Source organism: Thunnus maccoyii, chromosome 16 (genome assembly GCF_910596095.1).
Source record: "Thunnus maccoyii chromosome 16, fThuMac1.1, whole genome shotgun sequence".
Lineage (NCBI taxonomy): Eukaryota > Metazoa > Chordata > Actinopteri > Scombriformes > Scombridae > Thunnus > Thunnus maccoyii.
Genome location: NC_056548.1, coordinates 26,685,845 through 26,757,933, shown reverse-complemented (window position 1 = coordinate 26,757,933; position 72,089 = coordinate 26,685,845). Strand labels below are relative to the sequence as shown.

The 72,089-nt window shown below is 40.2% G+C and overlaps 2 long non-coding RNA genes and 3 other non-coding genes across 6 annotated transcripts; all 5 read left to right on the top strand.

Moving 5' to 3' along the window:
- The first annotated feature begins 11,838 nt into the window (after positions 1-11,838).
- Positions 11,839-13,693, top strand: LOC121880991. Its single transcript, XR_006091675.1, has 2 exons — positions 11,839-12,053; positions 12,168-13,693. It is a non-coding gene; the product is annotated as an uncharacterized LOC121880991 (long non-coding RNA).
- Positions 13,694-35,309: 21,616 nt separating this feature from the next.
- LOC121881597 lies at positions 35,310-46,169 on the top strand. Of its 2 annotated transcripts, XR_006091831.1 has the most exons (4): positions 35,310-35,884; positions 40,056-40,152; positions 43,044-43,227; positions 45,640-46,169. It is a non-coding gene; the product is annotated as an uncharacterized LOC121881597 (long non-coding RNA). The 2 variants fall into 2 exon arrangements; XR_006091830.1 differs by lacking the exon at positions 45,640-46,169 and having other exon boundaries at positions 43,044-44,040.
- Positions 46,170-54,704: 8,535 nt separating this feature from the next.
- Positions 54,705-54,777, top strand: trnak-cuu. Its single transcript has one exon. It is a non-coding gene; the product is annotated as a tRNA-Lys (tRNA).
- A 1,120-nt stretch (positions 54,778-55,897) lies between these two features.
- Positions 55,898-55,970, top strand: trnak-cuu. Its single transcript has one exon. It is a non-coding gene; the product is annotated as a tRNA-Lys (tRNA).
- A 375-nt stretch (positions 55,971-56,345) lies between these two features.
- On the top strand, positions 56,346-56,418 carry trnak-cuu. The gene has a single exon. It is a non-coding gene; the product is annotated as a tRNA-Lys (tRNA).
- Positions 56,419-72,089: the final 15,671 nt, after the last annotated feature.

Below are 72,089 nucleotides of genomic sequence, written 5' to 3'. Positions count from 1 at the left end.
TGTAAATAGTAAACTGTTAATGCTTACATTTTATCAACTTCATAAAGTCACATGTCAGTGTTTTGTTGACAGCTTGTGCTGACCTCAAGAGGCCAAAAAATCAAGACTGAACAAATCTCATCAGACTGGGAGGTGTGAAATGTTCTGATGCTAGCACCTATGCAAAACCGGAATTTTGTTGCTGATAGAAAAACGATACTTTTGTTTTTTGATGATTTTTGTACTGAAAAAAAAAACTTTAACAAAAGAAGCCAAACTTCTAAAATGTTAAATGCTGTCTAAACACAAGCAGTGATACACAAAATGTTGCCTAAGTACAAGTCGAAAACTGCCAAAATTGTGATTTAAAAAAGGAACTGTCTGATCACAGAACCCACAGTTAGTTTAAAGTGTTATTTCCAAGCCTTGTCATACAGTACCTGTCAAACGTTTGGAAACACTTTCTCATTCATGGGAAAGCATGTCCAAACTTTTGACTACTGTATCTCTAGAGATAATTTTCCCTCAATCAGTTAGGCAAATACAAAACCACCATGCACACGGATATGGTAAGCACATTAATAACATAGTGATCTGAACATGCCAAGGGCGATGAAGTGGAAGAAAGGAGGAGATGGTTTACAAGAGGTAGAGAGGGATGAGGTGGAGGAGGAAAGGAGTAGATGGGAGGATGGCAAATGGAAGAATTGGTTTACAGACTGAGTTTTATTCCCATTTCTCCAATTACCCGGGAAAAAATAGAGAAAGAGAGAGGAGAGAGAGAGGCATTCCAGAGGTATTATCTTCAGGCAGCTTGGCCTGTGAGTCAGCAGAGGAAACAAAGGGCCAAGAAAACACCGTCACCTGCGCACACACACACACCGACGCAGGCGCTACTGCACATCACACACCGTAAAGCATACACTGATCTGTAAACACTTCGCTGTAAATATTGCACACACACACACACACACACACACACTCGTACACACACTGCAGCAGTTGTCCATACAGTCCCAGGTTAATTTGGTGGCAGCGCCTCATCATCATCATCACACAGATGGCCACAGAGAACTTAATTCTTCCTCTATTGACTCAGTTTGCGTCGCCAGTCCCTGCTGTAATGACTGATCCATCACCAAACCTACTGGAGGCTCAGGATGAGAGAGGTTCCCGTTCTAAAAGAGAGAGAGAGACAGAGAGAGAGAGGAGGAAATAAAGCTGAAACAAGGGGAGGGCTACAGGTGTTGATGCATTTAAATGTGCATGCATGTACATTCCCATTCTGTATGTAGTGTATTCATTCCTCACATATTCAGCATGAATTCATATTTTTGCATAAATTCTATTTTCACCTTTCACCTTTCTCAAAAAAATCAACCTTCTTCTCAACAGGTTCTGCTATTACTGATACATCTTCTGCTTTTTGTTCTGTCTGTGCAGAAATCCATTCAACTTTGAAACATTTCTATTTAAAACTAAACCAAGACGCTGTGCTCAAAAGAGTTGCATATGTTCATTTAACCCTCTTATCTAATCTAATCTAGTTTGGCATTAAGGTTCACTCTCAACTTTATAAATTATACTTATCGGTCTACTTACTAGCTTTTTCGGGGGCTTTCAACCACATCTCATGGTATGAGTATTACTGAGTTTTCCATCCACTGATAAAGGCCGTGAGATGCACTTGAAAGCTCCTGTGATAATAAAGTCCTGTGCAACAAGCCCATTTATGATTTAAGATAAGTGTTCTTTCCCAACCATACCACCCCAAAATGGGGATTTTTAGAGTATTACAGCGATGTGTCTGTGCATGTAAACATCATATCCTAGTTTTAGTAACCTGGATGAGCCCTTATTGCGGTTTTGAGAAATCCCAATATGGTAGCTGGAACTGCCTGCTGACAGGAGTTGGATCGAACAATCAGCTTGCTTGACATTCAGGTCTGCACAATGCATTGAGATTTGTGAGGCATATGCATCGGCTTTTCTGCAAGTCATTGTAACCTACTGTTACTTGTATTACCCTTCTCTATATAACCCTGCAGTGACTTTTACAGTTTACTTGTTTCTTTGGAGAACCATAATTCCAGCCTGATAAAAACTGTGTATCTAAACACCTTGATCCAGATTTGTTATCATTGTTGGCAATGTGTCCTGATGCATCCTTGGCTTGATTTATGTAGTAGCAATTATGTAATGATGATCCACATGCCAGAGTTAAAGTAAAAATCAGATATCAGTAATGTAGAGGGTAAACCGTTTTGTTGATCTTGTCTTCAGTTACTGGTAATCAGATAGAGAAGCCAAATACAGAAGGACCGTGACAGCAAGAAACCAAAGTTCCTTAACTGCTGAGGTAGCTCAGTCAGGGCAGAAATGACAGGGGGTGGTTGAAAGTAAAGACACAAAAAACTCTGAAACCCAGATAATGTCAGAATCATGTATAGAGGTTTAGGAATATCTGTATACACAATCATGAATATGATGAGAACCAGGATAAGACTCAAACCTGGATACCAGTGCACATGTTAACATACTCACTGTCGTGAGTTTCATTTCTTGCACTCAGACATAGACAAGTATCAGACCGAGAACCCATTTAATAAGATTTAGTCCCATTTGGGAAGATTTCATTGTTGCTGACTAATCGTGTTTAATTGTAGAATTGTCTGCATTGAATTCTCTAATGAGGATTATTTCTAAAGAATTTAAATACAGAAAAAATTAAAGTACTGCTAATTTCACCTGGGACCCCCTGTAGCCACCCTTAGGGACCTCTGGAACTCTTTTAAGGACTCTTTGAAGTCCATGCACCCAACTCTGAACCACTGCAGGGGAGAGTGAAGGGTTAACCAGCTGCCAGGGAGCCCTGTCTTCCTTCTTAACTCTCTTAACTCCAACAAGTCCGGACTTCTCAAGCCAATTCCTCCAACATGATGGACGTTCTCTAACAGTTGGCCATTTCCACTTTTCCTTGCAGACTTCCCCCTTCCCTCCCCTCCCACCCTCCCTCCCTCCCTCCCTCCACCACTTCTTTTCTTCCCCTTTTTCTTAAAGATGCCTGCGAGATGAAAGGCTGTGGCCCTCGCCCTCGCCTTATCACTGTCTTTAGAGCTTGCGAAAACTTGGCGGCACCTCAGCTTTTTAAAGAGAGAGAGGAGAAAAAGAGAGAGAGAGGGAGAGAAAAAGAGAAGAGAAATAGCGTTGGGGATTATAGTTCTGAGGACAAACCTGACTATTCACACTTGGCATTAGCAAGACAGCCCGGGTACAAGAAGGATATTTTTTATTCCCTTCAATTTAACTTTAATTACTCAAATCTCGGCGAGGGCACACAAGAAAAGCCCAGGCATTTGTGTCTGGGAGATTAGCAGACTGCCATGCCAAGTCCTCGCCGGCGCTGCATCGTTAGATAGAATTCAAATTCAAATCCAGGCTAAAGACAGTGCAGCTGTCGCCCCCCTGGCCTGAAAACCCCCTGGATCAGGAACGAGCTGTCCTCCCTCCTCCCTGCTTTCCCCAGGAGAAACCTAATCCTGCCTCCCTCTCTTCCTCTCTTTCCATCGCTCTGTCTCCCTCTCTCTCTGATGACTGTGACAGCTAAAATAAAGCCATTAAAGCCTCCCTGAAATAATTAGTAATTAAAAATAAAAAAGTGGGTTGTTTTGTATTTCTTTGGCATCTTTCCTCAGGCTGGGAGTGGAGGCTGGCAGTTGTGGGTGTCAGGGGTGATGTGTCTCTCACAACTCCTCGGATCTTTATTGAAGTGTGGTTAAAGGAGGGATTTCTTCTTGGACATATCAGGTTAAACAAATGCTTCCACATCCACACCTCCTCCCAGCTCTCAGGGAAAAACTTGCTGGGCTTTCCTCTCCTTGGGAAGTTTGACGACATGCCGAAAATTCTGCTTCTCTGTGACGTGTGATACCGCGAGTCTTCATTGGGGGCTTGTTTAATCTTGTCAGCATAGGACTCTTCCTCCTCCCCCACCTCCCTCGCTCCCTTCCTGTATCTGAAGCCTCTTTGGGAAGACGGCTCAACGGGAGAGCGTCTCACACGACGCCGAAATCCCCACTAGTTGTTCGCCTTTCACCCGCAATTGACTTTGCGAACACCTGCAATGTCTTCGATAAGTAGCTCGTCTTATCTCCTTTGGGAGAGCAGACCCCCATTATCGCGGGTTCGGGGGCAGATACCCCCGTCGTGCCGCAGGCCGCAAATGATAATCCATGCTGCCACACCGCTGAAATCCTGGTAAAGTGATCCTAAATTGACAAAACCCTTGGATCCTCTGGACTAGGTTAAGCCTCATCTATTAGTGCTACAGTAGCTCAGGATAAGGGTTCGTCAGCCTTGTGCCACTCCTGAGAACGTCATCAGCAATGCCGTCCTTTTGGTTATCTTCCTCCTTTAATCCCCGCAGACACAGCAATGCAAGAGGGGCAAAGAGTTCACCATCCCTCTCTCTCTAAAGTCTTTAGGTAATTTCTTCATAAAGTCAGTGGTTGGGTCTGTGAAAACACTGCATCGAGCCATAATATCAGAGCAGACGGCATTAAGCTTGTGCGCAGAGTACTGCAACTGGTTATTTCACTGGCCCAGAGTCCGTGAGCGCAGTAATTGATTGGCGTGATGGAATTAAGGGGAGACTTGCCGTGCTGAAGGGAGAGCTGGCACGGGCCTGATACATTAAATATCTGGCACGGCTCAGCCAGCCAGGCATCTGATTATGATTTCAAAGGACTCGGACCTGGACTTGATTAAAAACCACGTCGCCCAGATGAAGGGCCTGCAAGGCCCCCATAGGCATCCACAGAGATGCCAGTAAGGGGAGCCACAGTGAGTAACAGCAGCCCTGTATGAAGTCATGGCACGCCAGCCTAATTACAGGTCCATTTAAGGGGGCTTGTTTCAGGCAGCCAATCAAACTTTGTCTGGGAAGGATGTAGGTGGGCTACGGCTGTATACCTTTCTCACAGAGATAAACCCTCCTCTGCAAGAAAGAGTGAGAACTGTTATGAAATTATGGCAAATGAAACTGCGGAAAACAGAGGGAGGAAGATGCAAGAAAAGTCTAGACCTCCTGGAGGAGTTTACTTACTGCCTTCCTTGCTGAGTTCTAACAAGCCGCAAGAGCCAAGTTAATAACCCCTATTCCCCCCTCCCTCACTCCTTCCATCCTTCCATCCCTCTTTCCCATCATCCTGCCTCACACCCCTCCCTCATCACCCCCTCATCCTCTCTCCCAGTCTGCTCTGGCCTAAGGGAGGGGATAGCGATTAATATCTGCCTAACTTGTTACCTAATTCATTATGGAATAGCAGTTAATTTGATTTGATATTATTTTAATAAAATTCTGTAATATATTAGATTGTTTCAGGCTATCAAAATCATTTTCCAATTATTATGGTTACTCAAGCAAGTCCAGCTTTTTCCCCCCTTTGTTGCGAACGGCAGTTGGTCTGACTGTGAATACATTAGCTGCTACAACTCCATCCTGCCGATTGAAGGGAGACTAAAATATACGTGTATGCATGATTACACCCCAAATGTTATTAGTGCTATAGATCCACACAGCCGCAATAGATTGGAGTGTAACTGGCCCAGCAAGGTGCCTTAAATGTGTTTGATTGAGCCCTCGTAAGGAGGAATGAATAACAAAAATCCAAAGAGATCTGATTTCTTTCTGTGCTAACGGCCGCACACTAGTGTTTTGGCTCTCTGTTAATTAGTAACACGCTTCAGCAACCCTGCCCTTTCTGAGGCATCAAGGCACAGTGGGCTTCGCCTCAGAAGGATGTGATTTAAGCAACCCCAACACCACCACCCCCACCCATACACACACGCACACCTCGCTGCCCCCCCCCCCGCCAGCCTTTGAAAGCTATCGTAGAACAGAGAGATGGGGACTCACCATCACATCTCGAATACCCTGCCCACAGCTTCAAGGAGAGGGGTTTAAAAGGGAACAACACCTTATAATCGCAGCGTGATGGTGTGCTGTTTGTAAGCTTTTCATTTCCAGCACCTGTGACCTCACTCGTTCCTCCCACAGGCTAGAACTGTGTCCTTACTTCAACTTGTAGTAAGCAGGGCAGAGGTAAATATTTTAACCCTAAACTGGATCACCAAGTTAGGGTTATATGTATAAATGTGATAAAATTATGGCCAGTTTCTAATCTGATGGAACCAAGTTTTGCTCAGATTGTACCAGTCAGTTTTGAGTGAATATTTCACTCATGGAGACATGATTCAGACTGTCACACATGGTTTTCTGATACAACAGGTCTTTCAGCATCTTCTTCCATATTCCGCATACCAACACATATGGACTTTCACTCCCTCAGGCTAAAAAGGTACTATATTTGCTACCTCATTATTGGTTCACTCTTAAGTAAGGACAGAAAGAAAAGAATTTCAGTTTATTGAGTAGTTGCCAACAGTTTCTAACCACCTGTTTAACGCACTGACTTGATCTAAGGAAGAGGGCTTTTATTATATGCTCTGTTCAGTCTGTCAAAGATTATGCAGAGCTGCTGCTACAAAGTGCAATTTATGTCCACTTGCACATCATTTCCTTGTACAGTCAATGGTGCAGAATTTCCAAAGCTGTCCACCTCTTGAAGAAATGCCTCTACATCTATAATTACGGGCCACGCAGTCAATTACACCCAGCTGGAACAGCGGAGCCAGGTTGACATTGATGTCTTTTATTTGACCACAGACAGGTTTTTTTGTCTCAACGCCTTGTCCAGTGACTCTGATGTCTGTGCCAAGGGGTGCCCCGGGGCACTCGCTTAGGGCCCAGCCCGGTTTCATGAGTTCCACCTCTCTAAAGCTCATAACTCAACTTTGACGAGCTGTTGGCAACCTCCCAAACACATACCAATCTCTTGCCAATGTATGCAAACCACTCTCACCTCGAGAGTTCTCCTTTTCTTCCATACCATGACAATGGAGTTCACTTTTTAAACGCCCTACTTTTTATCTCTTATTGCATTCGAATAACCGCCCCCCCTTCTTTTTTCTCCCTGCAGTCACAGCGTTATCATGATTTATAGAAGAGTCCATTTTGTTTTCAGTTCCAAGACGCTCAAATCAAAGTACCATTGCAGTGCTTTATCTTGGTTTATTGGAAGCCACTGTATACTCCCCTCCTGGTCAGTTAAATGTATTTAAGTGTATATTTAGATAAAAATAGTCTCCGAACTGCAGATTTCATTGTTTTCCATGTCAGTGATGAATTTCTCTTTTTTGATAGTTACTCGCAGGGAGAAGAAAAACGCAGGCTTGGCTGCACTGTTATTTCCTCTGAAGAAAAAAAAAAAAAAAGAGAAGGCACTCACGGTAAGAAAAAGGGACCGACTCAAAGAATCTGATTACTCTACCTTGCTTTGAAAGTATACCATCTGCAGTGCATTCACCATTGTGGTTTGACATTTAATTAACATGTCAAAAAATATTTTGGTCATTATTTCAAGTTTTTCCCCCGGGGTATTTGCCCACAAGCCTGGAATGTTCCCATCAATTATCGCCACTCCCTTCTCTCCTCCACTGGCTGTGAGGACACGAGGAGAGGTCACTGGAAAACTTGTCTTGCAGACTTGGAGCGCATTATAAAACACAGCGTTCAAGGGGTTTATATGCAAAGCAAGGTGATGACAAGGCATGCTTATGTTGACTGAGACGCCAGCATTTCAGAATAACACACAAGCTTGGCTTTTCCCCTCAGTCTCTTGAGCACCCAACTCAGCAATCTCAATGAGCTTCCATGTTCTCTAGCAGTCAGAGGAAGAGAAAAAAAAACACACACAATACACAGAAAACATGAAAACCCACCTTTGTTTAAATCAGGTAACAATACCTTGCTGTCTGTCAGGCCAACACAAAAGCCTTTAAGATGCACCCTGCTGTTTCTAAGATTCTCAGAGAATGCATCTGCACAGGCGGATGACGTCTTATGATTTATGCCATGAGGACACAGTATAATAGAACAATGGCCAGAGTCCTTCCATAGAACAAAGAGGGCTGCAGGAGAGCCGGTGAATGGCGAGATGCTGTCACTTATTACAGGAAATATGAATGGATAGAGGCCACATTTGATTTTTAAGGTACAATACTTTTGTGAGATGTTTGTCAGTCATCACTCACCAATCAATCCTTGATTAAAGGCTGCAAACACCTCAAAGAAATAGGAAGGGATGGTGGGAAGTGTATTTAACAGGGATACATGATGGAAAACTGATTCCTGTTCATTTCCAAGACATTATTGTAAGTGATATAGAAACATTATTGAGGTAATTGAAAGCAACTATGATGTTTACTGCTGTCTTATTTATGTTTACAGTGGATAACACATGATTTCAGATGAGTAAGACAAGCCTAAGCTGAAAGGACACATATTAACACACACACAGACATGCTCACACAGAACACATCAACACAGAGGAGCAGTGGTGTTGTTTTCAAATTCAGCCTGCTTCTTTGGTCACCACAACTTTTGAGTTTAACCTCCATCTGACTTCGACGCACATCTTTTTAACTGCTCTCTACCGAGGCGACCAGGGGCACTATGTGTGCTTCCTTGCACCCCGCGCATTAAAACCTTCCCTCTTATGTTCTGGGAGATTGAAAGTGTCCAGCATATTATTCAAATGACACGCTGCCTCACCGGGCGCCTCTTTTCTCTCTCCTCTATCTCCTTTCCTCCGTCCCCCCCCCTCCTTCACATTATTTTTGAAGACAACTGCAGGCTAGAGGATAAGAATCCCGGTTGCGGTGCTTGCCGGCACTTCCTCCTCGGCCCTGATTTGAATAAAGAGCTTTGAAATTAAGTGGACAGGCCCCGTCAGAAAAGCAGCGGTGTGCCTTTAAGAAAGCCACCGTGCCCGGGTAAATTATTTTGATTGACGGTACCAGGAAATTTTTTGCGAGCTGGGTGATTTAATTGCGAGTGCCAGGGGGCATCTTCAGGGGCCAGGTACCGACGCTCCTCGCCACTGCCCGTTTGATCTCCTCTAGCCGTCTCCCGATGGTACCAGCCGCCCGGGCACCGAGGGCCAGAGGGCAGATGAACAAAGGCAAGTCTGAGTCTGTGAGCCTCCCTCTACTTCGCCTCTTCTGAAATAGAAAAAAAAAAAAAAAAAACAAAGCTGTGGAATGGGCAGCCAAAAGTGTGAAAATGGATTTCCAAGCTCATTTGATGTTAAGTCTTTAGTGTCAAGAGTAGTATATTCATTGATAAAGAGAAAAGAAAGAAAGAGAGGGAGAGGGTAAGGTGGAGATGGAGGGGTGGAGGAGGAAGAAGGGAGGGAGAGCAAGAGAGTTAAGGCAAAGAGAGTGAGAGCATCTTCTGACAAACAGTGTTTTTTTTTTCTATTTTCTGGATGGAGGAGAGGTGTGGACTGGGTTTCAAACGGGAGGGAGGATTAGGGAGAGGGGGCTTAATGAGAAAAGGATCCCTAGTCAACGGACAGGGCCTGTCAAAAAGAAGAAGCCAATACTCACTCCCAAAAGCCAAGCCGAGCCCCAGCCAGCAAAAACATGCACACAAATGCACACACACACACCTCCAGACCCAACAGTTTTCTTTAAATCCCATCAACCAAAACCCAACACTACCATATATAACCCATACTACTATCTCCACCAACTGTCCATCTCACATTCACTCTCACAGCAGAGTGAACCAGCAAGAGAAGTTGTCTTTATCAGTCCCAGTACTCGATATGAACTGAACAAAGTAGCTTGGCTGTAGCGCTCAAATCAAACCTCGGATCCAGATGCCTCTGGTCTCAAACTCAATCCTGTTGTGTCTCAGACTCTGCCACTACCGCTCGTTGGCTGATTTATTGCCTTAGATCTACTCATTTACATACATATAACATTAGCTAAGCCATATTCTCTCCATCTGTTGTATAGCAAAACAATGTTGAAATGCAATTACATAGTATTTAGTATAAACTGCTAGCTAAATGGCACTGAGGTGTTTCTGACCTCAGACCGGTTAGTTTTAAAGGGTATGGGCTTCACAGTGCTATATTCTAATGTTTTGTTGTATTTAATTATATGTATTTATTTTATTATTATTAACAATAATGGTAACATTGATAATGAAAATATAATTCTTTGGGTTTTTTATTCATTATTATTATTATTTATTTATTTATTTTGCCTGCAATATATACTGTTATTGTGTAGTTCTGGTTTTCTTATTTGTAACATTGATAAGGAAAATAAAAGAAGAATTGCACTCCTAAATATTTGTGTGATTTTTTTTTTTTTCTTTTTTTTTTTTTTTTGAGGCGGGGTGGGGGGTCACCACCAATTACACTTAGGGCACCCAAATGGCCAGCAGCAGCACCAAGTAACAGGGAGCTGAATAACCAGGCTTATATGCTGAATTTGATAGAATGAGATTCAAAACCTATATGGTAGTGTAGATGTGAACTATATGCATTTAGATTCCAAACGTCTCTAAAGACAGGATACATTAGGAGATATAAAATGCATCGAATACTATATGTACATTCAAGTCAAAACATGTAATCAGCATTATGCGTGACATTTACTGACATATAACTGTAAGGCTGGAGGCTGTAAATCCAGTCTGTGTTCAGAGGAACAGCGGCCTGTTGTGACCAGCCTATACTGCACAGGATCCACACACTATTGAGAGAAATGTTCCCTCAGTTACTCCCAGTGCTTTTATGGCATCTCTCCATGAGCTACGTTATAGAAGCTGTATGCAAGTGTGGGTTTAGACGCTCAATATATTCTAATCTACATGTTGATAAAGAGGACTGAGATTTCCTATTGACACTTGGAAGACGCTAGCTTGTATGGAGAGGCTCCAAAACTCAGAGCAATAGCTATACCTATGATTACAATGCTTATACATAGCAAACAATAAGATGGAGCTGCGTGCAGTTGATAGAGAGAAAACAGTGTCTTTATGAAAATCTCACATTCCAACGGAAGGGAATAATTTCATTTGCAAAGAAAAGACCCTAAATTGTCCCCAAATGAAAGCCCCTGGGGGCTTTTACCTCAGTACAATAGACCTTTAATCCAATGAGACTCCCATACACATTCACATTCACACACGCATTATGCTCACCACCACTCGGTTGTTCTTTAACTTCCTATATACTCTGTGTTCTTTGTCTATATTGCACCCTGTGATTTTTTTTTACTCTTAAAATTACATATTTTGTGTGTGTGTGTGTGTGTGTGTGTGTGTGTGTGTGTGTGTGGCTTTTTTTTAAAAACACCAGCATCATTTGCAATATTAAAATCTCCCAAAAAGTGTAAAAAAAAATGTTTTTTGCAGTTTGTACTTTTTTACTGGGGACACTTTAGTATGAAAAATTTCTATTCATCCTGTGGAATTAAGTGTTCTCTTTTCAGTCAAACATTTGGACAGAGAACAAATGTGTCTCACTGAAACAAAAGAGTGAAATGTCCTTCCCTGAAAAGACGATGGTAAAGTCAAAGGAGTCACACAAGATCAAACAGCTTGATTTTGTGTTATCACAGCTAAGGCTGCTGGGTGATTAAGAAAAAAAAACAAATCACAATATTTGTTTTCAGTCAATATTAATACATATCATTAATATATATTAATACATATTAATACAGGTTGGCATTGTGTTTTGTTTGTCAGAAGCTCTGTCATAAAATTACATTTTTATCCAGTTTTAAGTCACATTTTACACTACACTTTTAAATTCTTGTTGTTTTACCTATTTGTTTTAACAAGATAAAAGATTTTAGTTATCAGATGCTCAGATTTTAAGTAATAAGTTTCCTGGTCAGGGCAACCTGACACAAACTTTGCAGCTAGCATAACCCGGCTTGTTTTTAGCAAGGGAGCTAGCTAGCCAACAGGGGACTGTAGATACTGGGTTTCGAGACGGTACCAACACCAACTACCAACTGAAGCCTAATTTTAACAGCGGGTCCACTTGCTGGGCTTGTGTCAGTAAGATTCACTGCTTGATGTCCTTTCTGTGGGTAACCTCTGCTTAAACCATATCAACACTGCGGGCTCCGGGTTGGAGCCTCTGAGTGTAAGTGCCTTAGACCTCCCTGCTAGCAGCTGCTACCCTCCATAGCTGGTTGCTAACCTATGATTATGCATTTTTAGCCCTTGTACTGGCCTCCTTTCTATTTCTGTTCCCCAGCCACCCCATCTATAACCCATGGCTCCACTCACCTCCTCATCTGGCTGAATCAGCTGCGGCCATCTTGCTGATAAGATTGCAAAGTTGGAAGGAAGAATCTCCAAACGCTACCAGACCCAGGAAGCTGAGAAATTCATGGACACCATCATTTTCAGCCCAGCACAAACAGACATAACCTGTGGCCTGATGCCACTGCTCCCTGTCACACAGAGGGAGAAGCTCCTCTCGTACACCTCCTAACTATGACATCCAGCTGGAAAATAAATTTGACATCCTCAACCTGCGTGACTTTCCTCCTTTGGCTGGGGAATCCCAGCCTCCTCCTCCATCTCCCCTTCCCTCGTGTGGGTCCCATAGCTCACTGTCACCTCTGATCCCTGCACCAGCCATACTTGGACACTCCTCCTGCCCCAGGGCTCGCCACTCCATACCACACTTTAGACCAGTGCCATGTGGGGCTCTGCCCCCCTCTCTGTCCACCCTTCTCTATCCATTCTGTGACCAACTGCAACTTCCTCCACCGACCACTCCCCGTCCAACCACGCTCATTATTGGAGTTTCAATCATGAGGACATTAAGAAAAAATCTGTGGTGACTGATATCCTAGAAAAGATTCCCAGCATCCTGGCTGAGCACCCCCTCGCCCAGGATATTGTCAACTATGTCGGCTGCAATGACATTCTCAGTCAGACCTCAGAAATACTAAAACGTGACTTCAGCAAACTCCTTGACTCCCTCACAGTCAATTGTAAATGGATCTTTATCTCCAGTCCCATCTCCTCAGTCAACCCCAGTGTGGGCCAATTTTGCTGCACTCTTAGCCTCCCTACCTGGCTGCAGTTAACCTGTACAGTTCACAAAAAGCTTTTGTTGACAATTTTAACCTCTTCTGGAAATGCCCAGCCTTCTTCCATCATGATGGAATCCCGCCCAATGGCCTAGGCTCACTCACTTTAACTGACAATTTATTTTACACAATCTATAGCTCTCCCTCACCTTTTACCACATGACCTCATCCACTCCTGGTCACTTCAGGTCTCCACCAGCAAAACCACTCCCTCCCCTACAAACCATATTAGTTCCCCCTTGCAGGTAGGACTACCCTCTACCTGGGAGAAAACAACCTCCCCAATACAATAGCAACAGTGTCAAGACAAAGATTAGATAAGCAGGTCACAGTAAAAATCTTCCAATCCTACAAATTTGATTCACATTCCCTGTAAGCCAAGTATCTCAGGCCCTGCTCCAACAAATTTAATATTAGGGCCCTGATTAACCAGTCACTTTTAATCGATGATTTTACCTTTTACAAGCTTGATTTTATGTTATTAACAGACATTTGGTTGGACACCAAGAATGGCAATGCTGTCCTTATTGAATCCACCCCACCAAATATCATGTTTGAGTCTGAAGTACAAGAGAACAATAAAGGACCGGGTGTTTCTGACTTTTTTACGGATATGTTCCTTTGTAAGAAGTTATCATTGGAGAGTTCTCATCTTTTGAATAAAAAAATGGAAATTAAATTCTCTCCATGTATTCTACATATAGTCATATACAGGCCACCAAAATACTCTCCACATTTCCTTGATTATTTCACTGAGATGCTTTCAATTATCTGCACTGAATTTGACTGTGTAGTCATTAGGGGTGATTTTAATGTACACATAGACAATGTCAGTGAAAAAAATGCCATAGAACTTTCTGCCATACTTGACACGTTTGATCTGACTCAACATGTGAAAGAGCCGACCCATAATAGAGGACACATTCTAGATCTAGTTATTATTAAGGGTGTTAACATTTCAAATGTCACTGTGTTTGATGTTGCTCTATCAGATCATTTCTGTGTATTCTTTGATCTGTCTATTACACCAAAAATCAACATTAGATCTGAAACTGTTAAAAAAGGTACATTAATGAGAATACCAGGGCACTTTTTATGGAAGCCATCAGATCTGAAACTGCCCCAGCTTCAAATCATGTTGATGATCTACTGAACATCCTCAATCTAAAATTTGGAATGTAATTGATGCCATTGCTCCTGCTAAGGTTAAATTCATCGTTAGTAAGCAAAAGACACCATGGAGAAACTCTCATTCTGTAAGGGCCCAGAAAAGGGAGGGCTGGAGAGCCGTGTGAAAATGGCATGAATCAAACTTCCAGATTCACTTTGACATCTATAAAGAAAAAATACATATTTACAGTCTGAACTTGAAAAGTGCTAGGCAATAATTTTATTTCGGAAATCATCAACAAGAGCAGTAATTACTCATGCATCTTATTTGCTACCATTGACAGGTTAACTAACCCTCTGGTTCCAATATCCCAGGAACTAGTCTCTACCAGCAAATTCAGCAAGTTTGCATCCTTTTTTAATGAAAAGATTCAAGGCATCAGAAATATTATTATCTCCTCAATGCCAAACAAAAAAACCATCATCACCACAGTCTCCCAGAAGTAACTTGGTAGGCATGACACAATTTAATCCCACTGACAACAAACCACTCAAAGAAATTGTATCCAATCTCAATTCATCCACCTGTTGCCTTGATATTTTACCTACTAAAACTGTTTAAGGAAGCTTAAACAGTTTTGAGCAACCTGATGAAAGAACTAATATTTATAGTTAACAATTCTCTCCTGTCTGGAATTTTTCTAAAGCCCTTGAAAACTTCAGTCATTAAGCCTCTCCTAAAGAAGAGCATTCTTGATGCTACTATACTGAATAACTAACAGTCTATATCAATATCGTTTTTAGGTAAAGTTATTGAAAAAGTTGTTCACCAACAACTTAATAACTTTTTAACATTGAACAATTGCTTTAATAACTTTCAATCAGGATTTCAGCTCCATCACAACACTGAAACTGCACTCATACAGGTGCTAAATGACATTCGCCTGAACAATGCTTTTGACACTGTGGAAAATACAATTCTATTAGAAATATTAAAGAATTGTGTGGGACTCTCTGGAGATGTCCTTAAGTGATTCAAGTCATGTCTTCATGACAGAAAGTACTTTGTCTCCATTGGAAACTGTGTGTCCGAGCAGATGGTCATGACCTGCGGGGTTCCACAGGGCTCCATTTTGGAACCTCTCTTGTTTAATCTCTATATGCTTCCTTTAGGTCAAATTATACAAAATAATAAGATAGCCTACCATAATTATGCAGATGACATGCAAATCTACATATCACTTACACCAGGCAACTGGACCTGAATTTCTGTCACTGCATCAAACAAATCAATTACTGGATGCACCAAAATTTTCTTCAACTAAATAGAGATAAGACTGAAATAATTGTCTCTCGAGCGCAGAGAGAAAGACAGAATGTCAGCTTGCACCTTGACTCCCTGTCTCTCAAAACTAAAAGTCAAGTCAGATATCTTAGCATTATCCTGCACTCAGATTTAAATTTCAATAGTAACATGAAATCAGTAACTTAATCAGCTTAATACCATCTAAAAATATAGCAATAGTCAGAGGAATAATGTACAAGCAAGACCTATAAAGGCTTACCCATGCCTTTATTTTCATTCGATTGGATTACTGCAATGGTCTGTTCACAGGGCTTTCAAAAAAAAAGCTCTTTTTTTAATAATAATTTAATTTAATTGTGCATCTAACAGTGGGAGTATTTGCTGTGTTCTTTTATCTTTTATCTTTCTTGATTTGAACTGCACTTGTTTATTTTTAAATATTTTATCTTTTGTATATCTTGCCTTTACTTTTGCACTTTTTAATTGTAAATCTTTTACCTTTGCTGTATTTTTATTACTCTGTAAAGCACTTTGAATTGCCCCAGTGTATGAAATGTGCTACAAATAAAGTTGCCTTGCCTTGCCTTGCCATATCAAGATATAAATGAAGTCACTATTTCTGTTGAATTTAAAGATTCCCTTAAAGGTATAATTTGTAAGAATCTTCCAGGCCAATGGATGTAATGCCATCTTCTCTATTTTTAAAAGTTTTGCCAATTATTGGAACCACTGTATCAGCTATTGTCAATTCTTCAGTGTCTGCAGGATGTGTCCCTTCCTATTTTAAGTATGTTACTATCCAACTTAGATCCTGCTTTGCCCAAGAACTATAGGCCCATATCTAAACTCCCATTTTTGTCAAAAATTTTAGAGAAGGTTGTGGCAACTCGTTGCTGCATTGGAGAGGCATAGTATTTATGATCAATTTCAGTCTGGGTTTCAGAAACAGCACTCTACAGAAACTGTTCTTCTGAGGGTCTCTTATGACATTTTAATGTCCTCTGATGTGATTTTTCTGTGCTAGTACTACTTGACCTCAGTTCTGTGTTCGACACAGTAGACCATCATATCCTGATAAAGACGTTACGACTGACGGCTGATTTATATCTTATCTTTCTGACAGACGTTTTATCATCTCTACTGGTGACTTTATGTCAGATTCCTCTCCACTGCCTTGTGGTTCGGGTTCGGTTCTGGGGGCCCTGTTATTCTCTCTATATTTGCTGCCCTTGGGACGTATCATAAACAGATTTGATGTTGCTTATCATTTATTTGCAGATGATATCCAACTCCACTTTTCATTCAAACCTTATAAGGCTTTTAGCTTAACTAGGCTCCTAGACTTTCTTAACACTATTAAATACTGGATGGCAGAAAATTTTCTACAGCTCAGTGCTGATAAGATGAAGGTTCTAGTTTTTGCCCCAGTGTGAAATATCTTAGGTGAGCACCATGTTTTTTGCCATTAAAAAAGAATTAATGTGGGGAAAAGCAGATTGTATTGTTGTTGTTTGTTGCCGGGGTGTTCCTCTGCAGATGGGACTAATTGCTGGTGTTTGAGACTGTGTACTTGTACTCTGTGTGCTTTATTGGATGGTAATGCTTATGGTAATAAACATAGTTTGTAGTATTTCCCATCTTTGTTGGTACAGGTTTTCAGGAGTATTAATATACTGTACATCACTCATATCAGTATTTATGTAGACTAGCCCTGTTTGGGACTATGATTTACTGCATGGCAAAACAAGGAGAGGCCATACCACAGTTTATTCACCAGTGCTCTTGATGTTTGAAGGATGGGTCCTGGATTTTTCAAGTCTGTCTTAAAATGACAGTCAGGTGCCCAAATGAACATTGAAACAGGTTTTTCTTGCTATAATTATTCCTGCTGTTCATACTGACTATTAGCAGATCCCTTCATAATGCACTTACAATGTAAGTAATGATTACTAATGAAGTAATCCTTATTATACTTCCACCACAGCTCAACAGGGAAACACTGTCCAATGAAACACAAAGATGGAATTTGATGCTAAAAAGACTGTAAATGTGGCAGATATCCACTTGATATGACTAGCTCAGACTGCTGAATCCTCATATAAGCATCAGCTCAATTTTTAAATGCATTTTTGAACAAAATGACTGTGTGGACACACTGTGGATTTTGCCCTTCATCACTTACACTGAAAGCACATTTGAAGGGGATCTTTAACTCTAATAGCCAGTATGAACAGGAGGAATGATTACAGCAAGGAAAACCTCTTTCAATGCTCATATGGGCACCTGACTGTTGTTTTAAGACACACTTGAAAAATTATGAACCTATCCTTTAAGGTTGTTGTTACTGTTGAGCTGTTGCCTTTTGTGCCAGCACAAATTTTCTCAGAATGAGCGCTTGTCTCTGCCATCTTAAGCCACCTTTTGATATCAAATCAAAAGCATGTGGTGTGTTTAGCTAATTCAACCAACCTGGCTGTGCATTCCTAAAAGACTGCCATGTGATTGGTTTGTTTATGTGATGTCACTGGTTGTTAGTATGTTTCAAGCAATGTAACTTGAAAGTATATCAAATTTTTTTCTGTCATGGAAATGCTTCTATAGGAATCAGTGTTCCCATATCACAGAGCCCTAATCTTAGTCTGACATTACATTTGCATATACCTTCGGCTCCAAAGTAATTAGCTGTATGGTGTTCATGGTTAAGTGTCCATCACCATCCATGTGATTCAGAATGACAGCGGTTTCATCCACATGCCTGGCCTCACTGGGAGAAAAACACCTCCACCTGTGCATTTTAGATTCACATGCATGTATAGAGACAGTGGCTTCTGTAAAATGATACTATTTATCATGTAAAATGCACTATTTTCTCAGGATGGGAACCCCTGGATGGGCTTCTGGAAGTATGACATTTTGAGGGAGAGATTTCAGATTTAGATGTAGATTTATGCATTGTCTTTAAAATGAATTCTTTGCAATGGTGCGCTTGTTAAAGGGCTTGTTTGTATTTGAAATCTCTCCCTACTCTCCTCTCAGACACCTTTTTCTCTCCCTTTATGGATCCAAGTGGCATTCTACTCCCACTTAATTGACTTTGCATAAAGAGGCATCTCTAAACTGGGATAATAATGTCAAGTTAAACCTCTAAACTTTGCACAGGGAAATCAAGTGCATGTTGTAGATTGGATTCAGGTACATGATACACAATGCAAACTATATCCTCTGCGGGCCAAACTGTGTATGCATTTTGTGGATATTGTATATAAATGGCTGAAGAGGGACAACTCAAATAGAACAGATATTATTTCAATTAGAAGGAACAGTTTTGACTGGGCAATAAAAAGCAATCTGCTAGATACGATGCAATCAGTATTAAAGGGATATTTCAGTGATTTAGTATTGCACTACAAAAAAATCTTACAAGAAAGAAAATAAAGAAGAGAGATAGAGAAAATAGAGAATAGCATTGTTTCATTAGACAGTCCCTGCCTGATCAACATCCATACCTTTCAAACTCCGCACATCCAGTTTGTCTCGCTGTCTTTCTGATGGCCCAGATGTTCCATGCTAACACTTAGCATACATGTCCCATGTTGAGACTTTAGTAACAAGTATGTTGAGAGACAGTATAGGATTGCGCTTCTTCTCATTAATGTGTAGACCTATAGCAGGTAGGTAGTAGCAGGTGGTAGACAAATAGTGTGTCATTGCTACTAGCATCATTCAACAATAATTACATTTTAACCATTGAAAGCTGCACATATTAAGAAGTTTTATGTTCCTAAATTTAAAAAATATATAGCCATGGTGCCAAAAATGCCTTGTTATCAACATCAAGGTGATGTTGGTGTTCTAATTGCTAAATGGTTAAACTGACAGTGTGAACAGTCTCTCAAAGGGTTCCCTCAAAGATTAGTTTAAAGCTATATGGATTTTTTTCTATAATGTGGGGACACTCACACTTAGCCAAGCCATGAGCATTCTTTCAAGATGCGCTGGTACAATGTGAAAGATTTTCCATAGCATTTAACAGCTAGGTCAAAAGTAATGATGTGTTGGAGGTATGTTGGTGTACTCACATTGAACAATTGTACAGCTAGTGTTGCTAATCTGAATATTGCATTTTGGGTAGCAGCTTCACAATAAAAACCTTGCTACTAATGTGAAGCTGAAAATGTTGGGTTTGCATAAAGGGTTTTCTTTTTGTTGGTCCAGTCATTGGTTATATCAATTTTGATGACACATCAAAGTTATTCCTGAGATCCTGGAATGCAGTAACATCGCTAAAAATAGGTCTAACAGGCAACAAGCACAAGCAATCAGACAGTCTGACAGGTTCTAAACAAGCTAATAGGTTGGCCAAACTTATTTGGAAGAGAAAACAATGGTGAATGGTAAAGTTATTACCCAAACCGTCTGTTGTAAACATCCACTATAGTTTGCAGAACAACTTATTAGTTCATTTTTGGCCTGCCGTACCTGCCATCGTTGTGATCTTTAAAGATCCTCACCAGACATGTATTAAGATGCATAAACATACTGTGTTTGGAAGTATAATGTGTGTCTGATATGATTTTTCAGCAAAAAAAGTATAATTACCGCTTTAAAATCCTTAAAATGACATCTACTCCTTCTCCCTCATTAAAAATTCCAGAAGCTATGAATATGCAAATATATTCATGGCAGTGTGCAGCAGTGCAGGGGCTCCTCTGCACTGCTTCTCTGTAAAGAGTGTTAGGGACTCTTCTCTTAACATGAGTAAATGTGTAGATAACAAGAAGGTACAGCCCAACCGAACTCCTGAACATTATTAATAACTTGCATGCCTCATTTCCATCAAAGCTTAGAGTGGCACTCAGCAGACTTCAGCTCATAGGACACAATGCCCTGCAGCAGTGGACTGGTGTAGCAGAACAGACTACAACGGCTCAGAGGCAAGAGGAAGTGGTGTGCACGGAAGCAAGAGAGGGGTAAGCAGGCCAGTTTGTTAGCCAAGCTAACAGCTCATGTGACCAGGCCAGCCATTCTTTTTGGTCAATTTTCGCTCACTGGATAGAAAATGGATCTGATCCGACTGAGACTGAATGTTCATTGGGAGATGAGGAACCATTGTGTTTTTCTCCCGACGGAAACTTGGTTAAACCACAATATGCCGGACTTGGCTTATTTTCAAATCAAGGGGTTGCTACTTTTCCATGCAGATTCCATGCAGATCTTTAATTATAAATGATTGCTTCCTTAGATTTGTGACGTAGGATACCCTGCCTGATTGAATCCGTGTTTTTGAGACTGTCCTTGGTACAATGCAGTTTAAAAGCAGAAATGCTAAACCATGGAGTTGACTGCTTATTTTGCTCCTGATATTTCTTGTAGCATATGAAAAACACCACATGGTCATTTTAACATAACTAAAAACTTGATATTCATTGGAGGGGGTCTTTAACAGTTTTCCTGTGATTTATTATTAACAACGGGTGTGTGCACATTTGGTCTTACCTACAAACAAAGAAGTAACTATCAGTTTACACCCAGTTTGGCTGCTCGTGTTGGACCTATTTTTAGTGATCTCAGATCTCAGCAACGACTTGGGTGAGTAAAGTGTTAATATAACTGATAGAAGCAATGGCCAGAGCTGCGGAAATGACAGATATGAGAAAGTATGAAGTAATAGGTAAAAGTAAAACTAAACTAAGAACCAATGAGATTTTAAAAGTAGTTATCTTTAAACAGAAGAACAATCTTACACATGTTGTTAATCAGTTTAGCACAAGCCCTGCTACCAAGCAGGACCACAACAGTGCAGGTCAATGCAGTTACTGTGTCCCCTGATGTGAGGCTTAACTTAATTTATCTTAACTTGGCAGGCCTGTACAGTACCAACTGGCTACATAACCAGTTCACTGCTACAACATCAACAGAGAAGCAAAGCTCCATCCATCAGTGAAATTTTTGCAGGTTCGTCCCCATAGCCCTGCAGTGTGTTGATCATCCTCCCTGTTTGGATCTCATCAACCGTCTGCTGCCTAACCCTCACCGCTCGTCTAATTCCCAACAAGCTGATTTCCGCCCAAGATTATTTAACCGAGAACCTGCATTGTTTATTTTGTTATATAAGTCAATAATCTTTTTCCCTCCTCTATTCCCCAGATTTAGCTAATCTGCCTAATTACAAATTAGCATTCTCCACATAGAAGACCCAGATTTCCAAATTAAGACCCAGGCTTCCAGGGGACGCTGAATCAGCTGGTATTGGCTGATGATGTGTCTCCAAAGCACCCAGTAAGACACACAGGAGCTTCCTCCTCTGTACCTACCATGTTTCCACAGCCCAGGATAATGTGGCACCTGAAGAGAGAGGAGACTGAGCTTTGTTTAATTTGACCCTCTGATGTCAATAGAGAATATGTGTTTAAATTGTTGAGTGTCTCTCTATGATCCCAGTATGCTAAAGTGGCTTTGATTGCCACAAATCTCCCAACAAGTGGGTTAATTCAGCCATGTTAAACTGATGTCTTCAAACTGCTTGTTTTCTCTGGCCAACAGTCCAAAACCCAAGGAAATCAACAAAGTGACAAATTGGTTGCACTGAAATCAATTAAATGTAGGAGTAATTAAATGATCTTCTCAGTCAAATAAAGTACAAATATTCATGGCCTTCTATTTTGTAGAGATGGCCAAAGGCATTTAGTACAACCAACTGTTAAAGTGCAGCAGATATTGTTATTAGTACATTATGTCACCTGGAGATCCTGTATGGTTATTTTTAGATTACCTTAATGGATAAATAAGTCTTAAACAGAATGTGATGAACATGATCAAAGAGGCTATCCTGAGTTAGCATGTGTTTCAGCATAAACGGGTTCTACCCTCCTTCTGCCCTCCAATGCGGAGTCGAGGGCAGTGGGGCAAGAAATAAACAGATTTGAAAAAGCAATCAACAGACCCCCCCACACCATCCCCCAACTCCCCCCGAGCTGATTTGCATCTGATCCCCAGATCATGTTTTATTTATCAGTAATCACAACCAATCAGGGAAGAAATTAATCAATGAAGGCGCAAGGCAGGAGCGATATCCGCCATCTGGGGGTCGCACTGATCCCTCCACCCCCTGGCAGGCACACACAAACACACATGCATACATACGGGCATGTACACATACACATCCAAGGTCCAACACACATAGATACACACACACATGTATGCACATGCACACATGGGCAGGGAGCAGCAAATACAGACATGCGGTGAGAAAAACACACATTCACAAATGCGTGGACACACACAGGGCTCAACAACGATAAGAACCAACATCATGCACCCACACAAAGACACACACACACACACATACACACCAACACACACACACACACTGAAGTCCCCTTTCCGCTGGCTTGTCATAGGCCCATATTTAGGTGACTGATATTTTTCTCTCCCACTACCAATGAGCTCCAAGCAAGTCCATATGGCCCGGATCAAAGGTGTTGCTGGGTGCATGCTTCTGCTTTATTGCCAGCCGCTGCTGTTAATTAGGAAACAAGATCACAGGCAGTATTAAAATCCAATTAAATTGATATGAACAGATTGCCAAGTGATGTTCGCTAATGTATAATTGAGCACCATGCAAATTTCTCTGGCTGCCTTTTGTTTTGCCATGTCTCTGCCTCTATCTCCCCAGCCCACAATGAGCAACTGAGCTTGAAACTTTTCCTCTTTCTGTCATCACCGGCTGAGAGATAAACAAGTTAATGCCCTGAAATGGGGGTATTGCTTTCATCAGTTAAAGTGATATCCTTCCCATCATGCACAAGGAGGACCGTGTGGAGAGGGAGGGATGGCAGCAGGGGGCATGTATCCCAGGACGCTTTGCCTCTCGGAGGGCATCAATCTGGCCTGCCTGGACATCAACATTTGAAAACTTTGTATGTTTTTCGTGAAAGCTATCTTGAAATCGAGTTTATTAGGCAACTAATTATATTGGGAAAAGGTGAAACATAGTTAGGCAACAGAAAATGAATTTCTTTTAGTCAAAAAATGGCTCCAAACTACAAAAACCATCCTCCATATTCAAATATACTTTGGTACAATTGTTCAAAACCTGGGGGTTGATACTGCCACAAGGGATAGCAAGATTCATCTGAGAGGTTGGAAAAAGTCTAATTTCTACACAAAATTATATTTATTTTTTATGCTTTCCACCCATTTCTTTTTTTCTCCCTTTGATTTACTGGATAATTCTTTATTCTGTACATAACCTTTATTTAATCAGGCATACTAATTGAGATCAAGAGAGACCTCAGTAAAAAAAAAAAGGAAGCCAGAGAAAACACATAAATTACCTTCAGACCAAATTTTTGTTGAACTGAATGGTCATATGCAACCAGTGATGAGCGATCATGATTAGACATTGTAAAGGCTAATTAGCTAAACATGTTGGAAATCACTGCTTGTAATACACCTCCCAAAAGATATTGCAAAACACTTTAATTTCTATTTTTACTTTTATTTTCAAAATACTATTATATGTAATTAGTTGTATATTGTAACTATTGTATATTATGTTTAAGTTCAGGCCACATACCAAGCAGTTGTTATGAATACTAATAAGAATAAATCAAATCTTAAGTAAGTGTAATAAGGTTCCCAGTAGAGCTCCAACAGAAGCTGAGGACTGACATGTAACACACAAAGGAAGCTCCAGAGCCACAGAAAAGAAAGTGAATTTCTCAAAGAATGTCTAACTTTAACACTGATCTCGTCAACCTCTTCTAACATGGCAGGTCAGCCAGGTTATGGGATTGGACACATTAGGGATTAAGGATTAAAAAGTGGATTATAAAGGCTCCCCCCTGTCCCAGGATTTACAATGTGACATATTCATACATGGAGATGTGACTGGTCAGACTGGTTAAGAAGTGAGGGATTTCTCTCGGCGCTTTAAGCCGGTCCAGCAGTGGACTGGCAGGTTTTAACAACGGGGCTTAGTCCTGCTGGAATGATGAATGACATGAATGATGATCAGGTTGTCAGACTATGTCAGCGTGTAAAGCTGTCACTAGCCTATGCTTCCTGAGTGACTTTTCTTTTGTATCTTTTGACATAATAATTTTCAAATTGGCTTCCCTGTTCCATGGATCCTTAATGCAATCCCAGGTTTTGAGGAGGTTCTGGGGACCAGTTTCATGGGGATTTCTGAGACATTTTAGTATTGGTGAATGTGTTCCAGTGCTCACTGAGAGACTACCAAGGGTTTGAGGTCATTCCACAGGGCCCCAGAGGGTTTTTGTAGATGTTTCAGGGACCTTCATGGATGTTCAGTGAGTATTCAAGGAGTGGGTTCTAGGCTCCACTGAAACATTTGAGGGAGGTTTCATGGGCCTTTGTTGGTCTTTTAAGGGGTCCTTGAGTGTTCCAGTTCTTTAAAGTGGTCCACTGAAAGGCTTACTGACTTCAGGGTTTTTTTAAAGGTTTCCCAGTGGTTTCACTGTAACTTAAAGGATGGATTCACAACTTTTCAAGCCTGTCTTAACACAACAGCCAGGTAACAAAATGAACATTGAAACAGGTTTTTCTTGCCATAATCATTCCTCCTGTTCATACTGGCCATTAGAAGATCCCTTCATAAGGCATTTAGAATGTAAGTGATGGGAGGCAAAATCCACAGTCCTCCTTCTGTGCAAAAATGTATTTAAAAGTTCATCTGAAGCTTATATGAATCTTCAGCTGTCAAAATTAGTCAACTCAAATAGATATCTTTCAACGTTACTTTTCTTTTTAGTGCCAAAGTTCCTCTTTTTGTTACTATACTTCCACCACAGCTCAACAGTGAAACACTGTCCAATGAAACACAAAGAGGGAATTTGATGCTAAAGAGACTGTAGTGTGGCAGATATCCACTTGATATGACTAACTCAGACAGCTGAAGCCTCACATTTTTGCACAAAATGACTGTGTGGACACACTGGATTTTGGCCCCAATCACTTACATTGAAAGGGCATTTGAAAGGGATCAGTTAATAGCCAGTATGAACAGGAGGAATGATTACAGTGAGGAAAAAATCTCTTTCACTGTTCATATGGACACCTGACTATTGTTTTAAGACACACTTAAAAAATTGTGAACCTATTTTTTAATTTACTAAGGCTCCTGAAGACGTTTGGGTCCTTGAATCGATTCCACTGGTTTTTGAGGTTGGATGGTGAGTTGATTTCAAGGGTCCTTTTAGTCTTTCATTGTAACTAAATTCACTAAGGCCTCCAGTGGTCTTTAAGGAGGTCCCAAACAATCCCAGGAGCAGGGTCCCTATGAGTTTTACAAGGGTTACAGGACTCACTGAGGTACTTGTGGGTGTTGAGATCATTCCACAAGACTTCCCAGAGTTCTTGGGGATGTTTTAGAGACCTATGGTGGTTCTCGAAAGGGTACCAGTAATGAATCAAGAGTTTTCCAGGTGGACCTTATTTCACCCAAAGGGTCTTTGAAGGGGTTACAAAGGATACCAAGAGTAGTGTCTTGTGAGATCTTTAAAAGGTTCCAGGACTTATTAATGGACCTGCAAGAGACCTGAGGACATTAGGTAGGGTTATAGAAATAGTTTTAGGGATCTCTGCATGCATTGAACAGGGTTCCAGTAGTCCTGAGGGTTGTTCCAGGGCCCACCAGGGTCCTGCAGGGGTTTCACTATAATTTTATTCATTATGGCCTGGCTTAGACATCCAGAAATGGGGCTGTGTGGCCTGATATGTGTCTGTTTGAAGCCTCTTGACACATAAACCTGTTCTAGCAAACAAACCCAGTGATTACCGAGTCAGGGAGGTCGGTATCACCCATTCCAAGCCCATCCAATTATAACCCCATATTATCAGCGATTAAATACCACTCACTCTAACAGCTGAATGAGCCTAATCACATATATTGTCGACATATCATCTCACATACAAAAAGAGAAAGTAGAAGGCTTGGATGTAAATGAAAAACAACAATCTCTCCGTCAGATGCCGCCATCGCCAGCGTCTCGGCTGCCGGCCAAGTCAAAACCTACCGGGAATGTCAGGATGTCGCCAAGTCAGGCCAAGCGTGGAATGAAGAGAAAAAGCGAGATGAGGAGAGAGGGAAGGATAAAGAGATGGATGAGGAGAAGTGGGTGCAGCTGGTGCCCTTTGTCTCTCCAGTGCTTGGTCCTCGGAGCTTCAGATCCACTGGGAGGGCAGAGAAAGCCCCAGTAATGACATGCTAATGTGACTGTCAGGAAAGAAAAGTAGAGAGATCGGAAATTGCGCCAATTCTCTGCCATAAATGGGCAACATTGCAAAAAGGAGGGGAAATACTCCCCGTCCTTTTTATATGAAAAGTGATAAAAGCCTCGATAAATCCCAATAAAAAGGGATTTGGAGATATGAGGCAAGCAGATAAGAGCGAAATGGTGGAGTAGGGATGCAGGTGGGGGAGGACGGATAAAGGTATAATTTTGGTTGGAAAGAGTGGAAGTGTACAAGGCCTGCTGGGAAATCTGCGTGTGGAGTTGGATGGTTTTGTCTTTGCATCCCAGTTTGAGGACTACCTTTTTTAAAGTCCCTTATAAAGTAGACCAAAATGAAAGGTGAACAGAGTGACAATAGCCTTCATTGTGGAGGTTTGGAATCATAAACCTGAATGTCTGACAGACAAGCATAAAAGAATAATTCAGATAAATAGATTCAAGATACAAAAATATACTGAACACACGTGTATTTTTTGAAGTAATGTTTAAAGATGCTACATGTTGCCTCAAAAATTCATTGTCATGTTATTTCATTTTTGAGACTATGAGTAAAATAACTTTTAATAAATCAGACCATCTCTTGAAAGACTGTTAGCCTCGAATGGCCTCTACAGTACATTTTGTATTAAATTTGCAAGGTGCCGCTAGATTGGAAAGCAAAATGAGATACAGCTTGTAAAGTTTCTGTTGATGGTCGATGATGGAAAGAATGAAAAGTTTTTTAACAAATTTATCTTCCTCAGACACAAACACCATCCTCCTCTGAAGAGCAGACAGAAACCACCTCCATCACCATCAGATGACATAAGTCACACTTTCTGTTCTGTCCAGACTTCCTTTGCAGAGACAACAGACTTTCTGTATTACCTGAGCACTCTGCAGCTCAGTGTCTCTCAATGAAAGAACAGGGAAGTACAGTGAGGGATTTCCAGAAAGATTTCTATTCAAGTGTTACACTAATTTTAGGATGTTGTTGGTCAACTCACAAACTATCATGTCCCCATAATTGAATGACAAAAATGATCTGCCACCTTAATGGGGATTCACAACAATAAGTTTTTAGTTTGATGTGTGTGTGTGTGTGTGTGTGGGGGGGGGGGGGGGGGGGGGGGGAGTTACCTGGAGAGTTACATGTTATTATGACAACATCTTGTTTCCTTCCCTCAAGTGATCAAAAAACAATTATTGCAGGTTCAAGTTTAGTAAAAAATTGTCATCATGATGAAAGTAATTTATAATTGACTGTTGGTAGGGAACAGTCAAGGTGCAGTCTCTGTATACTTAACCACCCACCTTGACCTCCTCCCTAAGATGTTTTGCTATGGCGTAACAATGTTATGCTACATCCACCTTTGCTACTTATTGAGGACTCATTATCATGAATACATTAACATGGATGTTATTTCTGGTGACAGTCCCTCTAAAACACTGCCTTGTCTTTCGGACTTTACACTGTGGTCTGTTTGCTTTATTCTTGTAGCCAAACTAGGTCAATGTTGGTGACATTCTAGTAAGTACGTCAGCCACCTAAAATATGAACTTAAACACATCTAACACATCTATACTGCATTAGCATGAGCAAAGTGTCCAGAAAAAGCTGCTTCCCTTATAGTAAGGCAACAACACAATGCCTGCCATACATCTATATCTGCACAATACAGCTAATTTCTCTTTTATCATTTTGTGTGTGTATTGAAAACTGTTTAAAAGAGCATGAGCATGCACAGGCATCCAAACAAAGAAACACTGTATGAGTAAAATGGCTGCAGTGTATTTGTACATTGCATCTAATTTCTGCTACTGTTTATTCATTAACACACACGGATTGGCATTTAATTCACAATGTATCTCTTTCTGGAGAAAACAATGGTGCTAATTAAGAAACAAATGGCCCACTCCATAAATTAGCACTGCTTGTACTCGCTTATAAAAATGATGTGTTTAATTAAAAGATTCCTGACTTTTCCCCAGACAGTTACTGTCTCACTCCCTGCTGCTTTTGCTCACAAATATGATTGTATCGAAGAGTGTATCGACATGAAGAACACCTCAGATCTATATGTATGTGTTTTTTATGTTTAGGTGGAATATGGCTTTCTCCATTATCTATACTTATGTTGATAAAATGGTACCATAACATGACAGCAGCTAAAGGGGCATAATTATTACAAATGATAGAAAAACATAAAGGATAGCCATAAAATGTAATATTTCACCAAACAGGCTCAAATGGACTTTTCACATTAATATTATCAGATCATCAGACATTTAAGTGTGTTTTTGTATGTAAATGCAGGTGTGATGCACTGAAAAAGATGATGCATGGGGAGAGATTTTATTAAAGATTCTTTTAGTTATTTTCCTTGAGATGAATGCACTCTTTTGAATTCATTTCACTTAATTTATGTTACTGTCACTTTCAATAAATTATGCAAAAAGAATTTGATCTCCAAACAAAAACATGCCTCATTTAATGCCAACAGCTCTTATTGACATTTTACAGTTTTGTGAGATCATTTGACTAAATTAAAGTTTTATTATGCCTGAATACAAAATAAACGCCTTAAACTTGCCCTTGTTTGCAGTGTATGTACATGTACACATTTTATTATAGCTTCTGTGTTATCCTACAGATCATTTGTTTTTCAGATCTGATCAGAAACCAGTGTACACACAACAAAGTATAGGCCTATTTGGTTATAATCGTGTGTGTGTGTGTGTGTGTGTGTGTTTGTGTTCTTAAAGATCTATATTAACCATGAGACCATAAAAGGTTCCATGTGGAATAAAAGAACAGACAGGAATGTTAGGCAGAAAAATCAGAGGGGTGTTAGGGTGTGTGTGTGTGTGTGTGTGTGTGTGTGTGTGTGTGTGTGTCCTAAATATGGCAGATGAGTGTAAGGTGTGGGTGTGTATGAGCACCTAATTGGCCCAGATATCACAGAATGAAATATTCATGTTGAGGCTCGGTGTCTTTTAAAAAGGGAATCTGGTGTGTAATGATGAAGTCGGACTATTTTATCTGCTGTGCACCCCACTGACACACTTAAAGCTCGCCATGCTACACCTCCCACCGCCCACACACACATACATACACAGGCCTGTGTACACAAACATACTCAGACATCCTTATGAAGTTATGCATACACATAAGCCTGTGATCATAGCTGCATACAAGTCATGAGTACACTTCATATTGTAAATAAACACATCCTCCTCCCCTATCCATCCTTGACTGTGCTGTCAATTGAGTTTTCCATTGCTGAGGTGCTTAAAGTGTTTTTTAAAACCAAAATCTAATTATAAAATATATATCAGATGTAGTCTCAACATTTCATGAGAGGTTAGTATGGTCTAGAAGAAATGAGGCCTTCTACAGTTTGAGCTGTTCTCACAGCAAGGTGGGGCACAAAGCACAGTGCAGAGGCAAAGTATGCATAGGTTTATGTTATGTGCACCAGGTAGTTGGAAATTAGAAATTAGGAAATTTGAACAAACAAAACAACAAGCAAAGCAAAGACCATTTGTGATTTATGTATTCTGGTTTAACATAAAAAGCTGGGTAAAAATCTGATGATCAAGAAGCTTTTGGGTGCATGAATATTTTCACATTTTGCTTTCAGGTTGTTGTCATGAAGTGCTGCCATCTCATTGTTTCAGCATTAAAAGGTCATCGATAAGTAATGTCAAAGTTGCATCTGGCAAAACTTCGAGCATAGTAGCAAGGTGCAAAATTTTGGCAACATGCATCTCCCAAGGTAGTGTCCATCTTCCCTTCTCTTCAGGAAAACAGTGGCTCATGACTGATTCTGTCACTGATCATGCAGAGTCTTGGGGCCTGGTTAGTAGTGTGTATGACCTGTTGTGTTACCTAGTCAGAAATTAGATGTGTTTATAGTTGTTCTGAATGGCTGTAAAGGTGGAAAAGTTGTGTGAAGAATAAATAAAGAGAGCTTGACATAGAAGTTAAGACCTTGGCTCCTTTTTCATGTCAGCACAGCAGGCCAATCATAGCTGTGAATGACGAATTGGTGGTTTCAGGAAGTTGTAGAAATTGTCGCACACAGCCAACCTGTTCCCACATGGTTTCCAAAGCTATTCACTCATCCGACAAGCAGTTCTGATGTAGTATACTGGTGCTGTTAGGGTGCAGGACAGACATTAGCACTGCACTGACAGTAGCATTTCACTGAGACAACAAAATCCATGTAATGTCAATACATGGCTTTGGCAAAAATCGCAGGGTTGTCTTGCAAAAATGTTGAACCTGGCTCAACTTTTTTCACAACACAATGCAACATCAACCAGTAATGCACTGCAATGTCCAGTCACATACAGTACTGCGCAAATGTTTCAGGCACTAAAAGTAAAGTGAAGATGCCCCAAAAATAATGGCATGAATAGTTTTTATTTATCAATTAACTTCATACAAAGTTCAGTAAACAGAAGAAAACTAAATGAGAACAATATTTGGTGTGAGCAGTTTTGTTAGTTTTTCAAGGTACTTTGTAGGTATTGTAGGTTGTTCCAAGCATCTTGGAGAACGTGCCACAGTTCTTCTGTTCACTTAGGCTGTCTCAGCATCCAGCTCACGGATCTGTTACTCAAACTGAACTTCCTGTTTTATCTTCTCACCGCCCGCACCAGCCACTTTGTGGGTCTCGCTCAGCCAAAAATTTAACTATTAGGGAAAAAAGTTTGGTTCAGAATATTTTAGGCCTACTTTGCACAAAAAAGGTCTTTTGAATGACATTCAAATATAAATGCAGGTTCCCTTCTTAGCCATTGATTTTGGTCACTCAACACTCTTCTTCAGCACGTTCTTGTTGGTCCAAGAACTTCTTTGTTTTGGTTGCTGTTTGGATAAAATTCCCCACAGAGTAACTGAATGACAATCTTGTGATTGATATTGAGATTGAATCTTGCCAATTTTGAGGACTACAACTCTCCCAGAGTCTTCTTGTCTCACACACAGCAGCTAACTAGCCAAGCAGCCCCCTCTCCCTCCCATCCTTCTATCCATCCTTCCCCACTGGAGCAACTACTGAGGAGTCCCATGAGGAGGAGGTAAATGAAGGCCCCACACCCTCCTCCTCCTCCTCCTCCTGGATGCACTGCAGAGCTGCAACACACCAAGACCTCCCTCCACCCTTGAAACCTCTGGAACAAGCTCACACACACACACATGCACAGACTGATTTTCCCATCACACACCCAGCCACTAAAGCCTTGGCAGTGAGCAGCACAGGCCTTGGCAAAGTTCACCTTAATGAGTGGCAGCTTCAAGCCCCCTGCCACTGCTGGGTGGCCGAGAGAGATAGAGAGAGCGAGAGAGAGAGAGAGACAGAGAGAGAGAGAGAAACCTTATTGAGCAGAGTGGATTGTGGGATTGGCATATGCTGTGTGTTTCTGCGAGGCCTTGGCCAGCCGGCCGGCTACTGAGCACTCAAAGCCTCCCTGAAGTGATGCTGAACAGAGAGAAGAAGAAAAATGAAAAAAACATAACCACAATGGGGGTTTTGCCCTTTGTATGGACAATTAATTAAAATCCATTTATTTCCTCTTTTTATTCATTCTGTTTCTCTGTCTCTGTTCTGCTAACCAAAGCTCGTAAAAGCTGGCCACAGAGAGAGGCGAGTGTGGCCAAACTGGAGCCGTCCCATCCAAACCACAACCAGCTGACAGCCTTCAAGGAGCTGCTGAATGGAAGAGGAGGAAAAACAACGGCTGCTCTGCATTAGAGAGCACAAAGACAACTGATGGTCTCTATAGGCCCACTGCAGCACCATTACACTGAGGCTGGCTCCTGTTAAAAATCTTTTCAGGCAGTAATTGGCCTTACAAGATGAAGCATACACAACAAATATGTCACATGTTGTCCTGTCATCTTTATATTATTTTTTGTACACAGCAATTCTATCAAATTGGAGCGGGTTGATTTAAAAAGCTTTTTTTGTTGGTTTCTAAAGGAACCAAATATTTTTTGTCTAAGTCAACATATTTAGATTTAGGATTGCACTCCTGTCATTTTGTGGGACTAAGAAAGGATCAAAATCAATGCAGCAGAACCAAAGATATCTTTTCTCTTCTTTTCTTCTTCTTCCTCATCCAAAATGTTGTGCCTACATTACCCGCAATGCAATTCTACCGCCAACAGTTGTGGGGTATGCTAGTAGTGGCTAATGCAGCCTGGAGCTGCTACTCAAGCAGAGATGAGGAGCGCGCTACAGAGGTCTGATAACTTAGTAGATTTTTTTAATTTTCAAACTTGCAGTCTTCAGCCCCAACCGATGCCGACTCACGTGACATCACTTGAGACAATGCATCAGATTTCACACAGCTCCCTCTGGAGACACAAAATATTTTATACAACTTTTTTTACACGTGCAGTACGTGAAAACACACGTGTATGTGTAAAATTGGTGGAGTTCCAACACAATAAATTGTCAGTGCGTTCCAAAGCAACTAATACAACAACTATGAACCTGAGCGTTTTCTGATCTGCCACCTATATAGTTAAGTTCAAGCAACTAAAACTATTGAGTTACGGATAGGGAACTGTTTTTGTTATGGTAAAACAAAACCTGACACGTCAGGATATGAACCACAATTAAAGTCAAAGATGTCTAAGTCAGATAACTAAACCATATAGGTGGTATGCCCAACCATCCACCACAAACTCCTTTTTAAAGGCCAAGTCACACCAGCATTAAAGTAAAACGTTGGAGTGAAACCAGTTTTAATGGAATTTGCTTTCCAAGTAGATCTGTATCTTTTATGTGACCTTGGCGTGCTAATTTGTACTGTTGACCAATAGCACAGACTCTAGACAGTGCTGTTCTTTGGGGGAATTTGGAGAGCTGGAAAGTCCAAAACAGAGGAAACGATTATAGCTTTTAGCTGAGTTGCACCATCCACTTTTATATTACCCTGCTCTGCTGGAGAATAAACTGCTCCACAGGTGGAGCTCCCTGAGGTGGAGAGTAAGGCTGTGAAGCTCAGGGTGGCGGATGGGCATGTAGCACATAGTTTAGCTCAACTTTTATGTCCCATCAGTGAACATAATCCAGCAAACCAGATGGGGTCCTTTGACATGGAGGAAATATTGGGAACTTTTGTCCTGAAGCACCCAACTTTGGTGCCTTTGCTGTGAGGCACTCAGATCATATTGGATGGTTTAATTTTGGTTGTAAAACCAGCAACCCTTACAAAAAAATATAATAAAAAAAAAATACTGCCTTGGTCTGTATTCTCCTTTCTCACAGTCCTTGCCAAGAATCCCCTTTAAGGTTTAGACTACCTAAATTATGGAGTATTCTTCCCTGCTTCCTTGATTCATCTCTCCCTTCATTCTCCCATCATCCCTCTCTTCTCCCTCTCTATCCTGGACATCCGGTCTTTCCTCTCTGGTACCTGACATATGATTTCTCAATCTGACAGTAATTCAGTCCCTCCGCCTTTATGAATTATGGAGTGAATATGACAGTAGTCAGTTTAACATAACAACTGCCATCAGCCATGACGTTAATTGCCCTCTGATTCTGCCAGTTATGGTGATAGCAGAGATGACTGGTGCATAGAGAGGCCAAGAGGGGAAAAGAGCCCCGAGTGAGAGCTATAGGGGAGGATGCTTGGACGAGCGAGAGTCCAGGAAGAGAAGGACGAGACCCACAGGAGTAGCTGGAGGAGTAGGTGGTCAGTAGGAACAAGAGTAGGACACTTGGAGGAAACTAGGAGTATTGGGGCCAACAAAAGTGGGAGGCCAGGAGGCAGCTGGGAGGATGAGGCCTGGAAGAGCAGGCAGGAGGAAGGAGACGAGACCCAGAGGAGTAGCTGTGGGAATAAGGCCAAGACCATTCAAGCGGAGTATGATTACAAGGATGATGAAGCCTGAAAACTGTATCTGAGACCAGGGAGAGACAGACTACCTAGAGTTTTCTACGTAACCTGCTTGTCTTTGGACTGTGTAACGAAACTATTGCAGGGAAAACATGCAGACTCCTCACAGAAAGGCTGAGCAGTAGATTCAAAACCAGTTGTCTAACCTCAGTGGTTCTAGATTTGAACCCAGGACACTAAGGTTGGCACTGAGGTGACAATGGTTACACTGCAAGAATTTAATTCTAGTATCACTATACTGTACATATACAGTATTCTTCGATGTTCATATCAGTTTTTTCGTGGCAAAAAACAGACTAAAAGTGAATAAAAAGTAACCTTGAAAACAAGAACTACAAAATGTTTTACATCTTTTATCAATGAATTCAAAAATAAACAATAGTTTGAAAGGTGGACGAATAGGTATGTAGCCAGGTTAAAAATACCATATATTGTAATAAAGTTTATGTTAAGAGAAAGTTAATTAAGGTTAAAAGATACATCATAAATATGGTTAAAAACAGCTATTTCCTAAAAGATTAAAAAGTTCAGTGTAATAAATAAGTTTAAAAATATGCAGAGGTATCGTTATAAGTATTTCATTTTATTTTGAAGAGTTCATGGTCGTAAAAGGAAGTAGTATTCCAGAGTAAGTTTAATACTGGTCATTCATTGGTTGAAGTGGGTGGGATCACACAGGTGTATGTAAAGAAAGAGAGAGAGGAAGTAGAGTGTGAGTAAAAGTCATGTAACTTGACGGACTGCGTAACGATGTATACGCAGTGTTTACAAACAAATGTGTAGCCGGTGTCTGACATTATCTACCCAACAGTCTTGGCCAAGATACTCATGCTGTATATTTTCTGCGAGCAGCTGAAGATACTTCTACTCGAAGTTTGTTGTACAGTTGTTCACGTTTGTTTGTTTATTAGCTCATTAGCCGAACGTGTGTTGTTAGCATTCATTAGCACAATGAATGGACTCATAGCCACTATAACTAACACACGAGTGATTTATTAGCATTCATTAGCACAGTGAATGGACTCATAGCCACTGTGTGGCTAATCCAGTTTATGCTAAAGGCTTTAGTTCATCGTTTCGACGTGAAAACCCTGAGGATTTATTGGACAGTGCAACGAGCTACTAAGTCATTGCTCAGAGAAACTTTTCACTACACGGGCCGGACCCGCCATCTTGGGACTTCAGCGTGTATCCTGTTCCTTCCCGGAGACCGAGGCTGGTATAAACTGCATCCTGCTCCTTCCCGGAGACCGAGGCTGGTATAAACTGCTGAATGGAGTCAGACTTCATGACCAAGGTACCTCATTTTATTTTGTTACTCTTTGAGTGAAGCAGCCAAATAGTTTTGGGCCTCTCCATTCACAAGCGTCGAATCAGGCCTGCAACAGGGATTTTATTTTATTTTATTTAAATAGCTGCCGGGTTATGTATAGTGTGTGTGCTTGGTGAATGTGGGCCCACAAATTTTGATATACATTTAAATCAGAGGAAATCTAAATTTCACTTTGAGTGTATTGTTTTACATTGGAAGAGAGTTATCACCATAAGTCAGTTATTGAAAGAGACTAAATATTATTTCATTGTTTATATAATTCCAGTGTGATGTTTGGTTATTTCTTTCACTTGAGGTATTTAACAGTGGATATCAGTGACAGCTTTGTTTAAAGGAGTGATACACCTATTTCATTGCAGTAGTCTTAATTCATCAGGTAGATTACAGTGCATAGATTTAATACAAGGGTTAAGTACAACAGAGCCTAATAAGTGTGTTACAGTTCATTAACAGTGAATAAAGTGACCCAAGACAAATACAAAAGTGTATATAAACAAAAGAAAAACATTTAAGTATTTAAGTTGATGAAAAGAACTCAGGGTCCTTCCCTGATTAGACTAGGGATAGGTGGGCTACAGGTAGATGAACAAATTGCAGTTTGTAGTCTCATTGAGAGACACTCATGCATCTGTAGCTCCTGACTAGTAAAACCATATCCTCCACCAGCCAATAATATATCTTGTTTAGAAGTTGATAAACCACTTGACCTGTTGCACTCCTAATTAATAAGAAGCATCTTGTATTCAGTAACGTTCTGTCTCTGTCAGTAATGTTAGCCTATCTGATGTTAGCACTTCTTGGAAGAAACATATTTCTGGACTACATGGACTGGGACTAAGTTCAAAGTTTATACCAGCCACAACATGTCCAGCCTGCTGATCTGTGCCCTGCACGTCTGGCAGTAAATATGTGTGTGTGTGTGTGTGTGTGTGTGGATGCTCTGGTGCACATTTCAGGCCGAAGGGCTGTACTCCCACAAGCTTCAGCCACTGTGGTTCAAGGCTCTAAGCTCTGCCTCTGCACTCGAGGCGCCAAAGAAATGTGTTTCCCACAAGGGATTCAGAAACATAACAAGAAACAGGAAGTAATTAGATTTATTTAACCATGACCAGTGCCTTTGCGATCAGTTATTATTCCTATCAGTTACAACATTTTGGTGTCCAGCTTATTTGTAATGGTAAAGATATGAGGTTGGTTTGATTCAACTCCATACATCTTTACAATGTAGTTCATTAGAGCAAGCAACAAAAGTCTCCTGTTTAACCACTTTACCTAAACCACTCATTTGGAAGTGAACCTAAATGATGAAGACATGTCGATGAATTATTCATTTCTGTAGGTAAGGTCCACTGCATTTTGCAGTTATACTTCCTTGTGCATGGAATACAATGGTTTATTATAAAAGAGATACATTTTCCTGTATTTGTGCCTCCTAATACTTTGAGTGCTTTACAGACTAAAGCTGTTAAGATAACTATAAGGGCTCAAACTATGAAGGTATGACACAGCTTCTAAAATCATGGCGCTTTCTTTCAAAGAAAGTTTTCTAAATGACCAAAATGTAACCACTAGCTAACCTTTAAACTCTGTATGTCAATGATTTTTTTTTTTCTTGTTGAGAGTTGACAGTTTGTATCAAAAACTGACAACTCTTCAATAGTCTTGGTACCTATAACAGATAATTAAAAACTGTTGCACTAAAGCTGATTATAATGGGAGCGAACCCAATAATACTGGACAAAATGTTAAAGTTGCAAACAGGTATGTGACCTTTGCTTATGTTTTCAATGTCTTATTGTTCTTTTACATTCAAAACCCAGATGTTTACTTCTGCTCTCCTCTGGAGTCAAAATTAGTTGCAGAAATTCTTGTAAAGCCAGAATTTAATGTTATTAATTCCATAAAAACACCTCTCAGTGTAAATGTCTATGCATTATGCGGTGAAGGTCTACATTTGGTTTCAGTGTTTGTTGTTTCTGTTGGAAACGTGGCTGCTGCTTATTCACACTCTCTAGTTGTGCGCTGGTGTTTTTCTAGTGGATGCAAAGCGACCTGTTTGGTTGGAGAGGACCAGGGGCGTTCCTGTTTCATATGCAGATAGAGGGCACCTCAGAGGGAGGGAGGAAGAAGGCTTCCTCCTCCTCCTCCTCCTCCTCCTCTTCTGTAGGTCTCAACTCTAAGAGAACGAGACAGTGAGGGAAGCTTCAAGGTGGACCTGTGTAGAGGATGCATGGATGCTGCTTTCACCACACAGACACACACACACACACATCCATGATGCTAACTCCCAAGGGCCTCAGAGTAAAGTCATACACTAGCTTTCATTGAGGCCAGTGGCGGATGGTGGATAAAGAAGAAAGCCGACGTGGGGATTTGAATAATTCTGCATCATACACACACACTGCATAACAAAAGGTGAGAACAGAAGAAGACATGTGGATTGAAACAAAAAAAAACATAAGGAGAAGAGAAGGAAGCTGGTGTTTCAGAAGACAGAGAAATTACATTTTGAAATGGTTGAAAAATTAAAGTAAAATGAAATAGTATATATTCATTCACCAATTCCATGTTCATTTAAATGCATTCATTCAAGACACATTCAAACATTCAGCCAGTCATTCATGCACCCAGCTATTTATTCTTTATTAATATATTCCTTTATTCTTGTTTTCAGTGTTTTATTGAGTGATCAAAACATTCATTCATTCATTCATCAAATAAACATTGTTTCATTTACTTATCCACTCATTCTATTTAAAATGATCCCTCAGTCATTAATCTATTTATTCATTAAAGCATTCATTCATTCATCCATCTATCTGTCCAGTTTTTCATTGTTCCCTAATTTATTCATTCATTCATGCATCCATTTATTCCCCTTTAATATATTCCTTCATTAATTTGTTTTTAACGTTTTGCTCAAAAATAACTGATTCATCAATGTATCCATATCCATGTCATCCATTTGTTTATTAATGGAAACATTCATTTATTCATCCGTTCATTCCTCTCTAATCGGCCGTTCATTTTCCCCTTCATTTATTTATTCACTGATCAGTTCCTTCATCAAACATTTACTCATTAATGGAGACGTTCATTCATGCATCCATGTATTCCTTCATATCCTTCATTTGCTCCTCTGTTCATTTCATTATTTATTCATTTGTTCATTACATTCATCCCTTCATTCATGGATTCACCCATCTGTTGATGTTTTCTTAATATGTTCAGTTATGTGTTACTTCCGTCATTCATTCATTCATCAAAACAGTCAACCAATCATCCATCCAACTATTATATTTCAGTTTTAAGGAGTTTGTTCCTTCATTCATTCATTCACTTTTAGATATGTTCATATGTCGTCTTTCTATGTTCATTCATTCGCTCACTCATCCATTTAACCGCCTCAATCGTCCATCACTTCCTTCATTCATTCTATCATGTATTCATTCATTCATTTTTCCTTACATGGAGACTATCCCAGCATGCACCAGGTCTCCTCTCCCCACACTTCAAACATACAGTATGTGTATGGTGAGGGGGGTCAGCAGCAGACCCGCGCTGCGGTTAAACTGCAACTTGTTCAACTCCGTCTCATCTCCATGTGGTCTCACGACTCCCACACAGTCCAACCCCTCCGCTGTTCAATTACAGCGTATTAACTTCTCTTTTTGGCTCTCTCACAGAAAGTGCTGCTGCAGTAATTGCGATACAATGTAGTAAAAAAATAAAAAAAAAAAAAAAAAAGAGGAAAGCGTGTATTGTCATAATTACTAAAATGTGGATATTAAAATGTGAGTTCATTAAGACTCAATTTAAGCGTTTCTGCAAATCACAAGACGCTGTATTGTACAGAAATTGATATCAACAAAGGGTAATCACATTTTCAAAATTGAAATATTACCACCTATTAAACAGTAATCTCATCAAGTGCTGATATGTCGGAGATTACAAAAGCAGAATGTAGGGTCTCCAATGACTGTAATTAAGGCCGACCCATCCACTTACAAATAAAGGCTATAAACCCATTATTATGTGGAGAATTAGAGGAAATTCTCTTTTCAGAAATGAGTCAAGAATGGAAGTATGATTACCCTTTTTTTTCCTCTTTTACTTGGTCTTTTTTAAATCACAGCAGAGGGCTAATCTTTGTGCAGCCACAGACAGACAGAATAGCAATGGTGCCCCGGAGAAATGTGTTGAATAAATGGACAAGGCGGGAGGATTGTGAGGTAGGTGTGTGTGTATGTGTGTGTGTGTGTGTGTGTAAGGGCAGGGCACCCAAAAGAATGCCATTTTCTTTTCTTCGCAACACCCCTTCTAATAAAAAAAAAAGGCAAGGAATCTGATGGAGTTTCTTTAATCACAAAGGAAAGGATTTGGCGTCTGCTTCCTTCTGCTAATTTATTCATTCAAAAGTCTTAATATCTGTGCAGCGGGCGAAGGATCACACAACACATGCTAAGCATTTTCCCTGCCACTCAAGATTTTTTTTTTTCTTTTTGGCTTCATTAAAAAAGGTTAGAGATTAGATTTTTTTTTTTTTTTTTTCTTCATGAAAGCTTCCAAAATGTCAATTTTCTATTAGCAGGACAGTGAAAACGCAACAAAAAGACTGTGTTTGATGAGTTCAGTAAGGCAGTATGTGCATGTGGGTGGGTGTTGGATGGGTGGGGGGGCGGGTTCATAGGCAATATGTAGACAATTCGCTGGAAGTACTGACTGTTCTATTTGCTGTTAAAATATGTTGGAACTTTTAGTTTCTCCACAAAATCACAACACAGCGGGCTCCACTAAAAGCAGTAAAACACGCTAAGCTACTAAAACATATTTCTGTGCGTTTCGCCGACCGATTTCAGGGTCAAATATGTCCAGATGTATTTGAGAAGTTTCCATTTTGAGTAAAGAACGAAAAAAAAGAAGTGAAATCCTACTATGACTGTTTATGTAGCCTCCTGAGCCGCCAAAAATCTGCAGGGGGGCAGCTTCCGGAAAGCCGGCCAATCAGAACAGAGCGGGCCCATTGGGAGGGAAGCCATAAAGAGACAGGAGGAAAAATGGCCTGTTTCAGAAAGAGGAGCTGCGTGAGGGACCAGTATAAGAGAAAAACGTCTTTTAAACTGTACATATAAATATAGACCTGGCAATGTGTATGAAACGTCTCCTTTAAGTTTGACAGGCTAAGAGGCAGCTTTAAGCACACTGCAGATGTGAAGCTGCATGATGTGAGTTGTGACAGTTTGGTCATTTGGTAGCAACACAACTGGACCCAACTAAGAAAGACAGCTAATGTTAGCAAGACTCCCTCCTAAACCTAATGCACATTAACAGTGCACAGGAACTGAGGATTACTGAGCGGGCAGTGAAATAACATGAATGAGAGGTAACATCTATTGGAAATGAGTGTTAGCAAGATAGGCTAACTAGCTTACACTCTCTGAGTGGAATACAAACTTAACAGAATGTCCTTGCAAATGTCTTAAAGGGACAGATGGTTTAAACTAAGTGGACTTATTAAAAAAAGGGACAAAATCTAGTGTACACAGAAGAAGTGCCTTTTTGAATTTTTGCTGTTGCCACTCAGAGAGTCTTAGTAAATGACTGCCTTGCCCTGGTTCCCGACAAAAAACACAAGCACACATACTTTGCATGAAGAGCATTACACATGTCTAACTTGATAATCCCATCCTTTTTCTGACATCCATTTTTCTATATAGTGAAATAGGTGCTATACGTAACTCCTACTGCTACTGCTAATGCTGGAATGTTATTGAATGTATGCCATAAAATGTATTATGGACATGTCATTTCCTTCACTCACTAATCTTCCCTCACCTGACTGGTCAAACACACCCATTGTTGCCACATGGGACTCATAAGAAGAAGACCAAACAGAGCCTTCAAGCCACTCAATTGCCATAAAAGTAGCACTATTGAAAAGGAAAAAATAATATTTACAAAAGGTTTCGTTTGTGTATTTATACATGTATTAAACAGTAATGAAAATTATTTTAAAATAAAAATCATAAAATAAAAGTCTTAAAAAATATTAAACAATTCCATTTATATGAGCAGATGTTACCAATATTTTATCACACAACTATGACAAAATTCCAATATTGGAATAGGAAAAAAGATTCATTTAGTTGTTCTAAACTGAAGTGACATTTGGTTTGGATGGTGATCAGTTATCAGTCATTACTTGTCCAGCACCTTCTGAACTCAGCACACTGTCAATCTCAATCTACTCAGATGAGAGGAGGGGCCGATTCATTGGAATATAGCTGAACTTTTCCTCAGTGAAAACTGTCCAAATAGTACAAAATTAGCCCAAAGTACTACAACAGGGTTTTTTTTTTTAACCCGCTCAATTGAAGAAAGTAGACCAATGGGGTGGAAAAGCAGCCAATCTGGCAACACTGAAAACACCACTCATTTTCATAGGTTTTCAAATGCTTAATCTTTTCAATCTGTGAAAATATAGAAGCTGTCAGCTATTTCTCATAAACTATTATAACAAAAGTTTCTCAGTAAACAGGACATGTAGTCACAGAATCTGTTTTACATTAACAACACCTAGTTTGAGTAGTTATTCATATGTCCTGGGGGTTTCACTGAGCAGTAAGTCATGTCATCATCTGGACCATTTCTTGGATTTGTCTGGCTTTTCGTTCACTTGGCTGGTAAAACCTGAGCTTCATACTTCTGAAATATCTGCTTTACCTGAAAACAAAACCGAAGTGGCAAAAAAAACGAAAGTACAAAAAGGTGATGATCTGTTGAGACAGGCCCCATGAGACTAGTGTTTCTCTCACAGACAATACATACACAGAGATGTGGCCTCCAACCCCCACCATCCTCTCACACACACACACACACACACACACACAGCTACCATCACCCATCCAGCAGTGAGAGAATGATTCATTCCAGACTGCTTTTATCTGACCTGAGCCAAGTGTTCTACACACTGCGGTCAGGCCTGCCGAGCACTTTCTCACTTAGAGATTTCAGTGTGTGTGCATGTGTGTGTGTGTGTGCATGTGTGTGTGCCCTCTGCCTTGTTCGCCGGCCCTTCTTACAACCTGTCTCAGAGATAAGAACCGTTGCTTTTTCATTTCAGGAAACTCTCCCTCTCTGTTCTTCCACTCGGGAGCAGAGCGCTGAGGACCGGCGAGGCTTTCCGACTTCATCCTGTCAATACGACGGGATAAGGAGTCCAACTGAAAGTTCATTAATTCCTGGGTAACCTATGCCTGGGCCAGGCTAATACCCCCCTCTGCTCTATTGATGTTGCTGTTCCCAGGGTGAGAGAGCAGCTTTAGGCATGCAGCACACACACTTCTCTCTCTCTCTCTCTCTCTCTCTGTCTCTCTCTGAACATTTCTTTCCACACCTACAACATTTACATTTGACACATAGAAACTTACATGGAGGCAGAGATTCTTATGATGCTATATATATATGTACTTTGATTCTCAGTGTAAATATGATGCCTTATAGCTCACTTTTAATACTTTGTACTCCATACAGAGCACTTTGTGACTCCTGGTATACATATTATACATATTGTAGGTGCCAGATGATGAAAATGTCATTATCCATAGGGCTCTGAAAGCTGTGTGCTAAATTATTATTGACATCTGGAAGCCCCTGAAAACTTTAAAATTACATTTTTGTCTTAACAATTTACCTAAATATTTTGTATTCTTGTACAATGTAAGGTTTATTTGCCTGTAACTGTCCACATGATTAACCAGTTTCAAAATAATAATGAAAAAATGTTGCTACCATACCATTTAAGTATTGGGAGGCCTAGTTTCATCAAAATATCAGTGTAAGTACTTACTGTAACAACAAAATGTAGTCAAGTTGTGCATGTGATAATCACAATATAAAACATCATGAATAGACCTACTGCTATACGTACCTCAACAACTCAAACAACAACATATAGGCCACCTGTACATCATAAAATAATGAGATTGTAGCAATCAACAATACAAATATCAATCAACAATAACTATAAATGTCTCAGGAGCTTTGTATGTACATTGGGCCTTCTTATTTGCTTGAGCTAGACACCTGGTATCTTTTCAATGCTGCAAATTCATTAAAGTTTGGAGTCAAACTCTGAGCTGCTGAAACTCTCAGGATGGAGTGAAGGTGTCTGTCAGTGAGATGTTGTTCATCATGACAGAGAACAGCTACTCGCACAGGTACGCACTATCAAACATGCAGAGCACCCGGGCGGCCTGTAGGCGGAGTTCGGACATTGTCTCTGGGATGAAACGGGAGAAGTGGCCTACCCCAACAGAATAGCACTTGGACTTCAATGTGCTGTTACACCGGAGTTCTATGAGCTCATCGGTATGCTCACTGGTGTGCTGTCCATATCAATGGAAAAGTTCAAGATTAAATTTCTGGCTCTCAAAGTCAGCAAACCATCTTGCAAATTCACTATGAAGTGTTTTCAGTTTCTTGGCAGAACTACCAGTGCGCCAGTGTGTGGATGTCGCCACTGACACCAGATTAAAAACTCTGGTATACTGCGAAATACAGAGAGATTAACCTGGCAGTGATAGGCTGAATCAGCATTGTGTGATATTGTTTGGCAAGGGCTTGAATGTAACGGATGTTCATTTATATGTAAAAGTCCCGCACTCCAGCTTTAACATCCAGAAGCTCATCCGTAACATCATTTGGAATCCACTCCACGGATGAAAACTGACAACTAGGCGTCATCCGTAGTGTCAGTACTCTCATACACATCCATCATTTTTTACGGTGTTTTGTCTCATAAGGCCTCCTTATATTATATTCATCACAGCCATGTCAGCCCCACAAACAAGACAAAGGGGTTGTAAATAAACAGGTATCCAATCTCCCATCTGTCTTGGAACCCCTTGATTTCACAGTCAACCTTTCTTTTGGCCACTTTATTTATTTCAAGCTAGCTAAGTTAGCTAGCTAACATCGTTTTTAAATGGATAACTATGGCAACATCTGGTGCAGAGCCACTGTCTCAGCAGGAGATCTGATTGGTTAAGAATGCAGGATGTTGCTGGGATTGGACAATATTCAGTAAAACCTTTATTTAGACAGAGTAGACCATTGAGAGTAAGCTCTCTTTTACAATGACGCCCTGATTACAATACAAATATAAAATATAAGAGACAATAAATATAATCTGCAAATATAAAAAGCAATAAGAACAGATAAGCAATGTAAAACTTAAGAAACAATAAAAGCATTACATAAAACCAAAAAAACATATAATATGAAAACATATTAAGGCAATAAGAAGCAATTTATGCACATAAAAGTTAAAGCTCAATTAAAACATACGCATTCACACTGCCCTATGTCGGCTAAAGAGATTAAAAAAAAAAAAAAAAAAAAGGGATTAGCTCATCTAATTTTACTATCTTCTGCAAGTTGTTCCATAAAATCATCTCTTGGGCCAGAAAAAAATGTGCTTCAGGCCTGATGTGGGCCGCAGGCCTTGAGCTTGACACATGTGGTTTAAAGCATTTATACGGGCCATTTAAAAAGACAGTGTAATTAATAAGGCCGCGGCAGGTGTTGTTAAAGGTGCCCACAACCACAATCTGCTAGGAGGTTGGACTCAAAAACAAGTGAAAAAATAGAAGATTTGGTTTGATGTCAAGAGAGGAAATTTTTGGATGTTAAAAATCACTCATGCTAATTGCTGACAGGAAATCGGGGGCACACTGTGTGGTCGGATGAATGAATGATTACAGTGCTTCAGATGGTCAAAGGCTACAAGAAAAATAAAGTAAGTCTTGCTCATGAAGAAGCTATTAAAATACAATGTAACTACTGCAGGCTGTTAAAAATGTCTGAAAACAGGTAAAAATGTGAAAATTTTAATTCTAGCCATATATGAAGTAGACCGGTGGTGGAACCACTGGCTTTTAAGTGACTTGTATGATTCTATATCTCCTGGACAGCATTATATTATTTTATTTCTTATTATTATGTCATTTATCTGTTTTTTACTTTGTGCTGTATAATTTTATTACTGTCTCTCACTTCCCTTGTTGAAGAACTTTGGCAGTGTGTTAAGAAAAGTGCTATACAAATAAAATTATTGTTATCAAACTGCACTTAGAACTCTCACCCTGGTTTAGTCTCCACACTAAGAGCCCATCACAGTGCAGAGCTGGTGGTTGTGGGCTTATACAGGGGGAGCGCAGGACCTCGACCTCCGGGGTCACGTTCCAGGAGCCAATTCAAAAGCCTGCATCTGTCGCTCGGCTTTCCTGATGAGGGATAACAAAGGAAGAGAGTGCCAGTCTGTGCCCCACACCACCCCTCACCCCCACCCTTGCCACCCCATCAGCAACAACACAGGTCTGTGATTTGTGATAAGAGCAAAGAGCCTGACACATCCCGTCACTATTTCACTTGTTTTACAGCTGCTAGCTCACACTGTGCAGGGAGTACGAGAGAGAGGAGACTGAGAAAGGTAGAGTGAGAGATGTGTGTAATTCTAATTGAATATTTTGCCATGTTTAAGAAGTTGGTTTGTTCAAAGAAAGACACGATCAAGTGAGCATTACAAAAAAAAATATTCAGTGTATGGCCTTTTTCTGATCTGCAAATGCTACACTTGAGATGTGGTGAGAAAAACTGCAAGGATTATGGAAAGATCATGATTAGGTTTAAAATACCACTTTTTTAAGGTTAGGGAGCCTTTGTTGTGTGAATAAGTATTTGGTTAAACCTGTAATAACTGATTCTTTGGCCACTTGGGGCAGCAGAAACAGGTCGTGAACTCAACATGACATATCATAACCTTTTAAAATGATATGTTGAACTTTGTTGTTTTTGCTTTCTACCAACTCTTGAGGGAAATATCTGGCTCTGTAGCTGCTAAATACTCCACTATGCTCACCAGTTAGTCACTAACTGTGTCTGTTTACCATTTGGTGCAGGTAGCGTACGGTAGGTTTTTACAGCTTTTTCACAGAAAACAGCTACCTGCTGCGGCCGAAAATAACACTTTGAGAGCACTGAGAGTGAACCAAAACAGTAAAGTTGCAGCTGCACAGCTAAACAATGAGCTGAACTTCTATAAAGCTTTGTAAAGCCGAGGAGAGCTGCAAAGTCGGGTAATAATTCTTAGACATTTTGGGCATAAAAGTGCGTCTCCAGGTGTGAGGGAGTGCTACTGCATGTGTAAAAAGTCTTGTGTCTCCAGAGGGAGCTGTGTGAAATCTGATAAATTGCCTCAAGTGATGAACTTGCGTCGGTTGAAGCTGAAGACGACAAGTTTGAAAATGCCAAAAACTGGGGGTGTGGAGTTAAAAAGGAGTGAGGTTGCCAGACCTCTATAGCTCCTCATCTCTGCTGGAAGCTAGCAGCTCCTGGCCATTGTTGCCAACTCTGAAGTCTAAAGCCTACTTGAAAAGTCACAAGATGACATCATGCGTAATAACGTAAGCACATACTGTATTAGATTTTAGAAAATGAAAGTCAAGAAATCAAGTCAAACTAAACTTAACTGACTCTAACTTGCTATATCATTAGCTACTGTTATTTTTTATGCTGCCATTGTTTCATCAATAGGCATCTAAATCTACCTCTAATATCCAAAGACAATTTAACGCTGGCTCCTGTGTAGACCGTGGAAGTGGAACTGTGGAACCACTAATAGAGAATAAAGTCACTCTTGTAAACTGTAACCAAGATAAAACTTAAATAGTTAATATAAATTGTTCAGAATAAATGCAAACAATAAGGAGTTTCCCCCACAAACAATGGGGATCAGTGATTGGTCGTTAGTTATGCACATTCAGAGCTCAGTCACGTCTCTGTCTGGCTGATGATTGGTCGACTGAATATGCCGCTGCACTGCCCCACTCATTGTCCAGAGACATCAGTGCTCATTCACTGAGATATACTCCCTTCAAGGCATTAACCGCTACTAGCATAACACACCAATTGAGTTGCATTGTAGGTAAACACCTGGTTTTGACAAGAAAGAAGAATGCATGGAATAAAAAAAGATGATATCTCTGATTCTGCTGCATTGATTTTTAAAATATTTCTTAAAAACTGTCCACCGCGAGTCCAACAATGTCATAGGAGTACAATACTGAACTGCTTGAGTACTCTTTAGAGCATTTCAACAAATGACTGATGCTGTTGTTTTTCTTTGGAGGAAAGTCTCCCGCCACACTGGAAGAGAGAATTCCACTCTCCTCCAGCAGCTGTCTCCACAGAATTTACAGTCCTCATTTTCAACATCTTTTCATTCACCATCTCTTCCAAATGCAGCAACTGCAGCATAAATTAGCAGGGCAAACTGTTTTTTATGGAAGTTTCTCTTTTGGTTCAGAAACACAAGTTTGTGTTCTTGCAGGATTTTGGGGTTTGTCAAGTGACAAAACTGTTACAAGACTGTAATCACAGTCTCCTACTGTTGGTGTCTGGTGTGTTCTCCTCCATTTACTCATTCAATCTGCACTTTTTCCAGACTGTCAGGTCTAATAATATCTGTGTATGTTGATGGATGTAGTGTGTTTGGGCTGTCCAGGTTTTGTACATTTCAGTCATATTAAAATGTGTTCCCAGCTTTACTCAACACTCCTGCACAAATTAATCAAACTGTAATGATTATGTTTGTCTTTTGGACATCATTTTTTAGATCCAGCTTTACACATCAAACTGTAGCCAACATTATGAACCAGAGAAATGTGCTGTTGAGATTTAATAACAAAATCAAAACTATCAAGTGTTTCTGAGACCCTTTCTGATGCTTTCACATCACATCATATCGTGAGAGATTTCAGAGTCTTTAAAATTGTGCTATTGTGTCAGGTGTGATCTTATGAGATCTGTAACCATGACCTCAGTGACACTGATGGCGCAGTCATTCAAGGAATTCAGAATAGCCGCTAAAAAGCAGCTGAAAAACAATGATTTCAAAAACTCTGCTGCAGCCATTAGCTTATCCAACCCCAAAAGTTATGGAAACAATATGTATGAAAATGAGTCGGTGAGTCAAAATCCTCTCCTCTGCAAAGTGTTTTGTCCCATAAGCAGCCTGCTGTTCCTAAACTGATGAGAAGCTTATCCTGGGTTTGCGGGCCAATAGACTGCCATTTTGCTTCTTTCTTAGGGGTGTCCCTACTTTGCGATGCAGAGCTGTTTTAATAGTTTCCCGGTGCAGTTGGCATGGTTACCGGTGCAGAGAGACAGCGACTTAAATCTGCCAGCTGAATCTCACCGAACCTACTATAATCTTTGGACAATCTCTGTATTAACATCCAACTTCTGCCCCGGCTCTCCCTCTGCAGCTTGTTTCCCCGCCTGCTGCACACCTCAGACCAGCACAAAGAGGGTTTTTTACTCTAACAGGATAAAGGCTGGTAAAATGGGGGTTCCAACATCATTACCTATCAAAGCCTTCCTTATTGCCCCTGACCCAACACAAGCCATTTGTCTTTTTAATTTTGAAAAAAAAAGAAGGGGGGTTGAGCCTTAGTGTGACAGGCTACCGCAGGCTGTAGTGAGGTTTTGATACAGGGAATGAGAATGGGAATAATAAGGCAGGACAAGGGGCTCTGGCGATGGCTTACTGGCCCTCTATGTAAATCCCTGGAACGTGTGGGGAAATGTAGCAGGCAATGTGCTAGTGTAAGCCCTTTAGCGGCCGCTGGCCCTGATTAAAACAGCACATTAAGATGCCACAGGCGCCTGAAAGACATCGGCCAACCCCACAACCAAACTCTGGGTTATTTATTAGCCGGCCCTGCTAGTATTGACTGGCCTGAATTAATGTGCTCTTTCCTCTTTTGCTACTGTTGATGTGTTTAGTGCTACAGCCATTTGTAATGATGCTGGCCACTCCTCATGACCTCAGTTTATATTAAGACACAGCATGTGTGTGTGTGTATGTGTGGGGGGGTGAATAGGGATATTCTGATATGTTGCATATCAGTGTTATTGGACAGGATTAACCCCAACTTTAACCTGCCATTTAAAGTATGAACATTACATGGCACTGTATTCATCATTCATATTTGGATAAGATTCTATTAAAAAGGACTAACAATAAAGTGATTGTTACAAAATCATTTTTACTCCCTCCCTTGGTTTTATTTTCATAGCTCTGACCATCATTTCTATCAGTTATACTGTAATCGCTGAGATCTTGGGACACTCTAGTGTAGCTTTTCCAATGCTGTCTGAAACACAAGCAATCTGATTGACCTTAAATAGACCTCCCAATCAAACTTATATTGAAGAGAAAATGAAGGTAAACTGTTAAAGGGGACATAATATGCTTTTTCTGGTTTTCTTTTATATACTGTGATGTTGTCAGATATCTATGTTAAACATGGTCAAAGTTCAAAACTTGGGGTTATCTTATATAGACATGCTCCCTGCAAGTCAAAAGCCAGGGCTTCAACCTACTTTGAATGCTTCATTTGTGATGGTTTTCTCTACCTTTTGTATGCCCACAAATGGCCATCTGTTCTATAGCCTTTATTGCTAAGGTTGTAGCTAAGGGTTTTCAATGCACTGTTTGTGTTGTCCACTCTCATATTTCAGATCGGATTCTGGCTCGAACATGTGCAGATGTATTTGAGAAGTTGACATTTCGAAAAAAATGAGAAAAAAGCCACCCGGAAGTCAGTTGAGACCCAGCTTCCAGGAGCTGGCCAATTAGAACCAAGTAAGGTCCTCGGGAGAGACAGGAACTAAAATGGCCTGTAACTGAGGGGGTACATAAAGACTCAGCATAAGATAAATAAGGAACTGTAGATTCTGCAAAGATATTCCAGTAGAGCCCCAGATTAAAAATCACAGGAAGCCCTGTCTCCAATTAGCACTAGCTTCACAGCAGAGCTTTTAGGCCCAGTCAGAACAATACAGTTTAGCTGGCCTGTTGCATTTATCCAGAGCCAGTCACATGATAGAAACGTCATTAACACGCCCACTTGCTTGATGTGAATGAGATTTGAAAAGATTTGTACTAGGGAGCTGGCAGGGTAAAGTCCATTTAATGCCTGGTCCGACTGATTCGGACATTTACGTTCACACATACAGCTCCCCTGGATAATGTCCAGAAAATTTCAGGGTTGCAGTGAATATGTGAAAGGGGCTTGTGATTAAAATGGTGCGAGGCTTGGGGTTGGACTTGTCAAACTGTTGTTGGCAAAGTTATAATAATGCAAGCAACAGGTCTGGCAAATACAATGGGCCCCGGGCGCTCTTAAAAAAAGAAAACCCACTAATCCATTATATGCCATGTGCCGTCCATTTGTTGAAACTTGTAGGTGTCAACAACATTTATTATTGCTGTGAGAAGGTTGACTCTTCTTTTGAACTGCTACAGTCTCTGTATACATTTAGCAGCACCTCAACCCATCACTGGAACACAGTATTCCATAACAGCAACAATCACATTAGCCACACTCTAAAATCCCTTTGCAGTACTAGATGGAGTTGTAGAGCAGACTGCACAAACGCTTTCAATGAGAATTACAGGGCAATTAGAGATACACTGTGGACTGTGGACACTGGACTGTGATGAGAAAATCCAAACCAAACGTGATGCTGCTGCACTTGTTTTTTAACTTGATAAACTGGAGACGGTAATAATTACTTTTTTGTGGGACAGGGTACTGGGTAGGTTTAATGCAAGAAGTTATCTGGTTTTAGCAGCTGCTCTTGGTCATTGCACTCATATGTTGGTATTCTATGAGACCAGTTTGCAGAGCCTGAAAAATCAGCACGCTGTCAGTGCTACACAAGCCTGAATGTTGGTGCCCAGGAGCACAGTAAAGTGTTAATACAGCCCAGAGAAGGACTCCAGTGTGCATGCTCTATGGGCCCAAAAACATGGAAGCTTGAGGAGGTCTGCAGAAACATGGCAGACACACAGAACACTTTTTTTGGCTTCATGCATCACTGAGCAACTTTTATAGGAATGAATGGGCGCCATCTTTGAACGCTATATCCAGTTCTCCTTAATACCTTCATGGTGCAAAATTCAGCTGCAGTCATTTCCGGTTTTACCTCCAAATAAAGTGATAATCTGATATTCTAGTCTGATAATCTTATCCAATATTGCTGCGTTCCAAGATCTCAGCAATTACTTTGGTGTGTGCATTATCCTACACAAATATGTTATCATAACTGATGGAACCAATTGCCAGAGCTACAAAAATAAAATCCAAGTACTGAAAGGAAGACTGAGGGGAACTGTCACTTTACAGTGACATTGTTCAGTGTCATGAATGGATTGGGGAAATGCAGTTAAATCCCTTAAACAAACATTGAACAGACACTCCATTGATCTCTAATTAGCAGGTTCTTAGACAACATCATGACAGAGTAGTTCCCCCTGCTTACAGTCTTCAGCTATGATGAAATTGGTGACAAATGAGGCAATTTTCTTTTCATTGAACCTTAATGCTAAGATATGATTTGCTGTGCTGTGTTTCTGCATAGGCCTTGCAGAAACCATGCAGCATGGCCTTACTTTAGAATAACTTGTCAATCAAGCAGTGCAGGTTAGGTCACTTAAAATCCACCATTTATGTCGAATCAGAGAATTTGACCAAACAGTTGTCACACCAAATTCTGTACAAACATTCGCTCTCCACTCAAATCCATTTACAAATACAACTCACATGTTCCTCTAATGTTCCTAAAGCTTAAAACCAAATGCAATTACTACTTTAACTTAAGTAAAGGATCTGAATACTTCTTGCACCCCTGATGATTTTACACCTCTCCAATGACATTGACAGTGTTGGTTATTACGATATAGGAACCTGAGATGAAATGTGAGGAACAGTATAAGATGACTTTATTGTGCTTTTAAAACTGCTGTGCCTTCTAAAGAAAAGGAAAACATCAATATTTTTTTGTTCTTTTACTTTGCAGCTTCAGTTTAAATGTTTCTATTACTTTCACTTTCAGCAGGGCAGGACTGACAACAGAGCTGTCATTTAACATAAACATAAAGGAAACAGTGATGGTCTCTGTATGGTGCTTGATTTCAGCAGTCTGTTGCCTGACAAAAAGTGAAATGACATCAGTGGGATGATTTTTTTTTTTTTTTACTTCTTTTGTTTCCCTCAAACCTTCCTCCTCCAAACAATGTAATATCTCAACGGTCCCTGCTTCCACACGTACAGGGTGATTTCAAGTCATAGAGCACTTTTCAGCCTCCAACAGTTGAATATGTTAACCGCTCTCAACCTGTCAGCCTCAGAACAGTTTCACCATGTGTTTATGTTTCCAAACAGCCACCCTTGAGGTTTTGTTTTTGCATTTTCAAGCCATAGTTGACTCATTTAATGTTCATTGAGAGCCTTTAAGGACCATTCTGCTCTGCTAAAATCCTCAAAGAGCATTGCTATGGTGAGGTCCAGGCAGAGTGACCCTCACAGACCTCCATCTGTTGCTGCCCCATCTCTCTACAGTTGCCTCACTGCTCCCGTCAGTGCAGCAGCATCTGACGCGTTGAACTCCTGGGCCACAAAAAGAAGTCAGCCGCACTAAACTTTAAGTTGCTTTAACTTAGTTTCTGGGAGTCGGGCCAGGCTGTTTAGCCAGCCTGCAGAGAGCAGCAGAGGTGGGGGACAACAAAGATGGACCCTTTGTTCTTCCATATGGCAGGTTGAAAGGGGTCGTCGCTGGAAGAGAGAGGGACCATACACCAGCAGCACTTGGTATTAAGGAGCCGGTTGGTACACTGCAGTGAAGCCTAAGTGTAAAATATCCCTTTGGCTCAGGACTGTGCTGAGGAAAGAAATCTGCAGGGAGTTAGGTAGTGTGAACATCGAGCCAAAATAACCTAGAGTTCAAGACAAATGCTGTGTGAGGAAGAAAAGAGGGATTTTTGTCTTGTTTACAACAGATTTATAATCTCTTAGGGGGTCCAGGGATGTTTCTGTGATGTTGGTATGCATTAAAATCGGCACCTGTTTATCACCTTTAAAACTATCTCAGAATCAGACTAATGTTGTGCATGATGTCTTTTTCCAATAAATGTAGTTTAGATGAGACCATAACTGAATGTGTCAAATGATTTGTTGGCATCAACCTGCTGAAGGTTTTAAATATACTCAAATGAACTACTGTAGGTCATTCAAAAACTTCTAAAGGCAAATATGTTTATACTTCTTTCAAACTATACCAACACATTCTCTGCCTGCGGCATCACACTGCCTCTCCAGGCTCTCCCCAAGAATGCTGTCTTTGTAGTCTTGATGTGATGAATCGTACAAATGGGGAGAGCCACATACACTTTCAGACAGTCTCCCTTTAAAGGCATTCATAGTGTTGCATAAGAGATTTAAACCCTACCTACTTTCAGACATCTGCACACCTGCACAGTCGAGACTGTCCTCCCAAAACCAAAAAGAAAACCACACAATAGGTCATAATGTCAGTCACCCAAAAACAACATATAGTTAAGTTTACAATAAGATCAATTAATACAATTTATCTGAACTTCTCATTCAAGGCCACAGGATCATGACAGTGCATTTGTATGTGGTCATGCTTTGTACAAGACTTTCTCAGCTATACAAAGGTACCACACAGAATAAAGGCTACGCATTCCATTGACTGATTCCTCACCTTGAATACAAATTAGCTTTAAGATTTTGTTCAATACATTTCATGGCTCTTAAATTTAAATACTTGTGAAATTAGGTGCATGCCAAGATAACATACACCAAAACAAAATTATTCTTTCATGAAAAATTTCTGCTTTGAAAACACAAAGGCAGCCCGGTTAGCTCAGTCGGTAGAGCATGAGACTCTTAATCTCAGGGTCGTGGGTTCGAGCCCCACATTGGGCGCAAAGTTTAACCTTCTGAGCTGTCTTTGGAGGACATTAGGATTCAAATGTATTGTATGGTTTCCAGTTTCAAATACAGTTCCTCTGATCTTGCCAGAGAGAGTCACAGAATCATGACAGTGCATTTCTATGTACTCATGATTTGTACAAGACTTTCTCAGATATGCCAACGTAATACACAGAACAAAGGCCGTGCATTCCAATTAGTGATTCTCCACCTTAGACACAAATTACCTTTATGATTTTGTTCAATAAATGTCGTGGCTATTAAATTTAAATACTTTTGAAATTACATGCATGAAGACAAATGCCAGGATAAAATGCACAGAAGCAAAAACATTCCTTCTCGAAAAATTTCTGCTTTGAAACAACAAAGACAGCCCGGTTAGCTCAGTCGGTAGAGCATGAGACTCTTAATCTCAGGGTCGTCAGTTCGAGCTCTTTTTGGAGGACATTAGGATTCAAATGTGCTGTATGCCCAATTTCAAATACAGTTTGTCTGAACTTGTCAATCAAGGCCATGGGATCACAACAGTGCATTTGTATGTGCTTTGTACAAGATTTTCTCAGATATGCCAAGGTAAAACACAGAATAAAGTCTGTGCATTCCATTGACTCATTTCTCATCTTGAATGCAAATTAGCTTTTTTGTGTTCAATAAATTTCATGGCTCTTAAATTTAAATACTTGTGAAACTGGATGCATGAAGACAAATGCCAGGATAACATGCACCAAAACTAAAACATTCTTTCTCGAAAAATTTCTGCTTTGACAAAACAAAGGCAGCCAGCTCAGTCCGTACCGCATGAGACTCTTAATCTCAGGGTCATTGGTTCCAGCCCCACATTGGAAGCAAATTATTGACGTTTGTATGTACTCATGATTTGTACAAGACTTTCTCAGATATGCCAACGTAATACACAGAACAAAGGCCGTGCATTCCAATTAGTGATTCTCCACCTTAGACACAAATTACCTTTAAGATTTTGTTCAATAAATGTCGTGGCTATTAAATTTAAATACTTTTGAAATTATATGCATGAAGACAAATGCCAGTATAAAATGCACAGAAGCAAAAACATTCCTTCTCGAAAAATCTCTGCTTTGAAACAACAAAAAGAGCCCGGTTAGCTCAGTCGGTAGAGCATGAGACTCTTAATCTCAGGGTCGTGGGTTCGAGCCCCACATTGGGCGCATTGTTTAATCTTCTGAGTTGTCTTTGGGGGACATTACAATTCAAACATACTGCATTTCCAGTTTCTAATAAAATTCCTCTGACCTCACCAGAGAAGGGCATAGGATCGTGACAGTGCGTTTGTAATTGCTCACGCTTTGTACAAGACTTTCTCAGATATGCCAAGGTAATATATGGAATGAAGGCTACGCATTCCATTGATCGATTGCTCATCTTGAATACAAATTAGCTTTAAGATTGTGTTCAATAAATTTCGTGGCTCTTAAATTTTAATACTTGTGAAATCAGATGCATGAGGACAAATGCCAGGATAACATCCACCAAAACAAAAACATTCTTTCTCAAAAAATTTCTGCTTTGAAAACACAAAAAGAGCCCGGTTAGCTCAGTCGGTAGAGCATGAGACTCTTAATCTCAGGGTCGTGGGTTCGAGCCCCACATTGGGCGTAAAGTTTAAACTTCTGAGCTGTCTTTGGAGGACGTTAGGGTTCAAATGTACTGTGTTTCCAGTACCAAATACAGTTCCTCTGATCTTGCCAGAGAAGGTCATGGGATCATTTGTACAAGACTTTCTCAGATATACCAAGGTAATACACAGAACAAAGGCAGTGCATTCCATTGAGTGATTCTCCACCTTAGACACAAATTACCTTCAAGATTTTGTTCAATAAATTTAGTGGCTATTAAATTTAAATACTTGTGAAATTGGATGCATGAAGACAAATGTCAGGATAATATCCATCAAAACAACAGTATTATTTCTCGAAAAATTCCTGCTTCGAAAAAGCAAATCTAACCCGGTTAGCTCAGTAGGTAGAGCATGAGACTCTTAATCTCCGGGTCGTGCCCCACATTGGGAGCAAAACTTCAGCTTTTGAGCCATCTTTGGGGAACAGTAGGATTCAGACATACTGTGTGCCCACATACAAATTTGACAAAACACAAATAGTGGGTTTTTTACAAAAATTAAAACATTTAATCCAGAGGTCAGTTTGTGGTTTGTGGTTACTACTGTAGTCATTTAATACTGATAGAGGTGCCAGATTAGAAAATGCTCCTATGTATTGTTCTGGGATGCATGGTCACACAACATGTCTTGTTGTTTAATTTGGAGGACTTGTTGGGCCAATTGCTGAGCAGAATGACTGAGATTGGCTGTTTAGAAAAGTTACAAAAATTGTCAGACTGTGTTAGATGATCTGACAAGCTCTTCGTTTGAAGTATAATGAGGCCTTTAGTGTTCATTATGGTGGATATTGGCCTGAGCTAATAGGTTTCAGAAAATGTGTGACTGATGCGGATCTACTCAACAAGTGTTGGACATATTCATACTGTATGACACTGCTGTCACAGGTTAATCCCTGGTTGTCAGTTAAAATTCAGTTTCACGTCTTTCCTTCTGTAGAGTATGCTTGTTCTCTCTCATCCATCCAAACCAGCAGGCTTATTTCAACATAAATATCAATATAGTTCAATATTTAAACGTCAATATCATTTAAATAATTTCCATGCCCAATAGAGACGTAATGACCTGCAAATTAACAAGGCATCTTGGCATGTTGACCCATATATATAAACCACCAACATATGTGTGACCCACATCACTGTGTCAATCACACTGAGATACAGTATGAAAGGAGACTTTCAAGACTAAGCTGAGCTGTCGGGCTTTTACAATGAGTCCTTCCTGCCTTTCAGTGTGATTTGTGTTAAAATCATGTTTTCTTTGGTATCGGTTGGTGGGGGCTTGGTTATCCGTGTATATTTGATGATGGGGTGATTGTTTTGTCCAGTAAACTGGTTGCCCCAGTATTACATGGTAAAGTGACTTTCTTTGTGAAGTTTATAAGTTTTGGGTATTGATTCATGTTCTTAGCACCTGTTGGCCCCTGTCTGTATCATAACAAATAGAAGCAAATTTCAATACTTATATTTGATACTCTTGACTATAAAATCCATTAATGCTGAAATCCTCATTGAGGAAAAATCTCAATTACAATGTAATTTAATATTAAACCCTGTTCAGGATACAAATAGTGTCCAAAGTAAAAAGGTGACTTGCATATATGGAAACATTTGATTGAAAATACACAGGAGCAGAGTGGAAGCCATTATTTTAGAAATGTGGAGGCTCTGAGTATTAAAAAAAATCCCCAAATTCTACATTTTATTTATTCATTAAAATTGAAATGAAATTAGTAAATCTTATCTCCCTATATTATGCTCTAAATATTTAAATTTAAATATGTACGGCAAGTATATCTGGTTAGGGATACTAAACCCATTATAATTTTTTTTTTCCTAAGAACAGCCAGATTTTAAGACATTTAGTCTAAAAAGTATCTAAGTCAGCCTTTAAAAAATGCAACATGTCTAATGTGTGTGTAATAATAGAATGTAAACTGATTTTGATGTCATGAAAACCCCCAAACAGTGAAATATTGCAGAGGATGTGACTTAGCTGTCATCAGTGGTAGCCGTGGCCATGCTCGGGAACTATTTTCTATAGGATTCTACTTTGTGCAAGTAAAAAATGAATCATATAACTATGACAATAGCTTGTTTATCACACATACCAGCATCTTCAGTGGAATGAACAATAAAGAAAAACCTCAAGCAAGCGTTAGAACAAAATTCATTGGCTTGCATTTGACCCAGTGGCCAGGTGTTGTATGCATTATTCAAGCAGATGTATCTTAAGAATGTTGTGTTATACTTGATAGAAATTAATGCACAAAAACCTATTCGCAGGAAGCTCTTCCAGCTTTTGTGCTTCTCCAGAGTATGAAAACAAAACAATCCATTTGAAACCTGTTTGCCCCAAACAGCACAAACACCTATTACATGACTAAGTTCCTGGGAAAAAGTGGCGTCTTCAAGATAACACGTAAAGGGCAGTGGGCATCTTTACAAACCCCTGAATGTCACCCGTTCCAGCGGATTGACAAAATAATATGTACCCATCTCTTTATGCCTGCGGATGGAAAGAGAATAGAAAAAAAAGGCATAAAGGAAAGGACGCGGGGCGCATTTGGGCTTTTTTTCCCCCCTCTCTTTTTAATCAGAGGAGGAAGACTGACATGTCCAATCATAACAAAACATCAGCTGGTAAATGGGCCTTCGCAATCACTGTCAGCCAGCCTCCATTAAAAAGACCCCCTTTCCTGGACATCAATCAACACTTTATGGACTGATTCCTTCATTCATTATTTAATTACAGCTATTTCTTTATTTATTTAACCACTGAAGACTTTTTTGTGAGGCTTAATCACTTCTTTGTTGGCAATCACATTTTTACTTCTTGTTTATGTCAGTTTTTTTTCTTCCTTTTATCCTTTTTTTGGTAATAACTTTGTTCCTCTGTTCTGTCTCCGTTGAATAAAAGCTGGGAAAGAAAAGCAGCGCTGGTCCTATCGCCACCCACAACAACTACTGCAAGCTCAAACCAAAGTGGTCAAAGCACAGTGTCAGACATTTGATCAACTTTGGATGCACTAAAAGTGATCTGCTGAAAACAGCATCTGCTTTTTAATTCGAGAACATTCGATGAAAACACACACACACACGCACACAGAAAAAGCAACATCCCCAAAAGTGGCAAGCCCTCTGCAGAAATCACATGCAAAATAGCCAACTGTGGAAATCTGGAATTATTTCCTGAAATTAAGCCCATTAGCCGTGAAATTATTTGCTTTCATTTAAGAAGCCATGCAATCCAATTTGAGGTGGCACGCGCACAGTACATCTCTTTCCAATTTCCCACTGATCCCGCGGAACCGAACATCCACAAAAGAAGCGGCGTGGGTCACCTAAGTATAGAAATAAGAGATATATCCTACTGAGAATCAGATTGGAATGGAAGATTAGCGAGGCTTTATCATGATATTCATTCAAATCCTCCCTCCCCATACCCCCACCCCACGAACACAACCAGCTTTTTTTTCCTCCAGTTAACACTTGAGCAAAGTTTTGCAGGGGAACTTCAATGATCCACAAAGCAGAATGCCACATGGAAACGATCAGATACACACAGCTGATGGTGAAATCGTGATGGATTTATTGGATATGGACTATTACTGTCATTTACATAAATACCACAGTGGTCGGATGTCTGTTAGAGCTGCAGCACAGCCTGTTTGCTCTCACTGTTTCACTATTCACCAATTTCCAGCACCATTAATCGTATTAGGATTAATCAAGGCTGATTTGGATTATGGTTGTAACAACAGGTGAAGATTTATTTAAGGAAGAACTCTGTTTCACCTCAGGTCAGATGCAGATTTACATTTTCACATGCAGCAGCAAGGGTTAAACTTCTATGATACCTGGTGTCCGATATATGGAGGTAATATTAACACTATATTGATATCAGCTATCAGCCTGTCTGTGTAGTTTTTTTCTTTTTGCACATTTGATTTATTCATACAACTGTGTGGTTATATTATTCTAAGGCAGCTTGGTGGTGCAGCACAGAAAGAAGGTCCTGGTTTGAATCCAGAATCAGCCAAATTAGTGGTAGCTATCATATAAACTGCGTACTGAGTATGTGCCATCTAATTTGATATAACTCTGCTCTGCTACACAAAAGAAATGGCATGCTTGGCAGTTATTTGTGAGACAGGAATGGGTAGTATAAATATCTTGACTTTACTGTGTAAACTTTTTATCTGGTTAGAGACCAAGGGTGCAAGCAATGTCGCAATGTCACCAAACATCCAGCACCACCTGTTTATAAAGAACATGCAAATGAATTTTCCTGTGTGCCTTTTGGGTGTTACTGCACACTTAAAGTGTCCAAAGGGTGTCTTTACGTATCAAACACTCAGTCACCTGTGGTCTTGAGAAGTAGCTGCAAAAAGCTTGTAATTTCCTGACAAATGGTTCGAAACTACAAACTGTGGTCAGCTCAGACTCAAGGCAGCAGTTATAGTTCTACTGGGTGTTTCTAACGGAGACTGCATCTTCTTGACTTATGGTATTGTCCAGTAGCCCTTTAAGCACATCACATGTACCATATTTTTTATCTAAATGTTGCTAAATATACCACTTTTGTGTCAGCTCAAGTATTTAGCCATATTTAATCAAAATTATGACTGTCTGCAACATTCTCAAACCACTCCTGCTGCATAATTTACATCTCCACTGTCCATTCATATGCTCAATATGTTTTTCTACTACGATAACTCATCACTGTTGGAATATACTGCAACTGTCATGAAACCAAGCTGACCAAAGGCTGTTCTCATCGTTGAGAAAAGCAGACACTTATCACAGCCACCTTTCAAGCCTTCAGGTCGATATATTTGGATTTTGGTAACATGTGGCATGAAAACAGATAAACCGAAAGATACTTAATAGTGGCACAGAGTCGGAGCCAACCCCCGGAGTACTGAACCGTTAGCACAGGTGCCCTTCTGACAGGTTGCTGCCATGAGTTGTGGTTTGTCAACACAGGATGTTTTGTTCAAACAAATGAAAAGTCAAAATGAGTGCATGCATCCAATCCAGCAGCAAAACACACGTAGATATGGGTTCATAAGCCACATCCTGTGACTGAATGACAGTGCTGGATGTGCTTCTACAAGAAAGACGACCATCCAGGGTTTTTTGTACAGTATGCCAACACTCATTAGCAGCTTAACACACCCTGAACCAGACAGTAGAATCTGACATCTGGCCAATGGCTGTGGATGGACGGAGAACAGTTGACTAAAGGGTAGAAGTAAATGCAAATGCATACTGTACTCCTCCACCTCCACCCCATCCACCTGCACTCCTACATTAGTGAGATTGCTCTTGTTTGCTGGAGGTGAAAGGGCTGTCCATCTCTGTCTGTCTATATGCTGTTAAGTAAATGAGGACTGTGGCGTTTGGTTTTGCATCTCCCTGTTTAGTCAGAACAGTGTACAGAGGCTCATTAGGTAAATAGTAGCCAATGGATAGATGATGATCTCATTTTGCTACAGTAGAAAGGTAGAGATACAGTACTAAAGGGCCAAAGGATGGTCATGTTGCCTATCTGTCTAAAAGCTTGGTCCAGAGCAAGATATCTCAAGAACATGGAGTTAGAGGATTAATCTTAATGCATTTGGTGATCCCCCTTACCTTTTTGTCTTTTTCCCCATAACCATTGGGTTATTTCAGTCTATTAAGTAGTGGTGGAAAGTAACCAAGTGCATTTAATAAAGCTTTGTATCTAAGTGAAGTTTTGAGGTATTGGTTCTTTCTTTGATATCTATAGTTAGTTATATTCCAAAATTAAATTTTTTAATTGAATTTTTTAATTCAAACACGAGTTCATGTTAAAACCAGTTCAAATATGATGCATCCACCAGTATATAGCTTCACCATGACCAGCTGCAATAGTAGCATGTTACTTACATGTTAATGCATCAGTAATAATCACACATTATTATGTGTGTAGTAGTACAATACTTTGAAAGGGTCCATTCTGCAAGAGTCCTTTTGATACTTAAAGTACATTTTGTTTCTAATACTTCTGTACTTTGAACTAAACAATTTAGTTTAACTTGTAAGGCATTTTTTTACTTTGTGGTGTTGTTACTTTCACTTTAAGCTGCATTACTTTATTTTTTGTCCACTTTGGGGCAACATATCAAGCTGTAAACACATTAATGGCATATTATCACTGTATGAAGTTGTTGTGACAAACCTGTAAGTAATCAGTTGCCTATTTACACATCCAGCAGAAGCAGAGAAACATTAGAATCCCATTGACGTAGAGTTTCTGTCCACCTGATGAATGTACCTCTCCTTCTAAATCTGCCTCAGTTTTCACCAACTCCTGAGAAAAATATTTGTCTCTTTATCTGCTAAATACTCCACTATGCGTACAAGCTAGTCACTAACTTTGTCTTCTAATACACCAGTGATGACAAGATATCTGGCAAGCTACACGCTTGATTTCCATTACTGTGGCCTCCTAACTGTCATAAGTTGTGATGAAAGGTAGCAGGGTGAAAGGTGAGGAGAACAAAACATAATGCTGGCATCGAGACTTGAGGAAAACAGGCAGCCATTAATTACAATCTCCATAATTAATGAGTAAAAAAAAAACTTCTATGGCAGATTGCCATGAAATTTGTGGCCATCTGTAGAAGACTGTGGCCACACGTTTTCTTCACCTGGTCCAGGGATTTGAACCAGCACCTCTCTGGTCACAAGCAAAATGACAGACAAGCTTTTACCTGAGGCACAAGGTGTTTTGTGTAATGGCATGGAGCATCATGTTGGGAAAATGTAGGTTATGTGTGTATGTTTATTTCACTGTGTGTGTGCTAGTGTATTTGTGCATTCATACAGGTGTGTCCATTTGTGTGTGTGTGTGTGTGTATGTGTGTGTGCATGTATATGTGTGTGTTAATCAGTGGCACGCTTGTCACCATGGCAGTCGCCACTTTAATTTTGTTATCAGAGGCAGTCCAGTGAGGAGGGCACCTTTAAACCAGATTAACATTTGCTTGTGTGTTATATAAGCAAACACCGAGGCCTTGATCATGATTAAAATAAGAGGGAAAAGATTATCGCAGCCAGTCTGTCATTCAGACCCTCTGAGGCAGTTTTCCTGCTTTTTAGCTTTTTTAATGAAATATTTTCCCTCAATTCCTTTGTTCTCAATGTCATTTACACCTCTGTGTTTTTAGCACCAAATGTTATTCATGGCGGCTGTCAGGTTGTGGCTTATTAAATCTGACTGTTGTTTTAATTTGCACCGTAGGTGAGAAAGTTAAGCTTACAAAGGTGTACTACATTCTCATAGACCTGGGATACTCAAAGTCTGGCCCAACAACACATATAATTAAGCTAAATTACACAGACAGAGCTTTAGATTCAACATAGCTGACCATTAAATCACAATTTATTCAGATGCCAAAAATAATCAAGCAGTGTACTTGGCGAGATGAATTTGGGCTGGGGTGTAGAAATGGGCAGGGCTTGTTCCTGTCTCACTGCCCACCTTAGTGCCCCTGAGCAAGATATGTAACCCTCAACTACTGCATAAAGGTAGGCCTGGTCAAACCAGCATTTGTGGTGAAATCAATCAAGCCTCTAGAACCACCCATATGGTGAGGATATGGTCCACTTTCTGGTGTGACTAGGGTTTAAGACAGCTAAGACCTAACAAGTCCTCCAAATTAAATTACAAAATACGTTCGAAAAGTAGAATCTTTTTCTGATGTGATGCCCTTATCATCAGGATGACATTGTTACAAATTACTTTTGAAAAATATATACTTTTATATGGCAGAAAATTACTTGGTTAGGTTTAGGGAAAGATCATGGTTTGGGTTAAAATGACTATGTCCTTAAGGTTAGCAGTGTTTTGGGTCTACCTTGGGGTCTCCTTCTAATTGAACATCTGAAACTACTCCACAGGGGGCATTCAGACATCCACCTCAACTTGGTCCTTTCAACTTTGGGCAAGGGAGCATATGAGTGGATTTTGGTGATGATGTGTTTTATTGCTATGCAGATGACACCCAACTCTCAGTCCATCTGGATCTGTTGATCCGGATGAACTGAGACCCTTTAACTCTCTGACAAATTTATAGATTACTCAAATTTTTTAAATGCAAAGAGCAAAAACAGGGACTGTGCCTAAAATTTACTACTTAGTGCATTATGCCTCTGGCAAGAAATCTGGGTGTTACCATTGGCTCTGATCTAATTTTTGAGTCATCCAAAGAAAATTGCCATGGTCAGACCTTTTTTTTTGCTAAAAGATGCACGTGCACCATGTGTTGTTGTTATAAGTAGGTTTGTCTACTGCAAGCAAGTCTTCCAAAAAAGTCAAATGCAGCTCAGAATATGGTGAGAGCTTTAACCTGAACCAAGAAAAGACCTCACATCACTTCTGTTTTAACATATTTGCACTGGATTCCAGTTCATTTTAGGATACATTTTTCAGATGCTTATACTAAGAATATACTAATGGACTTGCCCCCTACCTTTTGGTTGCTGATAGGTGCTAATAGTATGTTAGGATATGTCTTGGGTAGGGCCTTTAGATTAACAGATTTGCTGCTGCTCACCAAAAACTAAGGCAAAGACCCACTGTGAAGCTGTCTTTATAGTTCTCTTAATATATGGCACTATGGCCTGCATTTGTATATAAATGGTGGTATATAAATAAAGTATCCTGACCTCCTTGCATTCTTGAGGTCCCTAAGCTGAGCTATTGAGTATCACTCCCCTAGATCTTTTTTTTATTGTAAGGTATTGTGGTTTTAATGGGGTGATGGAGAGTCAAACAGTCATGATTCCACCACATGACTACTGCTTGATTCCACCACAAAAAAATCAATACTTTTCTTGTTTTGTTGATGCCAAGGGAGGGCAACTATCAAAACCAACCATTCAAGGGTTGAGGAGATTTTCCTGCTCATCAAACCAGTCACTAACCAGCTGCTATAAACTAAGCAAGCATGCAAATGTACAGTCAGTGTAGTCTTATGCATAATAACCCAGTATTTCCACTGAATCTGAAGATGAATCCATATAGAATGGAACACAACAGCCCATAAGAAAGGTGAATTCAAACTTGAGAGGTCCTCTGTCTATTTTCCTTGACAGTTTCTGAGTTCCAGTGAACACTGCACTGTTTTGAGGCACTGATGGATTTTGGGATGTTCCCTCTTGTGATGCATATTAAATCAGTGGCATTAGTAAAAAGTACTAGATGGTAGTAGTAGTAGCAGAAGTATCAAACACCAGTGAAATTCTTGTAGCCTTCAGCCATGGCACACTGACATGCTAATTTCCAAACATCTTCTCTTTTTCGGTAGATTAATGGGAAATTTTGAAAATGTTAATAATCTGCAGTACTATTTCAAGTGATTCTATTTGAGAGTGTTGATGAGCTGGTGCCAGTAAATCTCAAAATAGTTTGGATTGAAGGCATGGACATGTACATCCCAGGACATGCAACTTCTACATACAAACTACCAGGGATTAAACCCACAACCTTCTGACTGTGTGCTTAACAGTGAGATATGGTGAAAATTTGAAAAATACTGGAATCTGCCAATAAACTAGCCACGATGGGCTTATGTAATGTCCACATTTCTAAAACTCCCAAATTCCCAGAAAAAATACCATGGTAGCATCCATTTTGACAGCTTTAGTTACTGGTTACTTTATGAATTAAGATGTTACAGAATCATCAGAATCAGCTTTGTTGCCCAAGAATCTTTACACATACAAGGAAATTGACTCCAGTTTCTAGTGGCTCTCAATGTGCTTACACACAGTTCCTAAAACCACCTGACCAACTACACAGTTAAATGCAACCTACACATTCAACACTTTAAATCTTTGGGTGTTTTGGCTTGTTTTTAATTTTCTTCGTTTAGTGATATGAAGTTGTTATGTTACATTTCTGGGAAAGAAACAGTCTTTTTGTTTAGTTTCTTACATTATTTAATCTGCTACACTTTTGCCATGCATACTTTTTCTTAAGTAACATTTTACTTGCAACATATTGTATTTTTACAGTGAGTGTGGTACTGCTACTTTTAGTGATGTAAATCTGAATACTGGCTATAGTCCTGGTTCATTGTAGTGTAGATGATTTAAAGTAACCTCCAATTGGGTGTTTCATTCCTGTGTCGTCAAAGAGAGCAGAATGGAGCAGTTTGTAATCAGAAAACAAGCAAGTCAAGTCCACAACCTGAAACAGTAGAAAATGCTGACTAACACCTGCAGCAATTATGATGAAGAGGATAAAACGCAGGATCTTCTATAAGGCCTACTAAAACTGAGTGGTATAAATTTAGTTTTTTTACCAGTAGACAAAGCAAAAGTGTAATTTTAGGGTTCTGTCACAGTGCCTTCCTCTGTAATGCTCCAAAATGCCTTAAAAAATCTGACCAGTGAGCTAAAAATTAAAAAAAAAAAAAGCTCTGCAAAGTTGAACATGTTTTTCAGCCTCATTTTTTCTCCCAAACTCATCAGAATTGTGTGTGTTATCACTACTCATAGACAAAAATATGATTTTGAACCAAACATAAAAACATGCTGAGAAAATAAGCCACTGAAAGTCATGACACAGCTACCATTTGGATCTTCTGTCCACTCAGTACACACACACATACACACAAACACTGCCTTACCACCTGCCTTTGCCCCCCCACCCCCACTGTCTGGCATTCCCCTGTATACACCTCCCCCTCCTCCTCCCCCATACCCCCTCCATATGCCTTAATGATGACCTGCTAAGGCCTCCTTTGGCTGAATAAAAAGGGATAATTGGCTATCATTGTCTTCCCCCGGCGCTGCGGCGGCAGTGGCGGCAAAACGCTGGTGTCCAGATGCCCGGACACCGGCTCTCAGGGCCTTAATTAGAGTGAACCTGAGGACTAGGAAAAGGCCAATTAGAACCCCCTCCCTTAACACATACACACACATACAGACACACACTCACACCAACACCAGCCCCACTTTCTTTTTCTCTTATTTGCCGACTTTCCCTTCTGCCTTCGTCCCATCTGTCTGAATGCAGGTGAAGGTGATGGGATGGGGGTGGGGGGTTAGGGGTTTTTTCTTTTTCTTTTCTCTCTGGTGTGTGCACACACCAAAACACACACATGCAAACATACAAACCCCTCACAGGGGTCTGTATGACCATATGTGGTCCTTCCTCCAGTCAGTACTAACATAACAATACAGCACAAACACACACTCAAAGTCAGTGTCCCATTTAAGCTTCAGTCATTTCAGTCTCTTTACCATCAGTTAATTGGTGTAACATTTTCATTTTCATGAAACTCAACATACCATTTAGATTACCTTTTCCCAACCTTTTTGGTGTATAACCCCTCCACCCCATCAAAGGTTACGGTTTCAGTGTGGTCATGGGATGAGCAGTGATTGTTATGTCACAGATTTGTTTCGTTTTAAGGATTTTCAGAGGCCTGAAGAGGTGAAATTAGTTCAGTTTGGCTGTAAAATAAATGATATACAGGATACATTGACCTCCTCCAATCTTGTTAATATCCTTAAAATAATATTCCTTTTTTCTAAGAAATCTCTCTTTCTCCTCACCACCATCTCATAAATACTGGATGGAGGATGGCAAACCTCAAACTCGAACAGCTAAAGCACATTACTCTTGGCTCTACCACAAAATTTAATAAGATCTGGCAACCTTTTCTGTTCTACTTTCAAAATTGTTCAAATCCCCAATAATGCATATTATTTAACCTTTTTTTCTCATTGATATTATGTATGTGTGTGACAGATGTATGTTGGAGTTGATGTTGTTCCAACATAATCTGCGTCACAGAGTAACATATGGAGTGCTGAGGTTAAGGACTACCTGTTGCTGTGAGCTTTCACAGTTTCAAAACTAGACCCATGAAAGAGAGACAGCTTGAACTAGCTAGATCCCATTTTTTCTGTACTTTGTGAGGACCACAGCACTGTGTGCAAGAGTTGCTGATGACTCAGGAGGTGTTGAAACAAAAAGTAACATCTAGTGGGAATCATTACTAACCTTACCAAACTAGGCTAACTAGGTTCCACTTTCCGAGTGGAATACAAACCTAACATATTTGATGTGTCCTCCCAAATGTTGCATATTACAAAAGCTAAGTGGGCTGGTTGAAAAAGGGGGAAATTCATCTTTTATCAAGATTTGTAGGCTATAACCAGCTCCAGTCAGTAGCACACCACAGAAGTTTATGGTGTGTCTCGTAGCAACACTGGCTCTCAAATGTGAGTAACTGTAACCATGGGAAATGCCCACACAGTGGCTTGAAGCTTAGACACTGTTTCCACAAATATGTCCTACAATGGTTTTATCCACTGATGAAAATTGGAAAAATGTGCACAATAGCTGCAGTGTCATAATATTTTATATTTCTTCAAACAAAAAGTGAGGAGAATTAAAATTTCAGTTCAACTTTAGGAATTTAAACAAGGCAAACAAAAGTCTGCTCATACATATAGTATACATTTTATATATATATATATATATATATATATATATATATATATATATATATATATATATATATATATATATATATATACACACACACACACACACACACACACACATATACATATATACATATATATATACACTTATATATATATATACTTATATATCATCACCTGAGCGGAGATTGCATTTAAGCATTTGTATTAGAGTCCGTACTGGATTCACCTGTTTTCCTTCCTGTGCAGTGGAACCCAGTAAATGCATGCTGTCATGATCAGATTACTTATTTGGGGTTTATGAAAGCTTGGGTCCATTAAGTATTATGTGGGTGCTGGCAGGAAGTGCCTGAGGGAGTAATTGCTCAATCTGTGAATTAATTCAAGCCCTCCATAAGCAATATTTACCCGAGCAATTTAAAAACCATAACAGTGTACCGTCAGGTATCAGTGGTATTCAAATGACCTGTACTCTCTTTCCTTTCCGAGACAGAATGAATTTACATTGAGAATTCATTCAAATGCATCACAGATTAATCAGAGTTAATGCTGCTGCATGCTGTAAAAAGGACCTTTTAGCATGGTAACCAAGCACCCTTACATGTATTTACATTATTCATGAGAACGATTTGGATAATGCTGCCTCTGACTATTACTCCCTCTATGGTGTGTTAACATGTATTAAGAGTGATTTGATGAGATGTGGATTCATGGGGGTGTCGATTACCACTGGAGTTAATAGGGTTGAGTGAGCAAATGGTGCGAGGAAATTTCATGCACTTCGCACTCATGTAACATTAATGTAATTCTTTAGGAACAAGACTTTTAAATCCCTGTATGTTAGCAGCATGCACATCTGATTTAAAGCAACTACTAATCAATTCTGAAGAGATTTAAGAGCCAGCTCTGCTAGCATGCTAACCTTGCCACAAGAAAATGTGTGAAGTTTTGAAAAGTTTGACTCTCTGAGAAGCTAATTGGCCCATCCAGATAAACCAGACAACAGTAACAAAATACCATGATACATGCATGTTAACATCTAGAGGATACAATTAGCAAAGTGCTCATCCATGTGAGTGATATACCTAGTTGCTATTGGTGCTACTTCATGCTGCATTCTCACACTCCAAGAGTCCCTTTGTATTGTGTCAGTTTGTGTAAATATCTGTCTAATAACTGTTTTGTTGCCTTCGTCTGCATTGTCTCATCCCACCATTTCCGCCAGAATCAATCAACACCTTTCAGATGTGGCTGAGAGCCAGAAAATAGGGTCTGCTTTGTGAGTTTGACAACTTTGTCACCAACCAGCCATCCGGTGTGGAAGAGGACCTGAAAACAACCACAGGGATTTTAACAAGTGAAGTGCCAGACAGACTTGGTCAGAAACTCCATGGAGATGCTCCATGTAACTTAAAAACTCCAGTTTATTTCAACACAGGTGTTATTTCTGTTGTTGTGGCCATCGGCTCGATCCTTTATGATAATTTCACCAAAGCAATTGCTGAGATCTGTGAATGTGTCAACAGTGCTGAAACTAAGTCTAACGGGGCAGAAAGCATGAGTAATCAGATGATCATAGAGGTTGTAAACAGCTTGATTAGCTGCCACTTTATTTCAAGATAAACTCAGAAGTGAACATACCTGAAATGTCATTAATAATCCCTCATTGTACAAAAAAACATCATGGCGCACAAAATATTGAATCAAGAAGTCGGCCTGTGAACTGTGATGGATGATTACCACAATAGACAGTTTGTGTCATAATTTTACAGTTCGCCTTCATTTTCTTTCTTCCAGATAAGTTTGACTAGACTTGGTGAATATCTACAACCTGTCTATTTATCTCACTGCTCATGTTTCTTGACACATTATACTGACTGCTGGCTCTGATGGTGTGTTCTGTGAACTCAGCAGTTACCTTGGTAAGTATAATGTTAGCATATGGCCAGAGCTAAAAGTTGTGATAAACCCAATTTCCTTTTAAGTAATATACTGATTACTCATGTTCGGTACATATGTACATAATCCCCATTAAGGGTGTGCAATAACCCGACCTCAGTTCACAGCTCCAGCTAGGCACCGTCCACAACTAAATCAAAGTCAGAGACTGTTACATACTTGAATCAGACTACACATTTCCAATTGCAGAAGCTTGAACTTTAAGACAACAGAAACAGAGGAAGGTATCACCATTCCATCCATGCTGAGTGACTGACAGGTATTTTCTGGAAAATGTATTGTTTGAACAAAACTGCACTGAGTGTGCGCCAGCAAAAATGGAGACTCCTGGAAATTCAGCATTGAGGATTACCTCTATATGCCCATACTTGCCCCTGGTAGTAAGCCACACGATTGGCTCTTTTCATCTAATAACTTTGAACAAGAGAGTCCCTCGAAAGGACAGTTGTTATAAGCTCTGACGCTATCAGTGTAATCTTCTGCCAGACGAACACGATCCTTATCTTAATAATGACCATCAAAATTATATTTTAATGCTGAGATCGGCACTGGCAGTTGTACCCTGGGGAAGGACTTCTTAGAGACGAGTGCGGCTAGATGTTATCCAGTATGGCGGTTATCAGATCTGCTGCAGAGGATGTGAGGCTTCCCGAACTGGGTTTGAGGGAGGGGAGAGAAAAGGGAAACCATCCTGTTGCCCGGAACGGCGTGGAGGGCGTATGAGCACCATGCAACGCACACACTGGCTGCTGAGTGTGCGCTCTCACTGTCTTACACACATTTTGTCTGAAGACGTGCATCAATATTAACACTCCTCTCTCTCTGTTGGTCCGTCTCTCTGGCATGCAGCTCACCCTCAGGACAGGCATGGATTTTACTACGATGAATGCAAATGAAACCTCTTCCTCTGCATGTCTGACACAGTAGCTTGAACCCTCTGGGGCAATGATACTCCTCAAACCCCCCCCCCCCCCCCCCATTACAGACATCTTCCAACAACAACACTGCATCAGAGATTTAGAGACTTGATCAAACCAGTTTGCACTGGATGAAAAAGAGATTCCATCAAACTGTAACAGCATCGGATAATCTTATAAAAACAGTGGAAAAGCCCAAGTGCCCAAGGCAAAAACGATCCAAGCGGCTGCAGCTAAGAGCCCCTGAGCCAATAAGAGGGCCCCGAATTAACAAATTACAAG